The sequence below is a fragment of the Nicotiana sylvestris genome, chromosome 1 (genome assembly GCF_000393655.2).
Source record: "Nicotiana sylvestris chromosome 1, ASM39365v2, whole genome shotgun sequence".
In the NCBI taxonomy this organism is placed as follows: domain Eukaryota; kingdom Viridiplantae; phylum Streptophyta; class Magnoliopsida; order Solanales; family Solanaceae; genus Nicotiana; species Nicotiana sylvestris.
Genome location: NC_091057.1, coordinates 138,327,855 through 138,391,788, shown reverse-complemented (window position 1 = coordinate 138,391,788; position 63,934 = coordinate 138,327,855). Strand labels below are relative to the sequence as shown.

General features: G+C 37.9%; 2 protein-coding genes across 4 annotated transcripts; both read left to right on the top strand.

Annotated features, from left to right (window-relative positions):
* Positions 1–8,221: 8,221 nt before the first annotated feature.
* LOC104238213 (protein DMP10-like) lies at positions 8,222–8,878 on the top strand. The gene has a single exon (XM_009792509.2). The coding sequence runs from the start codon at positions 8,222–8,224 to the stop codon at positions 8,876–8,878; it is 657 nt and encodes a 218-aa protein (XP_009790811.2).
* Positions 8,879–39,253: 30,375 nt separating this feature from the next.
* Positions 39,254–52,721, top strand: LOC104238350 (DNA polymerase zeta catalytic subunit). Of its 3 annotated transcripts, none has more exons than XM_070168432.1 (15): positions 39,254–39,477; positions 39,558–39,640; positions 40,956–41,013; positions 41,453–41,511; positions 41,623–41,735; positions 42,394–42,436; positions 43,025–43,093; positions 43,989–44,141; positions 44,250–44,425; positions 44,508–44,625; positions 44,711–45,088; positions 45,318–48,928; positions 50,136–50,439; positions 51,340–51,626; positions 51,722–51,880. In XM_070168432.1, exons 1-15 carry the CDS (start codon positions 39,366–39,368, stop codon positions 51,753–51,755), a joined length of 5,598 nt encoding a protein of 1,865 aa, XP_070024533.1. In that variant the 5' UTR covers positions 39,254–39,365; the 3' UTR covers positions 51,756–51,880. The 3 variants fall into 3 exon arrangements, with proteins under 3 accessions (XP_070024533.1, XP_009790982.1, XP_070024531.1); XM_009792680.2 differs by adding an exon at positions 52,267–52,721 and having other exon boundaries at positions 39,256–39,477; positions 44,250–44,421; positions 44,508–44,599; positions 51,340–51,954; XM_070168430.1 differs by adding an exon at positions 52,267–52,721 and having other exon boundaries at positions 39,256–39,477; positions 51,340–51,954.
* Positions 52,722–63,934: the final 11,213 nt, after the last annotated feature.

Below are 63,934 nucleotides of genomic sequence, written 5' to 3'. Positions count from 1 at the left end.
AAGCCTCAGAAATTTCCCAGTGACCAGAGTTGGTTCATCATATTGATCATCATTGTTTCTTCCTTGGCTAAAGAAAGGTGTCTTGTTGAATACCCTATGAGCACTTCCTTCCATTTTATGTGTCCTTTGTTGTAGACTTTGTGGCCTTGCTTTGTGGAGAGTACCCCAGAAGGATTCCTTCATTCGTCTTTTGCATTGAACTTCCCAAGCTGATCCTTCTCGTTGTTGAGAACATGGCATTTTCAGTCAAGAAGGTTCTCAGATGAGTTGTCTTTCAGTCAAAAAGGCATTTTCTTCCATTTGACACCTCATAGTGAGTTTTTGATTCAGGAGGGACATGCTCAAACACTTGTTCACCAAGTAGAAAGCAGTATTTACTGCTTTTGCCCAGAATTTCTTGGCGATTCTATAGTCGATGAGCATTGTACGTGCCACATCTTCCAGTTCCATTCTTTCTTTAAGCAATACCATTTTGTTGTGGAGTCCTTGGTGTAGAGAAATTGTGCGTGACCCCCCTCCTTTTTGCTTTCACTTGAATCTTCTTGACAAGAACCATTAACACCTCGACAGTCTCCTCCTTTGTTTTGTTAACCGTGTCTAGGTGACTCTTGAGTTTGGCAGACCACATAACAGGTCCTTCTGAGTTAATTTATTCGGAGATGAGAAGCTTGCATACACCAATCTTTCATGCCAAGGTTCCGACTTCACCCATCTCATACCACCAGCTTATGGAGATTCATAGTTAACAGAGTGGATGTTCTTGTTTCCTTTGTCTACTGAGACCACTTGGCCAGTTATCAGATTGGTAACTGTATTTTAGGCCATTCACATAGTACACATTCCCACCTGAGTGCCAAAGAACCTTTCCAACTTTACATTCACCGAGAATGTACCCTCTACTTCCTTTTTAAGGATATATTCCCTTCAAGCAGGGCTTTCAGTGAGAGGAAATTCATGATGTTTTCAGTCACGTGCTTTAAGCATCCATAGTCCATAGTCCATCGCAGTCTGCTTCCTCTCACTGCTCCCTGCACATGCAAATCAAGGGTTAGATTTAGGAACCCAAACTAGTTTGGGTCCCTTGTTATGATAGAAAGGATGAATGAGGGCTTTCCTAGTCCATGCAGGCAACATCCGCTTCTTGCGAATGGTATCTGGTCCTTTGTTAGTAGTCACTTTATCAGTAAACACTTTGTTTTTCTGAGTAGACTGAACCCTGGCCTGGCAGTTTTCTTTAAAATGCCCATTGTTCCCATAGTGGGTACATAGCCAGTTATCAGGTACAGTGACATACTTGTTGTGAGGGTTGTAAGGAGTTTTCTCCCTTTGGAACCCCATGCCCTACCTATTTCCACTATGGTTAAGATACATGGCAGTGACAGTATTTGAGGACTAGGTCCACTTCACGGATTTCTCAAGATCAATTCTTACTTTCTCCAATTCAGCTTGAAGTTGCTGATTCTTCTCGAGTTCACTACATAGACTGATTTTCACAACAGTTAATTCCTTTCAAGCATAATGTGTGTCTCACTATTTACTTCCTTCCCTTTTCCAAGACTCACATTCGTATGTTCTCTATTGAGTTTCTCAATGGTTTCCTCTAGATCGATGCATATCACTAAAAGGTCATCCCTCTCTTCCTCAGTAGTTGCAATCCTTCTAATGAGTGTTTCTCATTGCTAAGACCTTCTATTGTTTCTTTTAGATCAACAACTACTACCATCAGGTCATCTCTCTCATTTTCCACACTAGTTATTCTTTCATTCAAGGCTTCCTTTTCTTTTTCCAGATTAGCTATAGTCTCATTTAGGTCCACTACACAGACCACCAGATCATCTCTAGATTGTTCCGTCTCTCCTATTTCTATGGTCAGGATCTCCTTATCATTAATAAGGCTATAATAGGCATCAATTAGGACATTAGCTAACAACCTTAGTTTCTTAGAAGAGTAGGATTTCAGATTTCTCTGAACATCCCTGAAGTTTACCTCATCGTCTTCATCTTCTTCATCATCGTCAGACTGAGCCATCAGTGCGAATAGTGAATCATACTTCGTTGCTTCAGTTTCCACTGCCATCATGGAAATATTTTCTACATCTGGTTCCCTTTCGGATTCACTAGAGGAGTCTCTCCAAGCAGCAAGAGCCTGCTTAACAATATTGTCAGCAGCACTTTTTCGATTGAATCGTTTGTTTGGAACTAGGTTCCTTTTTACTGCTTTGTCAGGATTTTGCTTGTATTGCTCCTGTTTCGTGAGTGTGCAGTCTTTGATGAAATGCCCTGACTTTCCACATTTGTGACAGAGATCGTTGTTCCTTGCTTTACTTGAACTGCCCCACTTTGGTATACCACCATTTCTTCGAACCATCTTTTGAAATCTCTTAGTAAGATAGGTCATGTCACTATCTTCAGCACTTGAGTCACTGTTTTCAGCTTTGAGTACCAGGTTCTTTTCCTTCTTAGGCTCTCTTCTTTCACTGTCTTTATTTTTTTTCATCTCGTATGTCTTAAGATTACCAATTAACTCATCCATGGTCAGGGTTTGTAGATCTTTAGCTTCAGTGATGGCACTTACCTTACTTTCCCAAGAACCAGGTAGAACACTGAGGATTTTCCTTACAAGCTTGTTTTTGGGAATGACATCTCCAAGTGAATGAAGCTCATATATGATGGAGGTGAATCTTGTGTGCATATCTTGTATAGACTCATCATCATTCATCCTAAAGAGCTCATAGTTCGTGGTGAGCATGTCAATCTTGGACTGTTTGACCTGAGTAGTTCATTCGTGTGTTGTTTGTAACGCTTCCCATATTTCTTTGGCAGCGTCACAAGCTGAGACTCTGTTGTACTCATCAGGTCCTATGTCACACATCAAGATTTTCTTGGCACGATAGTTCTTTTCTATAGCTTTTCTCTCAATGTCGATGTACTCTTTTCTGCCTTTCGGCACCATTGGTCATGTTTCTTCAAGCTTCTTCATGGGGACATATGGACAATCACAAATGATGTCCCACAGTTCTGAGTCTTCTGCCATCATAAAATCATTCATGCGGGTCTTTCACCAGCCATAGTACTGACCATTGAATCTGGGAGGTCTGTAGGTTGATTGTCCTTCCTCAAAGTTGGGTGGAGCAGCCATTGAGATCCTTTCTAGGTGTTAACCTTTTAGAAAGAACCTGCTCTGATCCTCATCTGTTAGTTTGTATGAGTCCACCCAACTATAGAGTACCTAGTCCTATATGAGATAATACTGAGAATACTGTAAAGACTGAAAGTAAAGAAGACAATGGATTTTTACATGGAAAAATCCCACACAAGGGGATCAAAAAACCACGACCTACTCTTGTAGGCTTTTAACTTCACTAACTTGCAATATCCCTATTACAAGCCACTTTGCAATAACCCTATTACAAAGACTTCAACTAACTTGTGATGATCTCACCATAAGCCACTTTATAACTCTCCTAGTTACAAAGGCTTTAAACTTATGACTATTCCTAGTCACAACATAAACTCGGAAGTTTATAGATTTTTGGTTTTTTTCCTAAGACAAAGCTTCTAAGAAAGCAAACTAGGAAATACAATGAAGAACAAATGACAAGATTACAACTCAACCACGGATGTACATAAACTCAATAAGAAACTGATCCTTAGTGGAGTTGTCTTTTTTTTCTTGACACACCAGTGACTTCAATGCAAGATGAACACTGTTATGCTTGAGAGAATATCACTAAATGCACAAAGATGTTGTGCCTTGCACTAGGTTGTTATATCACAAAAAACATCACAATAGATAGTGATGTCAATTCTTGGTACGCGCTTCTTCCCAATGAGAAGTGAGTGATGTACTGTCTGCACAACCACTTCTGTGCAGTTGCGTTCCAGTTGGATAGTCGACTTGTACTTCTGTCAGAGAACACTGACGGACCAGGTCCTAGTTGTGTTCCTCTTCTGTAATAGTTACGAGATGGTCACTTTCTGCTGTTACATTCTAGATGTACAGTTAACCTGTAATTCTGTCAGAGAACCCTAAGGGATCAGGTCTCTGTTGTGTTCCTCTTTATAATGATTGCGGACAGTCACTGACTTGTACTTGCGTCGGAGAACCCTAAGGGACCAGGTCACCAGGTCCCTGTTGTGTTCCTCCCTGTGGTCATTCATTCATTTGCTGATTTTCAGACTTCGTCCAAGTTACATGAAATGTATACCCTATGGGCCAGGTTCTCTATCTAGTTTTTCAAAACAAGTTTGTTAGATCATCAAAACAAAAGAAGCATAAGGCCAAGACATTGAAAACCCATTATCATCGTTGAAAGATAAAGTTCCTGCTGGTATGTAATCCCGGATTCATTTTCCCTTGTGATTGATACTTTGGTGTGCTTTAATATCAGACCTTGGGGAACATCGACCCCTCCGGTGATCATATGAATGAAGTGTTGAGGTTCGTCTTGCTCGTTTTGTTTATTAGAATCCTTGTTTCTGAAATGATTCTTGGCCCGGTTGCTCAGAAATTCCCGAAGATACCCGTTGTTGAATAACCGGCTACCTTTTCTCTTGATTGTCGATAATCCTCCGTTCTGTGGCCATGAGTGCCATGATATTTGCATATTTGGTTGGGATCCCTTTGGGCTAGATTGGTTTGTAAAGGCTGAGGCCATTTGGTATCTTTGATGCGTCCGATAGCCGATACAACAGCAGCCTCATAAACATTAAAATTGTACTCTGATAATCGTGGTGCCTCTTTAGGTCTGATTGGTCTGTCGAAGCCATTCTTGCTCATGATCCCTTGAGAGTTATGGCCTCGATCACTTCTCCTTTCATTTCATGTAGAATTTTGCCTGGACCCGCTGCTCATACGATCTCCATTATACGGCTGATATCGATCTCTATTCAACCTCGGTTCTCGGTCAATATCCCTCTTGATTCTATCAACGGGTCTGATAGGATAAATGGACCCGGAAGAAGCCCTAAGTTGATTGACTTCGACCCTGAGCTTTGATTGATACCGATTAGGCACATCGACCCAAGTAATAGCCATACATTCTATCAAATTCTGCTTCAACTATTGTGAAGCCACTAAGTTTCGAACATTGAGTCCTTGGGTGAAAGATTGAATAGCCCAATCATCAGCGACCAGTGGCAAGTCCATCCGTTCCATTTGGAATCGAGACACAAATTCTCTAAGCATTTCGTTGTCCTTCTGCCTTACCTTGAAAAGGTCCAACTTCCTGGTTTCAACCTTGATGGCCCCGGTGTGTGCCTTTACGAAAAAATCTGCAAGCATAGCAAATGAGTCAATAGAATTAGGTGGTAAACTACGGTACCGTATCATAGCTCCCTTTGACAAGGTCTCTCCAAATTTCTTTAGAAAAACAAATTCGATCTCGTCATCCTCTAGATCATTTCCTTTGATAACACATCTGTAATAGGTGATGTGCTTGTTCGGATCGGTCATTCCATTGTAATTAGGAATCTCGAGCATGCAGAACTTTTTGGGGATCGGCTTAGGAGCTGCGCTCGTGGGAAAAGGTTTTTGCACAAAATTTTTGGAGTCTAAACCCTTCAATATTGGTGGTACCCTGGGATTTGATCGACCTTGGAGTTGTATGTTTCTACCTTTTTGTCATTTGCCTCGATCTTCTTTTCCCCCGACTCAATTCATTTTATTAGTTCTTCGACAATCTTCATGATTGTAGCATTGGTCTCCGATTCTTTCTCGTTTGATTTCCTTGAAACTGATTCGACCCTGTGTACAACTTTCTGGGACGGCTTGAGCTTGACCCTACTCGGTGGATGATTCTGGTTTTGGAGTTGGGCTATCGCTGCCTGCTGAGCCTGCAACATTTCAAAGATCACCCGCATGCTGATCCCGCCATCTTCGCTGCCATGTGTGCTTTAAGCGGCTGATCGAACATCCCCACAGATGCTGCCTTCGGAATCGACAGCCAAATTTGCGTTGATGGCTACATCTGAGCCGACGTCGATTGGATCTACAGTCGAAACTACATCGAGGCCAACGGGAGGCACATCGTTCCCTGGTGCTAGGTTATCATTTTTGTCGTGGTGGCCGAAATCATTGTCAACGTGTAGAGACGCTGGTTGAGAGTTCGACATTTTGGTCCTGGAATCAAAGATACTTCAAAGAACAATTGTAAAATAGTGTGTTATGAAAGTTTGTACCATGTAATCACTATTATCCTTAGCCCCACGGTGGGCGCCAAACTGTTTACCCTTAAAATTGGATAACAATTGAATTTGTACGCGGTTTTAAGGATACGTGATATAACTTGATACAAATTAAGAAGACAGATTAATATTGAAATTAACGATAAGAAAATAAATGCAAACCACAAAATTGAACCTTAGCCTCTGAGTTTGATTACCCACGAGCCAAGAAATGTCTCAACTAATGTTAGAACTGAACAATAAGATGATAAAAAACAGAAATGATCAGTATATTGCCTTCTTTGTGCATGTTACAATGTGTGTTACAAATGATCAGAACCCCTATTTATATTGTAGGGGTGTTCTACTCTTGGTATAATTTTATACAAGGTAAAAAATCTCATGATTTGCTAATTAATCGGCTTCTTCTTGATACGCCCCGAGATTTCCACCGTGATCCTCGACCGATTGCGGATATTTCGACTTTTCATTATTTGGCTCGGTAAGTTTCTCTCGATCTTGCTTGGTCTCTGGGTCACGAGCTCGACGATCTAATTTTGCGCTTTAGTTCGATGTAACCCGACCTCGAGCCTTGACCTGCCATGTTTCAGCTTCGATTGGTCAAACAATGGACGAACCCGATTTCGACCGTATACACCTGAGCCTGGAACTTCTGAGTAGTTCTGAGTATGATCTGCCACAAAGCATACATCTGATGAAGTCTTCCTTGGCAAAAGAACTCCTGAATGGACCACAGATGAATATCCGTTACAAGCATTTGAAAGATTGGGAAGAAGCTAGAAGAAATTGAGAAAAAGTAAGAAAATGAACAGTGATTCGATCTTGAAGAACAATATTCCCTACACTTTGCTTTGTCCTAACAGTGAGCTTGGACTTACTGGACGGGGAATTCCCAACAGTTTTTCAATATAATTCTTATCGGCCAGAGGGCCACATATAGGTTCTATGTAATTGAATCCATTGATTTATTGGCAAAACATATCTCTTTTATTAGCAATAGCATTAACAAAAGCTGAAATATAAATGCCGCTAAAGGTAATTATTTTTAACGGCAATAAAATAGGTTTTACCAATATTTGGCATAAATGCCGCTAGAGGCTTTAGGGACTTTGGATCCAATGGCATTTAATTAATTGCCGGCAAATATATTTTTGCAGTAATAAATATTGCCGCTAAAAGGAAAATTTATTGCTGCTAAAAGTCTCTTTTGGTGTAGTGAATATTATAATTTTTGTATGCACTTAAGATGTTCTTGTCTCAAGTTTGAATTGTCCAAAAACGAAACTTGTTCTTCAAATTTCAACAATGCAACACATCAAATCTGCTCCAAATTAGCTCAAATTTGATACATAGGTTCCAAATATCACATATAACAAATCACATTCATCAATTATTATTGAAACAATAATAAATATAACAAAACCATTTTGAAACTAAGAAGAAGAAGAAAAGAAACCTTAAGTAGTAGCAAAGAAAGGAGAGTTTCCGCAGCTCACTACCTTAAGACATCATAAATCACCTTAAAACCTGCTCACAAATGTTGTGTAAATATGCGGCCGCCTCTATCTTCACAACAACTAAGAAGAAACAGCTTGTCTACTTTGGGTACTAATAAACTTTTAATAAAATTAAGTACAAGTTAATTAAATAGAGGTGATCAAATAGGACATGTAGAATTTTTACCACAAGTAATGCAAGTCGGATGAGTCTTGAGTTATCGGTCCCGAGAGGTGGTTATATAGCACAAGTTACGCAACATGGAGAAAAAGAACCAGACTCCACACGAACAAACAAACTAGGTACGTAGCAGTAGACGCAACCTGTATCCTCTATGTCCATGCCAAAAGGAATTTTAATATGACGTTCTACTTTCATAAAGGACCATATAAAATGCAACAGAATCCTTAGTCTGACGTTTCTTATCACATGTTCAATGTGTCCCCCTAAACTACCTTCCAATTTTAACCAAACAAGAACCACACATATATACACACAAAAAACATAACAGCAAGAAGCCCCATGCACGTATTTATCAATGGCTGAACCATCTTTATCACAACGGTTGCCACCTCCACCTGTGCCGACGTCTTTGCCATCCCCACCACAACAACCGCCTCCAGCGGCTAGGCCAAATGTCGTCGGCGAAACGGCTCATCCAATACACAAAACCTTAGACACTGCAGCCAACATAGCAAACCTTCTACCCACCGGAACAGTCCTAGCATTTCGTATGCTAATTCCTTCATTTTCCAATAAGGGCGTCTGCCAATTCTCCAACAAGTTGTTGACTGCAACCGTCATCGGGTTCTGCTCCGCCGCATGTTTCTTCTCTTCTTTCACCGACAGCTGCGTCCTTAGCTCCGACGGGAAGTCGTCGTTTTACGGTATAGCCACCACCAGAGGGATACACTTATTTAACTGCGATAATGATCCCGAGAAATTGGAAGGAATAAACATGAGGAAATACAAGCTCAAGTGCCTAGATTTCGTACACGCATTTGTTTCTCTATTGGTGTTCTTGGTCTTTGCATTTTGTGATTCTGACGTGCAAACTTGTTTCTTTAGGCCAGGATCCAACGTAAATGCCTTGGTAATGAACCTGCCCTTAGCAGCTGGGTTTTTTGCCAGTTTCATCTTCTTGATCTTCCCTACTACGCGTAGAGGAATAGGATATGCTGGCTTGCCGGCCTAAACACACTTATGCTTTGGTTAATTAATTGATCACCACTTTTTCCTGGTGGAAATATGAAAGATTTAATGCGTATACAATAACTTTGTGTTTTTTTTATACATAATAGTAGTAGGGTTTAACTTTATATAACGGGGTAGTTATCAGTTTATCTAGTTTTATTGGAAAAATTATGCGACACGTCAAACATATACATTATATTTATCGTTTGCTATACTCTCAAAAAATTTATCATTCGTAGCTATATTTGAATTTTATAGCGAATCCATTAAACAAGATGACAGGTTTTCAATGTCTTTGACTTATGTTTTGATGATTTAACAAACTTTGTCAAGAACTAGATAGGGAACCTGACACACTTGGGCTACACTGCAAGTTAATGGATTCCAGCTCAATGTGAATTGATATAGCTTCAGGGGATAGAGAACCAAACAAGGACCTGATACTCTTGTTGTTCCCTCATAGCAGTACGAAGTCAATGGGACACAGCTGGAAGCGACGTGACTGCCTACACTGTTTCTGCCTGCACTGCTGTATTGGGAAAAAACTGAGTTTATATTAAAGATGATGTGGCATGACACGTGGTTTAGTTAAATGGTCAAAGCGCAACAATTGACTAAGAGGCACGGATGGAGACAGCCACGGGAAGAAGAATTTAAATAGGCACGAGACGAAGTATAGATACGAGTCTCGTACCAATTTAAATTATTTACGGCTAACGGATTAGAAGACATTAAAGACAAAGATCTGATGACAGAAAGGAGTCCAAATTCATTATTAAATACTTGATACGTTAGAAAATTGGTATTTAATAGGAATGATTGTATAACGGCTTATTTAATGTCATTTATTACTCATAATTATATCATTAAAGCTGAGGCTTCATTCCTTTACCTAGAATTATCTATAAAAGGAAGAAGTATCATCATTTGTAAGGACACGGAATACTATTGAGAATTCATTGAAATACAAAACTATTTGTTGTTTTACCATCATTCTCAAAAGTATTTTATTTTTGTCTCTTGATTATCAGTAACCCAAATTTCTTTTTAGCTTTGACCAAAGACTCAGATTTTTGGTTAAACAACTGCACTGTTTCCAGTGCCCACTTATTCCTTGACCAACTGAAGTGCTTACATCATTTCAAGTGATGTCATCAAGGTGTATCAACAATGAGTTTATATCAAAAGATCACTTGAACATTTCGGTTCCTCATTCAAGCCTTTTGCAAAATAGAGAAATTAATTCTCACGAGCTTGAAGAACAAAGTTAAATGCTACTACGGACCAGTTCCTAAAGTTAGTATTTTGTTGTCCCTAGTTGAGTTGTAAATTTGTGATTGTTCTTATTGTATCTCCTAAACTGCTTATCCAGAAGTGTTGATTAGGAACCCTCTTGTAAAATCCGTAAACTCTCTGAGTTTATGTTGTGATTAGGTTTAGTCATAAGTTAAAGTCTTTGTAACTAGAGAGTGACAAAGTGGCTTGTGATGAGAGTATCACAAGTTAGTTAAAGTCTTTGTAACTAGAGAGTGACAAAGTGACTTGTGTTGAGAGCATCACGAGTTAGTTGAGTTGAATTCTTTGTAATGGAGTCATTACAAAGTGGCTTGTAATAGGTGTTTACAAGTTAGTGAAGTTGAAAGCCTACAATTGTAGGTCGTAGTTTTTTGTCCCCTTGAGTTGGTATTTTCCCACGTAAAAAGCCTGTGTCTCATTTACTTATAGCTTTATTAGCATTCTCAGCATAACCTCATAGAGGACCAGGTACTCTACTGTTTGGTGGACTCATACAAACTAACAATTGTTATCAGAGCGGGTCCCTCCTATCAAGCTAACACCTAGGAAGGATCCTTATGGCTGCTTCATAAAATTTTGAAGAAGGTAAATCTATATACCGACCACCCAGGTTCAATGGACAATACTATGGGTGGTGAATAATAAGAATGCATAATTTTATCATGGCTGAGGATTCTGAGTTATGGGATGTCATATGTGATGATCCTTATGTTCCAATAAAGGTACTGGAAGAACTTCCATTTCCAATGTCAAAAACCAGTAAAGAATATACTGACGCAGACAGGAAAGCTGTGGAGAAGAATTTTCGTGCCAAGAAGATTCTGATATATGGAATAGGACCTGAAGAATATAATAGAAGTTCCGTTTGCGACACTGCTAAGGAGATATGGGAAGCTTTGCAAATATCTCACGAGGGAACCACCTAAGTAAAACAGTCTAAGATCGATATGTTCACTACCGAATATGAACTCTTCAGGATGAAGGACGATGAATCTATTCAAGATATGCACATAAGATTCACTTTCATCATAAATGAGTTACACTTACTTGGTGAAACCATTCCTAGAAATAAGCTAGTGAGGAAAATCCTTAGTGCTCTGTCTAGCCCTTGGGAAAGCAAGGTGAATGCTATTACTGAATCAAAGGACTTGCAGGAGCTGACCATAGAAGAGCTGATTGGAAATCTGAAGACCTACGAGATGAAGAGGAAGATAGACAGTGAAAGAAGAGAACCAAATAAAGAAAAGAACCTGGTACTCAAAGCTGATAGCAATGACTCAAGTGAGGAAGACAGTGACATGGCTTACTTAACCAAAAGATTTCAGAAGATGGTCAGAAGAAATGGAGAAATGCTAAAAAGGGGCAGCTCCAGCAAACCAAAAAACTATGATCTTTGTCATAAGTGTGGAAAGTCTGGACACTTCATCAAAGATTGTCCTCTCTTGAAGCAAGAATTCTCCAAGAACAACACTGAAAAGGTAGCTAAGAGGAACCCGGTTCCTTTTAAGGACTTCAAAAGAAAAAGATCTGTTGACAATGTGGTGAAACAGGTTCTTGCAGCATGGGGAGATTCCTCTCGCAAGTTTGAAGATGAAACTGATGCTGGTGATAGTTCCATGATGGCAGTTGAAGGCGAGGAAAGTGAATATGACTCAAGTTTTGCTTTAATGTCCCAATCAGTTGATGATGAAGACGATGACAACAAGGAGGTAAATTTCAGGGATGTTCACAGAAATCTGAAATCCTACTCTCCTAAGAAACTCATGTCTTTAGCTAGTGTATTGATTGATGCCTATCATAGTCTTGTGGAGGACAGGGATTCCTTGACCTTAGAACTAGGAGAAGATGAACAAACTAGAGATGACTTAGTGGTTGTAGTTATTGGCCATAAGGAAACCATTGAAAACTTCAAAGAAGAAAGAAATGATCTTTTGGCAGTAATTGCAGACCTAAGGGAAACAATAAAAGACTAGGGACTAAGTCAAAACCTGGTAATTCTGGAAAAGGAAAAGAGATAGCAGTGAGGAACATTAGGCTTGAAAATGAGTTGAAAGTTGTGAGAACTAGTATGTGTGTTGAAACTAAGAAAAACAAGCACCTCCAAACTAATCTGGAAAGAGTAAAAAATGATCTTGAAAAGTTCCTAAAGTGGACCTGGTCCTCAGAAGCTATCACTGTCATGTACACTAATAACGGTAGAAACAGGCATGGAATAGGGTTCCAAAGGGAGAAAACTCCTTACAACCCTCACAGTAAGTACGTCACTGGTTCTGATAACTGGTTTTGTACCCACTATGGGAACAATGGGCACTTCAAAGAGAATTGCCAGGACAGAGTTCAATCTGTTCAGAAAAATAAAGTGTTTGCTGAAAAAGTGACTACAAAAGAGGGACCAGATTCCATTCACAAAAGGCGCACATTACCTGCATGGACTAAGAGAGCTCTTATTCATCCTCTTGCCTACTACAAGGGACCCAAACTTGCTTGGGTTCCTAAAACTAACTCTTGATCATTTTGTGCAGGGAACAGTGAAAGGAAGCGATCAACAATGATTCATAGATAGTGGGTGTTCAAAGCACATGACTGGGAACACCATGGACTTTCTTTCACTAAAATCCATGCAATGAGGGAGTGTATCCTTTGGCAATGGGAAAAAGGGGTACATTCTCGGAGTTGGAAAAATCGGGATGTCACTAACTCATTCTATTGAAAATGTGTACTGTCAATGGCCTTAAGTACAGTCTCTTGAGTGTCTCTCAGATTTGTGATACAGGAAACAAGGTGGAATTCTTGTCCAAGATATGTACAGTTACTGATTCGGTAACTAGTAAAGTGGTACTTGTGGCCAAGAGATACAAGAACATCTATGTTGCTAATTTCGAGTCCTTGCAAAGTGGTGATCTGAGTTGTCTGAAAGTTGTTGATGATGATGCTGAACTGTGGCACAGAGGACTGGGGCACGCAAGCTTTTCTCTTCTAAACAAACTAATTCAGAAGGACCTGGTCCACGGTCTGCCCATGTCAAAGTTCAAGGTGCAAAATATTTGTGATGCCTATGCTAGAGGAAAACATACGAAGTCCTCTTTTAAGTGTAAAAGGGATGTGAGCACCTCAAAGCCACTAGAACTTTTGCATATGGACCTATGTGGTCCTATGAGAGTGCAAAGCAGAGGAGGAAAAAGATTCATTTTTGTGATAGTGGATGACTACTCCAGATTCACATGGACTCTGTTTCTTAGAACTAAAGATGAAACCTTTGAGGTGTTTGTAGCCTTTGTGAAGAAAATCCAGGTGAAGATGGAGTCTGGAGTTGCATGCATTAGGTCAGATCATAGAACAAAATTTGACAATGCTAAACTTGATGAATTTTGCAATGAAAATGGCATCACCCATAACTTCTCAGCTCCCAGAAATCCCCAACAAAATGGAGTGGTGGAAAGGAAGAACAGAACTCTGGAAGAGATGGCAAGAACAATGATAATCGACAGTGGAATTGCAAAGAACTTTTGGGCTGAAACGGTCAACACTGCCTGCTACTTGGTGAATAGGTGCATGATCAGATCCCTCATGAATAAAATCCAATATGAGTTTCTGAATGGAAGGAAACCCAAGCTGACTCACCTAAGAACATTTGGGTGCAAATGCTATGTTATCAATAATGGAAAGGATCATCCAAGAGTGATGAAGGAATATTTCTGGGCTACTCTTCTCAAAGCAAATCATACAAGATATATAATAAGCAGACTCAATGTGTTGAGGAAAGTATTCATGTTATTTTTGATGAGTCTTATCCATCCTGTGAGAAGAGTGCTGAAGAAGATTAAGATGAAGAACCCTTACTAGTCCCTGGTGAAGTCATTGACATGACAAATGGAAAGGCAGATATGATGAGCCAAGTAAAAGAGCTGAGTGAAGACAATACTGTCTCATCTTCAATGGAACCAAGTACTTCAATTACAACCACTGAAGCTGAAAAAAGAGTGGTTGATGTAGTTTAGGGTAATCCACTAGCACCTGAGAGAAGAACATAGGAAACCAGTCAAATGTACCCACATTCTCTCTAAATGAACCTCAGACGTCTAACTGGAGACACAAAAGTTCTCATCCTCTTGACAACATAATTATCCCTCTAGATTCTGGAGTACAAACCAGGTCAAAAGCCAGAAATTCACTTGCTTTCTCAGCCTTTCTCTCCCAAATAGAACCCAAGAATAGCAAGGAAGCCTTGAAAGATGCAGACTGGATTACAGCCATGCAAGACGAGTTACATCAGTTTGAAAGGAACAATGTCTAGCACCTGGTACCCAGACCCTCATATCGAACCATTATAGGAACCAGGTGGGTATTCAGGAATAAGCTTGATGAACATGGAAATACCACAAGAAACAAGGTCAGGCTAGTGGTTCAAGGCTACAATCAGGAGGAAGGTATTGACTATGATGAAATGGTTGCTCCGGTCTCTCGTATGGAAGCTATTAGAATTCTAATCGCTTTTGCATCTCATATGGAATTCACCTTGTTCCAAATAGATATCAAAAATGCATTTCTACTTCTTAAGGAAGAAGTCTATGTGAAGCAACCTCCAGGGTTTGAATGTCATGAACACCTTGAATATGTGTTTAAACTGGACAAAGCATTGTATGGGCTTAAACAGGCTCCTCGAGCTTGGTATGAAAGGCTGTCAAAGCTCCTCTTGGAAAATGGCTTTAAAAGAAGGAAAATTAACAACACCCTGTTCCTAAAGAAATGGGGAAGGTACATGTTCATTGTTCAGGTCTATGTTGATGATATCATTTTTGGGGCAACAGTTGATTCTCTGTGTGAAAAATTTGCAAAAATCATGGGAAGTGAATTTGAAATGAGTATGATGGGGGAACAGAACTTATTCTTGGGTCTTCAAGTAAAACAGTCCACAAAGGGTACATTCATTTGTCAGCAAAAATACACTAGGGAGCTCTTGAAGAGGTTTGACATGGAAGTATCAAAGGTGATAGACACTCCCATTGCTACGGCCACTCGACTGGACATGGATAAAACCGGGCCTCCTGTAAATCAAACCATGTATAGAGGCATTATTGGGTCTCTTCTCTATCTTACTGCCAGTAGACCTGATATTGTCATCAGTGTGGGGCTATGTGCAAGGTTTCAATTAAATCCCAAGGAATCTCATTTGAAGGCAGCCAAAAGAATCCTAAGATATCTTAAAGGAACATAGGACCTGGTTCTTTATTATCCCTCAAGTGACAGTTTTAATCTCATTGGATATGTTGATGCAGACTATGCAGGTTATCTTGTAGATAAGAAAAGCACTTCTGGAATGGCTTACTTCCTAGGTTCATGTCTCATCTCTTGGGGCACAAGGAAGCAAAACTCAGTGGCTCTTTCAACAGCTGAAGTAGAATATGTAGCCTCAGCATCCTGTTGTGCTCAACTTTTATGGATTAAGCAGCAACTAGAGGACTTTGGGATACTCACTAAGAGTGTGCCCCTTCTATGTGATAACACCAGTACACTAAACATGGCCAAGAATCCAGTTCAACACAAAAGGACCAAGCATATTGATGTAAGGCATCACTTTCTGAGGGACAATGTGGAGAAAGGGTTGATATGTATGAAGTTCTATAGCACAGAAGACCAAATTGCAGACATCTTCACCAAGGCATTAAGTAGGGAATATTTTGAAAGAAACAGAGTGAAGTTGGGGCTTTTAAATCCCAATTGAGAACCTGATTCCTCATTATTTGGCTATGAAAATCACCTTCAGGAAAAACTGGCTAAAAGTGTTTTATGTCCATGCCTAACTCACTTCAATACCGTTGCAGGTAAACACGCATGATGAGTATAGAAGTTGTAGATGTAGTTCATGAATGATAAAAGAGGATTGATACTTTCAAAAAACAGGTCAAGAACCTGGTTCTTGTACCAAAGGTTAGTAGTTATGTGCATTCTCTAATACACGTCTTAAAAAGGTACAAAACACAACTGCCATGTCATCCAACTTTTCAGACTCTGTTGTCACGTCTCTTCATTTCAAATCCTTCCATCTCCCTCTGAAATGTTGCACTTCTCCATGCCCAACCTCCGTTTCAAAGCCGGTCTCTATCTCTCTCCTCATAATTATCCATTCGTAATAAAAAAAAACCTCTGTTCTCCACAAACCATAAGTCCTCCATTAGAACTTCCCAAAGCACCTTCACTCCATCGTTCCATAGCTGATACAAACTCTGACCTCCATGGCTCAGTCATACCTGTTACTGAGAAACCTATGGAGTCCTCTGTCCCTTCTAAGTCTTTTGTAACTACGCCAACTCTCCCTGCTGAAATCACACCTCACCAAAATTCTCCGTCTCTTTACATTTCAGAAACCCCTAAAATATTGATATGTCCTCTCTATCTTCTAAGATACCCACTAATCAAAGAACAAGTGGAGAACAAAGTCCAAACATGAGGTCGCAGAGGGTTCCGCCATTGTTGCTGCAGATTTCGTGGTGGCAGTAGTGCTGATTGAGAAAGACAATTTTGTAACCATCTTTGTGGTATCTGCTGACGGTGTCCTTCAGGAGATAATTACTCAGAAAAACGTGGTACAGGGTATGGGGGAAAAGGAGCTATAGTTCCAGTTGAGGATGTTGCACTAGCAGAAACTACTGGACTCTCACATAACGAACATGATCCCTCTCTACAGGACCCAGGTCAGGGTTCTCATTCCCAGGACAGTTCTACTCATGCGTTTGATGTTGCTCCTCTGGACATTCAAGCTCCTGGGATAAGGTCTAGTGATGAGGAGGATCTAGATAACCTGGCTCTCGATGCGTTCATAGTTAAGCGGAGGGTTGTGTCCACTCCTGAGTCTTCCACCAAATGACCTACTACCAGGTTACAAGCTAAGGTGGCCTACGACTCTACTCTTCAAAAGAATAGAAAAAGTAGTAAGAAGTAAAGGAGGAAGCTGGTGAAAGATAGTGTACTCGTAAGTGATAAGGCAATCCTTGTGGTAGAGGTGGAAGAGGAAACACCAGATGAACTTGGTTCACTGGTTAGACGGTTTCAGAAAAAGAAATAACCTGCTTCAGTAGAGAAGGTTTCAACCTCTAGCTCCAAGTTAAAGGATGTTGTGAGTGAGTTCTCGATGTCTGATGAGGATGTGTTAGTCAAATCCAAGGGAAAAGAGAAATCAAGTGGTGGGAAGTCCGACAAACAAAAGTCTAAAATCGTTTAGGAACTTGGTTTTGTAAAGAGGATGAGAAGTGAAGTCAGGCTTGGTTCAGAACGCCTGAGGCACCAAAAGGTTCTGTTGGGTCGTACGTTTGACCTAGCAATCTCTGAGATGGCTGGTATGCGACAAATTCTTGAAATGGTTGAGTTTCAACGATGGGAGCATCTATTCCAAATAGATGCACCTAAGGCATATGAGGATGAGGTATAAAGCTTCTTTGCTAGCCTCTTTCCCGCTGAGACCGACCATATCTGTGCTTTGGTGAATGGAGTAGATATCGTGTTCGATGTAAAGTTGCTTGGAGAAATTCTTAAAGTTCCTACAGTTGGTGTATCCAATGTAAAGGATGTGTGTTAGTTTAACTTCAGAAATACCGTGGTAAAAGACAATGCAAACCAAAAGGGGGACCAGATCCATAAGAAGGCGTTACTCCTTGTCTATCAGCTGTTTTTCGAATTGGTAAACAAAGTTCTATTGCCTCAAGCTGAGAGGAGGTCTGTGACTTCTAAGTCTGACCTATTCTTGATGGAGCAACTGGATAGTTTTACTCCTGTAAGCCTACCTGATATTATGATTGAACACATGCAAAAGGTATCCACCTTCAAAGATGGTAATCATGGCCTTCCCTATGGGTTTTTGCTTACGCGAGTGTTTAATTTCATTGAGGTGCCACTGGGATAAGGCAAGGTGGGAACTAAGAAGCAGACTTTCTCACAGACAACATTGGAAGAATGCGAGTGCATAGAAACAAATGGGGGGTAGGAAGTACATCAACCATCTCAAAGCTCATTAATGCTCAGAATAGTGCAACTAAGGAGATTCGTCGGTTGAAGGCTAGGAATGCTATCCTGGAAGTTCAGCAAGCCCAAGGGGTTCCGGCATCAAATGATGAAGTAGCTCATTTGACAAAAGAGAATGCTGATCTCAGGGCGCAAGTAGAGAACCTGAAAGCAGAACTGCTCAATGAGCAAAAGTCGGGCAATGCCCAAATAGACCTTGTTCTCCAAACACTTGCTGCAGCCTCCAAGCCCTCTACTTCTAGTGCCCCCTAAGTACCCTTTCAGTGATCAGTTTCAGGAAATGTCCTTTTAAGTTTTTTTTGTTTTGATTGGCAGATGTTTTGTTTTCCTCTTTTTGATGTGGTTGGGATGAAACAATACTGCTCCCGTCTTAACAGTCCAATGTTGCCTTTGCTTTTTAAGCAAAGGCATATAAAATTTTCTATCTATATCAAATCTATCCTCTTTTATTATCTAATTGCTTAAATTCTATGTTTTTCTTATCTATCATATTGTGTGCACATATGTGGCATGAGTTAGATCGGCTAGACTTCTTTATACTATTTATCTGCTTGTGTCTTTTTAATGATGCCAAAAGGGGGAATATATGATCAAATAGGAAACATGTTTCAAAAAGGAAGGCATAAAGTCAGGGGAAACACTTATGAGTTCTTGTTACTTTATCTGGTTCTTCTTGCTCTAAATACACGTTATATATTTAAGTTTGTCATCATCAAAAAGGGGGAAACTGATAGGTTTTCAATGCCTTTGACTTATGTTTTGATGATCTAACAAACTTTGTCAAGAACCAGATAGGGAACCTGACACACTTGGGCTACACTGCAAGTTAATGGATTCCAGCTCAATGTGAACTGCTATAGCTTCAGGGGATAGAGAACCAAACAAGGACCTGATACTCTTGTTTTTCTCTCATAGCAGTACGAAGTCAATGGGACACAACTGGAAGCGACGTGACTGCCTACACTATTTCTGCCTGCACTGCATTGTTTCCAGTGCCCACTTATTCCTTAACCAACTGAAGTGCTTACATCATTTCAAGTGATGTCATCAAGGTGTATCAATAATGAGTTTATATCAAAACATCACTTGAACATTTCGGTTCCTCATTCAAGCCTTTTGCAAAATAGAGAAATTAATTCTCACGAGCTTGAAGAACAAAGTTAAACGCTACTACGGACCAGTTCCTAAAGTTAGTATTTTGTTGTCCCTAGTTGAGTTGTAACTTTGTGATTGTTCTTATTGTATCTCCTAAACTTCTTAGCCATAAGCGTTGATTAGGAACCCTCTTGTAAAATCCGTAAACTCTCTGAATTTATGTTGTGACTAGGTTTAGTCATAAGTTAAAGTCTTTGTAACTAGAGAGTGACAAAGTGGCTTGTGATGAGAATTTCACAAGTTAGTTAAAGTCTTTGTAACTAAAGAGTGACAAAGTGGTTTGTGGTGAGAGTACCACAAGTTAGTTGAGTTGAATTATTTGTAATGGAGTCATTACAAAGTGGCTTGTAATAGGTGTTTACAAGTTAGTAAAGTCGAAAGCCTACAGGTGTAGGTCGTGGTTTTTTGTCCCCTTGAGTTGGGATTTTTCCACGTTAAAATCTTGTGTCTCATTTACTTACAGCTTTATTAGCATTCTCAGCATAACCTCATAGAGGACTAGGTACTCTACTGTTTGGTGGACTCATACAAACTAACACAAGAGATTAATTATTTTGGATTGAAATAAAAGCAACAAGCTCTCGTAGCTCAGTTGATTTGAGCGTCTGCTTAGTTAGCAAAGGTCTTGAGTTCGACTCTCAGCATTTTTCTATACTCACCTTGGTTGTATTCGTTGTGCGTATGAATACAACTGATACAAGTTGTGTCTCATGTGTACCGTCTGTATACAATCGATATCGGTTGTATCCTTTGTATACACCCTTGTATGATATATATATTCGTTGCGCATTTGAATACAAGTGATACAAGATCATGTATACATAGTCGGTACATGTTGTATCCTTTATATACGCCCTTGTATGATGTACTCATTGCACGTTTGAATACAAGTGTTACAAGCTGGTAATAATTGAACAATAACTATAAATACTAATTAGGCAAACTATAGTTAGCTTTAAACTATAGTGTTTTATAAAAAAATCTTCTTACTTATATGCTTACTAATTTCTGATCATGTGTGGTGTACGTGTAGCTCATGTCACTTAGTACAACATATTTTAAGATCACAAAGTTATTATTAGAACTATGTGTAAGGTATAAAATAAAATATAAAGAAAAGTTTCAGTATATTTTAAAAGCATTTGTTTTTGTAATAAATATAAAATAAAAGGAGAAAACAAGATAAGTTTCGTTGAATATCCTCAAGACCACTGATGAATATGTCGAAATAATTAATTCTCCACCTACTATAAGTTTAAATCCACGGGAACGTACAAAATTAGTAGTTTATAAAAGAAATAAAAGGTGATGATAATATACAGAATCGTAAGCATCAACTAGTCTATCCCAAAACTTGGTGTTACAAGTACATGAGCATTTACTAAGGAGTACAATAATAACACATCATCCGTCTGAACTAAAAATAAGACAGGATAAGGTAAATAGTACGATGGAGACTCTGTGGGCTGAGATACGTAGCCTGGAATTTGCAACTCACCATAAAGTCTCCTCAACAGCTGCGCCCTACGCGCCAAGATGACCACCAAATAAACTTGCCAGATCCTATACATTTAGTGCAGAAGTGCAACATGAGCACGTAAATCAACGCATACCCAGTAAGTATCTAGCCTAACCCTGGAGAAGTAGTGACGAGGGATCGAAATTGACACTTACTAGAAGTCCAACAAAACAACAGGATATATCATAAGCAGATATGGGGCACGACAGCAATAATGGGGGTAAAATTGTAAGTTACAAAATCTTCCAAAAATTTCTTTTAAAGATATAAGTTTCTCAGTCTCGTATTCTATCTCAACAGCTCAGATGTATCAATTGCCAGTAATAAACGGATAAAGAAATAACATATAAAGTGCGGGGCACCAGTAGAATGATAATCTCGTGAACATTCTGACTACTAGCGATATAACGCACGATTATGTCGAGGTTGTTCGGCCTGATTCAAAATAATGTGTACAGTACCGAGGGTCGAGCAGCACGAACCATAGATGCATCTATTATACTGCCGAGGCGTTCGGCCCGATCCACAAGAAAGGATAGTAATTATCGAGTTACGAAACACGTGCTTACAATATAGTACATGAGCACAAGCGAATATAACCTTTATCGTTTCTCAATAACTTGCCAACAACTCGAGGTGATAAGGCTCGACATTATATATATATATATATAGTATGCAATTGCTAACATACTACATAGTTATAGTAGGTTAGCAATGTACACATATTTGAGTTACCCAAAATATCCTTACTATTTCTTGCTATCTCATTAAAAGTATGGACCTTTTTGTCTTTTCATCAAAATTTCCCCTAATTCTTGTTCTTCTTTTTGCGGATAGAGAACTGTTTAGTTCCCTCTCTTTCTGCAGTCTTCCAATTGGAATTGAAGAACTTTTGCTTGAAATTGAATTGAGCATTGAATAATCAAAAGCTTTTCTCCAAGTAACACTGCCACCATAGCCTAATTCTCATCATTCCACAACATATTCCGTAAAGTAGGGGAGTCAATGGTTCGGTTCGATCGGTTATTTTATAAAATTTATACCATACCAATTTTTTGATTATTCTATTATGTATAACTAAAATTAGACTTTTCAAAACCGTCCCAATCATGTCGATTTCTCTTCGGTATCGGTACGGTTCGGTTAATTTTCGGTATATTTTTTAATATCATGTAAAATTTACCAGTAGAAATAGAATTGCAATAACATACGTTCTTTTATAGGACTTAGCAAAACTGTCTAGACATTTTTACTGTTTAAAGGATAATGAATTAAAAAAAAAGATAGCTAGAGTATAAATCCATCAACTATTCTGCAATAGTGTAAAAGAAATCAAACAAATTCAAAGAAAATATTAATCACACGAGTTGAAAGATATACCAAGCTGAGACTCAAGAATAAAGTCTATAGAAGATTAAATATTCAAAAAGATAAATCTAAATTATATGAAAGGAAACATATTCAATACATTGTAGTTTGTTACTCATAATCGCTAGAATACTTTGTATCTTGCTAATAAAGATATTTGAAATAACTTAGTTTAAGTAGAAGTAGCATAATAGGTTTTAGAAATTAGTATTTTGAGTTTAATTACTTGTTGGCTTGTAATAGTTTTTATAATTTCAAGGCTCAAAGAAAATTTAATGCATTATACGAGTGCATGAAACCAATAATGGTCTATTTTTGTAATTATTTGTTTCAGTCTTTTGTGATATATAATATTTTTTTAATTCTCACCTATTTTGTATCGCCTCCTCTTTTAAATTAATTTTCAAAATTAGCATGAGATGCAATTCTTTGTCCACAAGATTGTTGAAATCGAAGAAGATAAACTGTTTCTTTTCAACGAGGACTAATTATCCTCCAAGGTTTGTTTTTTCCTCTCATTCTAAGTATTAGTTTTAAACAATGACACACACAAAATTATGATGCTCCTGCAATTATTATTTTTTGCTTAGTTATTCTTTAATTAGTTTCATATGATAAAATTATAATCAACAGATATATTATTATACACAAAATTATTAGGCATATCGAATTTATAATTTTAGTAAGACTTTGAATATAAGCTCAATTCTTTGGCGTGTAGGAGACAAGCCATGCCACAAAGGTTTTTCCTCCTTAATTACATAACTTATTTTCCTTTGAAAAGCACAAACAACATGCATTTCAGGCCGGATAAAAGTATAATCTTAAACAACAATATATAGTTTGTTATAAATATATTATATTATGGATGTTCATTTAGTACTCCGCTGTAAATAAGCTTCCTGAAGAAGCTTATCCATATGGGACTCCACCGTAAATATGTTTATCTATTTAGTACTATATTGAAAATAAGCTTCCTGAAGAAGCTTATCACTTCGGTACCCGGTTATGGATAAACATTACCCCCAGTAGAAGTTTATCCATATCGGGTATAATAAGCTTATCTTTTCAGTACCCAGTTATGGATAAACATTACCCCCGGTAGAAGATTATCCATACCGGGTATAATAAGCTTATCCATTCAGTACTCCATTATGGATAAATATTGCTCTCAGTAGAAGATTATCCATATCTGGTACAGCAGCAGCTTGTAGCAGCTTGTAGTAGCAGCTTATAGTAGCTTACACTGCAGCTTGTAGTAGCAGCTTACAAAGCAGCTTCCTTTTTTCTATAAATAGAAGAGATTTCAGTTCATTATGTACATCAGTTTGAATTCGAATAATATATCAGTTTCTCTCTATACTTGTCTTTACTTTATAGTCTTTGTTTCATAACACGTTATCAACACGAAGCTCTACCATCTCGAACAAATATTTTGAAAGTATCTGAGGTAAGAACTTTCTTTTCCTAAATAATGTCAAATCTTTCTAAAATTGAATTTGTAGCCCTAGATATATCGGGCAAAAGCTACATGTCTTGGGTGTTTGATGCTGAAATTCATCTTGATGCGATGGGTCTGGCAGACACCATCAAAGACAAAAATCAGGCATCAAACCAAGACCGTGCCAAAGTAATGATATTCCTACGTCATCACCTTGATGAGGGCCTGAAAATGGAATATCTTACTGTTAAAGATCCAGTCATACTGTGGAATAATTTGAAATATAGATATGACCACCTGAAGATGGTCGTTCTTCCACAAGCACGATATGATTGGACTCATCTAAGGCTACAAGATTTTAAATCTATCAGTGAGTATAATTTTGCTATGTTCATAATTATTTCCCAATTGAAGTTATGTGGTGATAATATTGTTGATCGTGATATGTTGGAGAAAACTTTCACCACTTTTCATGCCTCGAATATGCTCCTGCAGCAGCAATATCGAGAGATGGGATTTAAAAAGTATTCTGAACTTATCTCGCATCTTCTTATAGCCGAGAAACATAATGGGCTATTAATGAAAAATCATGAAAGTCGACCTACTGGTTCTTGTCCATTCCCTGAAGTGAATGAGACGAACTTTCACCAGGCTAAACGTGGAAAAGGTCGTGGCCCCAGTCGTGGTCATGGTCGTGGTCGGGAAAGAAACTCTAATCATGGTAATAATAATGCACCAAAGAATACTCCTCACCACCAGCAGTGGAAAAGGAAGGAACAAAAGCATGAAGCGGTGCAAGCACCAAATGCAGAAAATGCATGCTATAGATGTGGAGAAAAAGGGCACTGGTCACGTACCTGTCGTACGCCAAAGCACCTGGTTGAGCTTTATCAAGCCTCCCTGAAGAAGACAGAGAAAAATGCTGAAGCAAATTTTATTTCTGAAGATAATTTAGACTTCATGCATTTGGATGTAGCTGATTACTTTGCACTCCCAGAAGGAGAAACAAGTCATGTAATCGGTGGTGAATCTGTAGAAATGTAAATATTTTAATTTTTGTTATTTGTAATAGATAGTATGGTTATGTAATTGTTGTACATAAAGAAAAATTATGATTTGATAATGATGTTTACTATAATATATCTTATTTATGTCATTTTAAAGAATATGGATAATATTATTAGATCAACTTAAACTCTAGCAGAGTTTGCAAGAAATATACAACCACCAGAAGTAGTTATATTTCATATATCTCATTGTAATTATATTTTGTTAACCACCAGAAGTGGTATATGTCTATGATCACCAGAAGTGATAATTTAGGCTTTCTATAGTTACAATTGAAGATAAGCTACATAAATATTCTCTATATTAAATGCACGCCTCGATTTGCTCCTGAAGTAGTAAATATTTTAAAAGAGGTTGAGGCATCACAATTTGATGTGATTAATGCGCATTCAGATAATTATGTTCGATTTCCTGAAGGATGAGAACTTTTGATAATATTAATCCATTCCCTGAAGTGAATGTGACAATACTAATAAGTCGGGTAAATATGAACGCGCTCTTGATGTGAATACATTACAATTCACCTCCAGAAGAGTTAATATAATTGAGAGAATATATACTCAATATTTCGTATTTTAAATTTGCTCCTGAAGAAGTAACACAGTTGAAATTGCCTCCTGAAGTGGAAAAATATTATGAAGAAGAGTTTTCGTGTGCTTAAACAATTGTTTTACATTGTTTATTTGATTGTGATTTTCTCTCATGACACCAGCAGTGTCTGAGCAATATTTGATAGTACAAAATGTATCAACAACTCCTGAAGAGCTAAATGTTTGCCTAAAGAATACATGACACCAGTAGTGCCAGATAAATATTAGATTGTGGATAATAAATGAAGGCTCTCGAAGAGCTTATATACAAATATGTCATTCATATTATATGATTATGGTCAAAACATATGTTGTAGTAAACCTGAAGTTTACTAATACAAATGGCTATCATATTGAGACTACAAATGATTGGAAGATTGATAATCTTCATGTTTCCACAATCATAGGGGGTAAAATAATATGTATGTGAGAAGTTACCCGCCTTATTCTTTAATTTGTATTATATCATGTATCACAGTAAACCAGAAGTTTACTAAAGCAAAAGTTTATGTCATAGTAAACCAGAAGTTTACTAAGAGATAACACATGACATTATAAACTTGAAGTTTTCATTTTCCATTTTTAAATGAGCTATTTGAGAATTTAGATAAGCATATACTAAAGAACTAGAAGATTCTTCAGGAATTCTCATGTGTTGCTTGTTCTCATAATGAATTGATTATACCAGCTAAAGTTGGGACTAAGACCTCTAATTCTGAAATATATAAAAAGTGAATATGGGCCTGTTCACCTATCATGTGAACCACTTATAGGTGCATATATGAGATGGTTACATGTGTAATTATTGTCAACCTGCAGTTTGGCATTTGGAATTGCTTTTCTCGATTAAGAGCATAGTTTTCAGATTATGAAATCAAGACAGTTCATTTTGATCATGCTGGTTTATATCCAAGTTGGTTTAGCATTGAATACCTCCTATTAATGGCTAAACCATTGCTTATGAGAACAAAGCTTCATGTGTTGGTCTAAGATTTTCTAAATTGCATATAGCAGCACTTGTATGCATCAGATCAACAATATATGATAAGTCCTCCCTTCACAATTGGTTTAGGATCAGAAACCAAATATTTTTACTATCTTTTGTTGTGTGGTATATGATTAATTTCTCTACCATAATACACAAAGATATGTTTCCCAAAGATGATTGGGGATATATGTTAGTTTTTCTAACATTTGGGGGATGGAATAAACAGTTGAAAAATATGCTATATGAATCGAATTATCATGATCCTCACTTAGAAGATAATTCAAGTCGAATGCCAGAAGCATTTGCTGATCCAAAATTAAATATCATATTTCAGCTGCAAATGCTCCTATTAAAATTAAAGTCCCTGAAGGATAGAGTTTACTGTACGCATGAAGCGTGGTAGACCAATCGGTTCCAAAGGTAACAATCCTTGAAAAATAGTAGGAGCTAATGATCAAAATGAGGAGGAAATAAGCTCTAGAAGAGCCCACGACATAACATTTCATGAAACTCCCGAAAAAGTTCAGGTACCTGAAAATAAAGAAAGTGATGAGATCTCCACAAGTTATGTCGCTTCGGAACTGACACAAAATGATCGTCGACGATATATTTAATACAATATAGTGCACAATATTGTAAAAGATTGTGAGGATCGGACTAGCAGTCCAGACACTTGAAGATGTCATACCATTTAGATACAAGTCTTAACCTATATGACTTATTTGGCTAAATCTATATGAAGATCCTTGAAGGATTGAAAATGCCCGAAGCATATAATTCAAAGTCTTGAGAAATGTACTCGATCAAATTATAAAGATCTTTGTACGGTTTAAAGCAATCTGTGCGCGTGTGGTATAATCGCCTCAGTAAATATTTGCTGAAAGAAAGTTACATAAATTATGTTATTTGTCCATGTATTTTTATAAAGAAAATGTCATCAAAATTTGTTACACTTGCTATTTATGTTGGTGACATAAATCTTATTGGAACTCCGGAAGAGCTCCAAGAGGGTCTTAAAAATACTTTTACATGGACAAAGTGTACCCATTAAGTACACCAATGAATATTCAATCACTTGAAGTGAATAAGGATCCGTTCCAACCTCTAGAAGAGGATGAGGAGCTCCTTGGTCCTGAAATACTCTATCTCGGTGTAGATGGTGCACTTATTTATCTTGCTAATGCTAACAAAAGTGGTGCAGATCGTATTGGTAATGCAGATGCAGGTTATTTATCCGATACCCATAAAGCTCGATTTCAAACCGGCAAGCAGGGAATGCATATGATTGAGATCAGTGATTCATTCGAGAAACATGTGGGTTGGAATGTGATAAAAGACCCACAATATTATACGGAGACAATGTTTCATGCATAGCACTATTAAAGGGAGGATTTATAAAAGGAGATAGAACGAAGCACATTTCACCAAAATTGTTCTACACACACGATCTTCAGAAAAGTGGTGACATTGATGTGCAACAAATCCGTTCAAGTAATAATCCAGCAGATTTATTCACTAAATCTTTGCCAACTTCAACTTTTGAGAAGATGGTATACAAGATTGGAATGCGGAGACTCAAATATTTGAAACAAGGTTTTCATCAGGGGGAGTAAAATACGCGATGCACTCTTTTTCCCTTACTAAGGTTTTTTCCCATGGGGTTTTCCTTATAAGGTTTTTAATGAGGCACCTAACAATGCGTATTACTAAATATGTGTACTCTTTTTCCTTCACTAGAATTTTTTTTCCCACGTGGTTTTTCCTAGTGAGGTTTTAATGAGACACATTATCTTTTAATGAACATCCAAGGGGGAGTGTTATAAATATATTATATTATGGATGTTCATTTAGTACTCCGTTGTAAATAAGCTTCCTGAAGAAGCTTATCCATATGGGACTCCACCGTAAATATGTTTATCTATTTAGTACTATATTGGAAATAAGCTTCCTGAAGAAGCTTATCACTTCGGTACCCGGTTATGGATAAACATTACCCCCAGTAGAAGTTTATCCATATCGGGTATAATAAGCTTATCTTTTCAGTACCCAGTTATGGATAAACATTACCCCCGGTAGAAGATTATCCATACCGGGTATAATAAGCTTATCCATTCAGTACTCCGTTATGGATAAATATTGCTCTCAGTAGAAGATTATCCATATCTGGTACAGCAGCAGCTTACACAGCAGCTTGTAGCACCTTACACAGCAGCTTGTAGTAGCAGCTTATAGTAGCTTACACTGCAGCTTGTAGTAGCAGCTTACAAAGCAGCTTCATTTCTTCTATAAATAGAAGAGATTTCAGTTCATTATGTACGTCAGTTTGAATTCGAATAATATATCAGTTTCTCTCTATACTTGTCTTTACTTTATAGTCTTTGTTTCATAACATAGTTTAATATTTTGGACTTTGAAGTACAATTTTATAGGTATATGAATTGGGGTTGGACAAAGATTAAGAATTATAGTTGAAGACTACTTATCTTACGTAAGCTCATGTGTGCTCTCAATATATCGTTCGCCTCTTATTCTATATATATTTGTACTTTCACTTTTATTTCTGGATTCAATAATTATTGTAAGACTAATACCAGTATATTCAGAATTGTGATCTCTCTCGCAATGGATGATTGTTGTTGTCTTGAAGCTAGCCTTTATTCTTTTTGAAAGTCATGACATAATATATATATCAATGACCGGCTGATTTGCAACACCCATTCTTTTATGGTGCAGAACTGCATATTTATTTCAGCTAAGGAGTCCTATGAGCACCAAGCTCAACTTTTAAGGTAATCAATGTCTCCTACGTGGAGTGTAATCATTCCAATATTGAAGACTTAAAAATATTTGATTTAAGGCGCCATGGTATTAGCAATACCGAAGTTAATTATACATGCATAACCTTAATTAGTTAAAGATAAAATTGCCCCTTGAAATTTTATGCTTGATTAAGCTTCTTTTTACCTGTTTTTCATTAATGTAAATATTTTGGATCAACAAATGCACAAATTCAGTATAACTAATTTATGCATAACTAATATCAGCATTACTAATACACTATATTCAAACAAACCATGCATAAGCAGACCTCAAATGTAGGATTGTGTCTTTATACCCCGAGAAGATAACTTAAGATCCGAACACTTCAATTGTCTACTACCAACTATTTAATTGGTAACAACAACAAGAAAGAAGCATATCAATACTGTATTTTCCTATTGATTCATGCAAAAAGGTTGAACCGCAGTAGATGGTACGGAAATTTAAGTAAAACTGGCCAGGCAAAGAAAAGATCGATCCGCTAGCCAACCCTAAATCTAAGTACTCTGCTACTCTTTGATTTATAAGACCTTATTTTTCTAAATTATTTTCAAATTTAAATATTGATGGAGAAAAAGAAAAGATGCTATGTGATATGAGATTGATATTTGGAACCCATACGCTTTACTTGTGTGCATTTTAGACTATTACGTGCAAAAAAAAACCCTTTTTTATATAAATATTGACTAAAGATCTACGAGCATGACTTTAATAAATATTTCAAACATTTCACATAATAACATGTAAGATAAAAGTGTTATTTGATAAATATTTTCAAATATTAATATATTTAGAAGATTATGCATTTTTAATTTCAAGGGAATAGTTTTACAACAATTCTCCTTTATATATAAATAATAGACTAAAGATTTACGTGCAACGCACATACGTAAAATTAGTGCTTAAAAAGAAAAGAAATACCAACGTCCCCAAAATATACCCACATTAAATATTAAATTTAATATATTCAAGAGACATTATAGTGGGTGCTTCAATGAACAATATTCAAATCTAACAAAGTATAGTATTTTATTGTACAATTATATTTTATACATAAATTAAATAAGAATAATAGTTGATTGAAGGGTAAAAAGGTCACTTAGCTTTTGAGGGGATATTTTTGTAATTCAATTTTAGACTTAGAATTTCTCACTTATAATATAGTAGTATAGTATGATGATAAGGATATAAGACTTCTCTTTGTATTTTGGAACGTTAACGGGCTTTACTATATGTATGCTTAGGGGTGTACAAAGGAAACCAACAAATCGCACCAATTCGATAATCCGAGTCAAACCGAGAAAAAAACCCGATTATGGTTTGGTTTGGTTTGATTTGATTTGGTATTGGAAAAAAAATTCGACCATAATTGGTTTGGTTTGGTTTTAACTAAAAGTCAAACCGAAACCAAACCAACCCGATGACATTACATATATAGAAATTTTAGATATATTTAATATATAAATATACTTATTGTGATGTAATTTATAAATATTTCTTAAAAAATTTCATAATTTTATCTTTTAAGGTATTATTTCAATGTTGGACTTAGAACTTTTGAATGTTCCAATAAGTTTTATAGCCATTAATATTAGTAAATTAAATAATACTAACAAAAGCCCAAACCAAAATCAAATCAATACTAATGCTAACAAAAGAGATTCAATTCAATATTACGAACGAGAATGTATCGAATATCTATTTTTTGTTTTGCAATAATTTAGAGAAAAATACATAACCTGTTTTTATTTTTTCTTTAGCGTTTAGTCATGTAATTAATACTCCCTTATTAGTCTACTTATTTTAGCATGGCTTAGTACTTTTAGATTATATTTATTTTTATTATGACTTTTTAATTAGCAATATTTATATTTCATAATTTTATTTTCTTTATTGTTGAATATTTTAGGATAATGCCATGACACATCTCATATTTCGTATTATTTTCTTGGAAAATACTTCATATAGTTGTATCTTACTACGATTAAAAAAATATTTTGAGCACAATTTATATGTTTTGTTCTACGAAGATTTTACCGGAAAAAAAAAACAAAAAAATCCGAATAACCCGAGAAAAACCGAGAGTGAAAAACCCGAGTTTTATTGATTTGGTTTGGTCTTTAGATTTAATAACCCGACACAATTGGTTTGGTTTGATAATTATAAAATCTGAACCAATCCGACCTATGTACACCCCTATGTACGCTTGTTGAATTATAAGCGCTCAGTGTTTGCAAATACAAAATTAAAATTTAAAAGAGAACGAAATCCTTAGGCTAATTAAGATTTAAGAATAATGATTGACTATCAGACATTGTGATCTCCATTTGTTGAGAAAAAAAAGTATTCTACTAATGTTACATGTCATTTAATAAAGAGGTAATTCACTACTAGAATTATTCAAATTTACAGCGGCCTTTTCTGACAGACGAAGATAAATCACAAATATTTGTTATGGCCAGCAGTCCATAATTGGAAATATTTTAATTTCAATTCATAGTTTCTTTCTCCGGCAAGATAAAATCCAAAAATATCATAAGGGCATATTTGGACATTCTTGATATTTTTATTTTTTAGCGTAAATATTTCATTCTTCATTTAGTAATTAATTATTTATTTTTGAAGAAGTAGAGCAAATTTTCATATAGGAAAATTTTGTTCCTATGCCATATAGGAAACTATATTACCAAATATGTTCATAGTTTGCATATTACCCTTCATGCTAATAGTATTTTTACAAAATATAGACAATTCATTAAACAATGAATCATTGTAGTTGTATGATTCCTTATTTAGGCGCGCTAAAATTGGGGGATTAAATATTCTTCCAGATCTTCCACAACGCAAATCACGCTCATTACTCTTCTTCGTCAGTTTCATTTCAAATTTAGCGTCTTTGCTTTTTCGATACGCTGTGTTTCAAACTTTTTTCTGATTTCACAAATCAAAAATGACTAAATCTTCTACAATTCTTCTACATCAAACACAATTGTGTCCAAATTTCAGTAATACAAAGCAAAGGAAAAGAGAGCAGCAATTCCACCATTGACAGCCATTAAAAAGCTTCGAAACTTTGAATTCAGATTTGGGTTTTCAAAATTTATTTGGATTGGGTGTTGTTGCAAATAATTGGGAATATGGTTTGGAGTTTATATCTCAATTTTGAGGGGTTTTAGTGAAGATTAGACTTGGTTTTGGCTAAATTTCGAATTGAAACTCGAAGAAGAAGAAGAAGAAGAAGAAGAAGAAGAAGAAGAAAAAAAAGAAGAAGACATGACATACATTATATTGCAGAAATTGTAGAAAAATTGTAGAAAAAATGTATTCTATTGTTTATTTATTTTTCTTTTATTCATTTAACTATTGTATGAAAGTTGAACAACATTGCATAAAAATTATATTTAAGTGGTATTATATTGTAGTTGTATATAACTTAGTAGAAATAATATATGAAAATTGTAGATAATTTGTAGATAAGTTGTATAATATATAATTAGTTGTATGAAAATTATTTTTACTATGTATAAATCAGATACAAAGTATACAAAAGACATATTGTATAAATTTTGTATAAAATTTGTATGTAAGTTTTATGTTATTGTAGTTGTATTTCACTTGATGGAAATAATGTGTGAAAGTTGTAGAAAATTATAGATAAGTTGTATTCCTCTATAATGGGAGATGTTTGCATATCAAGTAACTTTAGTGTTCCAGACGAACATGCATGAAAATAAAGATAAATTCTGTTATGAACAGTTTGTAGAAAATTTGTAGAAACATTGAAATTCTGTATTTTCATATTAATTTTTCAAATGATATGTAGTCTTATTGTAGAATAAATGTAGAAAATAAGTCATTGTGAGTCTTATTTGACTCATTCCTCACATTCAACCTATTCTACAAATTCACGCCTTTTTAAATACAATACAACCATACTTTTTTGAATTTAAAGGTATAGCAATATATATAACTTAAAAAACATCTTCTCCTCTGCACAAGTTAGCTCCAAAACAGACGAAGTGGAATAATAAGCTCCCATCAAAACTTTTAACACAAAAACACAAAACTCAAATTTTATGTTATTGTAGTTATGTTTAACTGGGTGGAAATAATATGTGAAAGTTGTAGAAAATTATAGATAAGTTGTATTCCTCTATAACGGAAGATGTTGGCATATTAAGTAACTTTAGTGTTCCAGACGAACATGCATGAAAATAAAGATAAATTCTATTATGAACAATATATAGAAATTTTGTAGATAATTTGTAGAAACATTGAAATTCTGTATTTTCATATTAATTTTTCAAATGATATGTAGTTTTGTTATAGATTAAATGTAGAAAACAAGTCATTGTGAGTCTTATTTGACTCATTCCTCACATTCAACCTATTCTACAAATTCACACCTCTTTAAATACAATACAACCATACTTTCTTGAATTTAAAGGTATAGCAATATATATAACTTAAAAAACATCTTCTCATCTGCACAAGTTAGCTCCAAAACAGACAAAGTGGAATAACAAACTCCCATAAAAACTTTTAACACAAAAATACAAAAGCTCAAAAATAAATAACAACAGTCTATAATTTTTCTACAATTTATCTACAATTGCTGCAATATAATGTATGTCATATCTTCTTCTTCTTCTTCTTCTTCTTCTTCTTCTTCTTCTTCTTCTTCTTCTTCTTCTTCTTCTTCTTCTTCGAGTTTCAATCTAAAATTCAGCAAAAACCAAGTCTAATCTTCAACAAAATCCCTCAAAATTGAGATATAAACTCCAAACCATATTCGCAATTATTTACAACAACACCCAATTCAAACAAATAATGATTTTTGAAAACCCAAATTTGAATTCAAAGCTTCAAAGCTTTTTAATGGCTGTCAATGGTGGAATTGCTGCTCTCTTTTTCTTTCCTCTTATATTACTGAAGGAACCCGAAATCATAACCATCAAATCGACCAGGCTTGTGCTCATCTTCCCCGGGCACAAAAACATTGGGACAAGATTGTAGAAGTGCCGACAGTGCCTTGGCTATGGAAGAAATAATGGGATTTTGATACAGAAATGTCACGACCCGGATTTCCCACCCTCGGGAGTCGTGATGGCGCCTGCTAATGAGAGCTAGGCAAACCAATCCTTAACTGCTTACTTCGTTAACAATTACTTCTTTTAACAATTATCGGCGATAGCATGAAAGCAACGGAATTAAATAAATATGCGGAAGACTTAAATTTAAAGAAAACTGAACAATAATGCGAGAATCAACATATGTCTCTACCCAAGAACTGGTGTCATATTACTCATGAACTTCTAATAGTGCTAAATACAACCGTTTGAAAGAAAATATAAACTGTTTGTCTCGAATATATGAGATAACAGGCGGAAATAAAAGATAGAGGAGACGCCGGGCCTGCGAACACCTGCAAGGCTACCTCAGTGTCTCACTGGACTGAAGGTTGGCTCTCGCGCTACTGCTGCTATCCAAAACCTGGATCTGTGCAAAAGAGCACAAAGCGTAGTATCAGCACAGCCAGCCCCATGTGCTGGTAAGTGTCTGGCCTAACCCCGGCGAGGTAGTGATGAGGCTAGGACCAGACTCCAGATAAACATGTACAGTTATATAATATATGGCGGAAAAGTAAACAAGTAATAAGTAGTTAAAGCTGGGGAAGGGGAGCATGCTTCGAGGATAGCAGTTAAAAGAAATAACAGGGAATAATAAGGAAGCTAGCACTATAACTTCTATACAAATGAAGAAAATAAAGACAACTTTCACTTTCAGTTTCCTCTTGTTGCAGGCGTGCAACCCGATCCCATTTCTCATATCTCGTGGTAGGCGTACCACCCGCTCCCATTTCATTCTATCTCGTGGTAGGCGTACCACCCGCTCCCATTTCATTATATCTTGTGGTAGGCGTACCACCCGCTCCCATTTCATAATATCTTGTGGTAGGCGTACCACCCGCTCCCATTTCATAATGTCTTGTGGTAGGCGTACCACCCACTCCCATTTCATAATATCACACAATCACAAAAAATCCCGGCAAGGGAACATAAGTAATATAATAACTTCCCGACAAGGGAACAAGGATATCGAAATAGTCATCCCGGCAAGGGAGAATCAGCTATAACCAATCTCACTTTGCTAGTACTCAGTTCAATTAATGGAAATACTTAATCATAGAGGATCATTAATTAAAGTATACCAGGTGTCATTCAAAAACACAACAACTTTCAAGTTAAGACCCACGGTCATGCTTGACACCAACGTATAGATACTCGTCACCATGTCTATACGTCGTACTCAACAAGAAGCAAGTAGCAAATATGACTCAACTCATAATCCCTCAAGCTAGGGTTAAACCAAACACTTACCTCGATGCCTTGAACACCACTCAAGTCTCAATTATAGCTTTACCTCTTGATTCCACCACCAATCCACTCGAATCTAGTCATAAGTTGCTTAATTACATTAATAAATGCTAAATGAGTCAACCCCAATGCATGAAAATGAGTTTTTCAAAGTTTTACCCAAAAGTCAAATATTCACCCCCGGGCCCACGTGGTCCCAACCCAAGGTTCAGACCAAAACCCGATTACCCATTCCCCCACAAATTCAAATATATGGTTTATTTTGAAATCAGACCTCAAATTGAGGTCCAAATCTCTAATTTTAGAAAAACCTAGGTTCTACCCACATCACCCAATTTCCCCATGAAAATCTTTGATTTGAAGTTGAAATCATGTTAAAAGATGTTAAGAAGTGAAGAAAATAAGTTAGAAATCACTTACCAATCGTTTCGGAGAAGAAAAGTTGTTTGGAAAATCGCCTCTTATGTTTTGGGGTTTTGAAAAGTGTAAATAACTGAAATTCACGTGTATTTATACCCCTCTGAAGTTCCCACCGTGGACCGCGACCACGCAAGTTCCCTGAAGACATGCGGATCATTGCCCCGTGCAGACCGTACCAAGCTGACCGCGGCCGCACAACACCCACCGCGGACCGCTCAAGGCGACTGCGGCCGCACGTGATTGCTCGCGGACCGTGCAAGAGGGTTCAGAGACCTATGAAAATTCCTGAACCTGCAACATCTGATCTTTTAAAGCCTAAGGCATCCCGGAACCTATTAGAAACTCACCCGAGCCCTCGAAACTCTAAACCAAGCATGCACACTACCTCAAAAACACCCTACGAACATATTCGTGTGATCACATCACCAATATAACATCATGAACATCGAATTGAGCCTCAAGATCAATGAAATTTCTCAGATTTCCTTTTAAACATCAATTCTCCCAATTTGGGTCCGGATCACGTCAAACGACGTCCGTTTTTTACCAAACTTTACAGGAGTGATTCAAAACATATGTAAGACTCGTACCGGGCGCCGGAACCAAAACACGGGCCCGATACCATTGCTTTCTATCATATTTCATTTCCATTTTCTTTAAACATTTTCAGAGAACAATTTCACTTAAAATTCATAACTCGGGCTGGGGACCTCGGAATTCGATTCCGGGCATACATCCGAGTCCCATATTTTCCTACGGACCCTCCGGGATCGTCAAATCACGGGTCCGAGTCCGTTTACCTAAAATGTTGACCAAAGTCAAATTTATTCATTTCGAGATCAAAACTTAGCAATTTTCACAAGATTTCACATTTAAGTTTTCCGGCTACGCGCCCGGATTGTGCACACAAATCGAGGCGACTCTAAATGAGGTTTTCAGGGCCTCGGAGACACAGATTTCAATTAGAAACAGGTGATGACCCTTTTGGGTCGTCACAAGAAATCATGGGTGTGGGAGGGAAACGTCGGTGAAGGTGTGAGAATTGGAGAGAGAAACGTGAGGGGAGTGGTATTAGAAGGAGTATACAGTACCATTAAATTAGGAGTGTAATTAATACCCTTAAAAACCACTAATGGTATATAATTGGTAATTAGGTATACTAAATATAATTATATCAAACCTTAAACATTGAGGGTAATATAGTTTCCTATATGGCATAGGAATGTAAAAATTCCTTTCATATATACTCCTGAGAGCCCATTTGGACATAGATTTTTTTCCCCTCTATTTTATAATATGTTTTTACTTTTTTTTCGAAATCAGCGTTTGTTCATAAAATTTCTAATTTTCACTTGAAGATGCATTTTGAAAATTTTCGAAAAATTGAAAAACTCTAAAAAGCTGTTTTTCAAAATTTTCACCACTCACAAAAATTCAAAACGACCCAAAATTATATTCATGTCCAAACACAATTTTTTATAAATTTCAAATATCATTTTCACTTGAATTTTTTTTTTCACATTTTTTTTTGGAATTTTACAATTATTATGTCCAAACGCCCACTAAATAATGGGTTTTGACATAGTTACCCACAAAAACAAAACTATTTACCCATTTATTTTTCTACCCATAAATTAATTATATTTCCTACCCATAGTAGTTTTTGTGGAGAATTTTTTCTTTATTCTCCAATTCTTTTTAATTCTATGCTTCTTTTCTTTTTCTTTTTTTTCTTTTTTTTTCTTTTCTCTTTTTTTTTTTCTTTTTCTTTTCTCGTTTTCTTCTTACTTTTTTCTTTTTTCCTTTTTTAATTTCATTTAACTTCTTTTTTTATATTCTTTTCTCTCTTCATAATCTAATTTCATTTACCGTTTTTACTATTTTTTATTATTCTTTTTTTATACTATTACTAAAGAAAAATTAAACTGTGTGCCAATTAAATGTAGCTAATATAACCAAAAAATATTAACTAACATATGATACCAGTATAGTATATAGATATACCAACAGGGTATACAATTGTGCGCAAAGAGTTAAATTTTTTTTATTCAATTATTAAACTGAAATAATATCACTTGTCAATAAAAATTTCAAAAAATTCTAAAAGGATCTAATTGTAAGAGTATACCATTACATTATATATCATGCTATAATATTTTTTTTTGGCATTTTTAATTTGCCCCTCACGTAGGGTAAAAACTTAAAGTAAATTAAAAGGGAAAAGACAAGTGAATTTACGGGTAATAAGTATACTATTACATCATACTGTTACAATATATTGAATATTATTATAGTATATACTATAATAATATATTGTATACTATAATAGTATACTGTTGCAGTATAACTATATACTCATATAGTATATTATATACTGTAGCAGTATACTGCTAGGTAACTGTGTTCTTCTTCGATTATTACAATATACCGTTGTAGTATATTATATACTATAACAATATACTATTGTAGTATAGCTATATACTTCTACAACATATTGTATACAATAGTAGTATATTGCTATGTAATTGTGTTCTTTTTCGATTTTCAGCTGAAAATTTCGATCTCGATCACTTCAGATCAGCTCCAACTGCGATCAAATTTCAGTATGAATTTTCAAAAGGTACTATAAGCAATATTTAATAGCAACAGAATCATAATTAAATTTTTTCAGGAAATGACTCGAACTAGAATAATTAGCGACGAGAAAATATAAAATTTATAGGGAGGGAGAGAGCATTTTGTGGCGATGAAAGGTATTCAATAGGCGATGATTTCATTCAGCAAGAGAAAATTAAACTACATGCGTGTAGTGAGTTAATTGAATTATAATTTATAGATATTGAGCAAATCTAATTTTTTGTATACACAAAATCATCACATAACTAAACAAAAACTGCTACTCCTTGCTCCCATTAATTATCAATATTTTACTTTGTGAATATTATAAAAATATAGCCTATCAGATAAATAATTTTACTTACGAAGATAGAAGCAAGAACAAAGAGAGAAAATCGATGAAAAGAGAAATAAAATGTTTCTTACTTTGGATTGAAGGAAGAAAGGTCTCATATAGGTTAGGTATAGATTCGTTGGCCCTGAAGTCTTTAAAAACTTTCTTAATGGATGAATATGTAATAATTTTATATGGGATAGACATGTATAATAGTTATTATTCAAGTGGGCATAACCGGATAATTAGTTTTAGTTTAATAGTAGACTCCATAAATTCTTCCTAAATAATCCTATACATTGACGGGGCAGAATGGGCCCGGACCTACCGACACAAATCTTGCGAGGTAAGTTTCCAAAACTTGAAAGGAAAAATAAAAAAGTTCCCCAAACGCTCCTCATATAAAAGCGCAAAAGCGGCGCCAAACGGGACTTTACCACCAATTCCAAAAGCAGATGAAGCAGGAAATTGAAGAAGAAAATGGGGGATTCTCAGACCGATTCGAACTTCTTCAGTGTTCGAATTGTTTCAATAGACTATTACATGGCCGCTCCAATTCCTGGCTTCGACATTTGTTACAGCAGTTTCCAAGGTATGCGTAACTACTCGCACGCTTGAATTAGGACGCACATCACATTTTTGTGATCGTTAATTTCGTCTTCCTTGGAACAGGTGGGAGAGTTAATGAGGTTCCTGTGATCAGAGTGTATGGTGCCACTCCAGCTGGCCAGAAGACCTGTTTGCACCTTCATGGAGTAAGAATTTTTACTTTATTCTTTACAATTTTTAGTATTTCTTATTCCAAAGACCAAACAAGTGGAGAAATAGTAGTACTTAGGTTTTGATGTATAAGGAAAATTAGACATTCAAAATTATGCCAACTATAGTTAGTAAAGTTGTCACACGATGATATTTTGGGAAATAGTGGCAGAGGATAAATTTAAGGACATTACAAGGTTAACTAATATGGATTAATATTTGGTAGATTTATTAAAAAATGTAGCGAGTGAAAGAAGGATCCCTACATAATAATTTATTTTTGATGTGGAGGAGAGAATATAATATAGTGCCAGGAAAAATCCAGTGGTGGGTGACTAAGAAGAAAGCAATTCATTCTAGGTATATAAATTCCATAAAAGATTTGTTTGAAAGAGTGATGAAAATTGTGAGAACAGTGAGAAGAGATACATGGGAGTTTCTTGGAACTATAATTTTACACCAAGGGCTTTGAGACTGAACTTGTTTACCCTAGTTATAGATTAGTCAACCAGTATTATATATGATGAGATATTGTAATGCATGCTATTTGCAGATTAAATTCTGTTAATGAGAAAATTAGCGAGGGAGTCAACCAAAAGTTAGAAATATGGAGAAACACTAAGGGAGTAAGAGCTTTAGGATGACTAGAAGTAGGATAGAACATATGCACTGCAAGATTAGACCCATAAGAAGAATGAGGTGGAATGAGATAAGATGAGATTGTAGTGTCTAAATGTTGACTATTCAGATATCTAGACTCAGTTTTCTCGGAGAATGACATAAGATGAAGATGTAATAGGTAAAGTTATGATAGGATGGATGAAATAGAGGAATGTCGTAGGAGTGCTCTGCGATATGAATATACCTAGCAAAGTGATTGGAATTGCTAGTGCTACAGCGAACATGAATGATATTTTATCAGTTCTCGACGACAAATGTTTTGATGTTGATCAAGATTTGTTTTATTATATTAAAAGGAGAGTTATCTTTCTAGTTTCGTGAAAAATTATCATTTTCAACAAGATGCTTTAATCCTTTGAGTAGGATTATAAGAAGGATCTTATAAGAAGGGGGGTGAATTGTTATTTGCTGTTGGCACGTTCTAATTAAAAAAAAGATTGCATGCTTAAAGGAGAAGAATGCTTGTCTGTTAAAGATTTTTTTTGTTTAATCCTGTTTTGTCTTGGCATGAAATATTCTTTGCCACCCTTCTCATAAAAAGTTGTTGACATGAAATTGAACAAGTTAACTTTTCCATACAGAATATTTGCTCTTGACTTTCTGGCTGAACTAACATGCATCATGTTGCAGGCTCTGCCTTATTTTTATGTTCCATGGTCAGATCTCTTCCTCCAATCAGATCAAAAAGGTAAATGTACCTTTTAATTTCTCTCTCTTTTTTTCCGGGCCCATGGTGTGGAGAGTTAGAGGAAGGGGAACTGGTATGTGTTTGATCCCAAAACTCGTTACTTATAAGAGGAGAAACTGTTTATTGGAATGCCTTTATTTTGGTTAATCCAAAAAGAAGTTTCAAATTTCATCTAAAAGAAAAAAGGAAGTTTCAATTGGAAAATGTTAAAAACTTTTGGAATGCCTTGAGTTATGCACTTTGAGTGATTTTCATTAGGTTTTTGTAGTATGAAACTCTGGGGTGCGTTAGTAGTTCACCTAGTGTGTAGAATGTAATCAGCACAAGTAAACACAAAATTGGGCAGGTATAATAAATTTTAGAGGCTGACTGGATAATTTCGTTTCTACTAACATTGATCTTTCACTATGTTTCTTGTATTTAATTTTCTGGATTCAAGATCGGCTAGGGAGTGAATGCACGAATGCTCTAGCTCTTGCTCTTGAGAAGGCGCTCAAGGTAAGTCTGATCGCAGTGGAGTGTCATCTAAGCATTTGAATTTACAGGTGACACTTTTCTGCAAATTGCTGCTTCAACTTATGCATGAACTTGTTTTAAATTTTCTTTCAGCTTAAAGGCAATGCTGGCTCAAAACGTCAACATGTCCATGGCTGCAGCCTTGTACGAGCAAGGAAGTTTTATGGTTATCATTCTTCTGAGGAACTGTTTGTGAAGATCTATCTGTATCCTATGATTTTACCTTGTGCCAGTGATTGTTTGCTGAGAATTAATGTAATTAGGTGGTAAACAGGCATAGTAAATTCAATAATAAGTATGGCTAGGTGTTCCTCTGTCTCTTTTTTTTTTTTTCTTCAAGCCTTGGGGTTCGTTAAATAACTTTCCCTGGATAGTCATTCAACCTGCTATGGAATGAAGCTTCTTATTCTTTTAGGATGACTAGTAAAGAGTTTAGTATGTAGTTTTCTTATACTCTCTCCATCTCATTTTATACATGCTGGTATGATTTTCACGAAGTTTTTAGTGTAAAATGCTGGAATGATTATTATATCGAGCCTGGTAGGGAAGCGTTTAAGGCGTGAAAAATTTAAGAGTTGCTTGAGAAGATGTAACTTCAAATTTGAAGTAATATAAACTTGTATTACTTCATGTAACTTCAAATTTGAAGTAATATAAACTTGTATTACTTCATATTAGTTTGAATTTCTGGACAAAAAAATGCTTTCATTGTAGGAACGAGGTAATATTTTTGGGATGCACCAAAATAGAAAGCAGGTCAGATAAAATGAGACACATAATATTGCTTGAGAAACTATTTGGTGTTGTGCTCATGTCTTTATTTATTTTGAGGTTTGCCTATGAGTTCCTTGACATAAATATAAGCTATCATCCACAGGATGTCTCGCGTGCTGCCAATCTTCTTCTGGTACGTGTTATGAGTCCTTATTATTCTAGGTATTTTGGTCAAACATAACAGAGCTAACATTTGCTTACATCCGAAATTTCCTAACATCGTGCCTTTGTGATTCGTGATGTAGAAATTTAGGCAAGACATATTTTTACGTGATAAGGTGCATGTTATAGTTTCTCTTTTTGTAGGTTTTCAACTTTTTGATATATGGGCTTTTTTTTGGCCCAAACATTTAATAAAATTTATTACTTTAACTAGAGTTTGATATATCGCCAGTCTCTTGCATTAAAGTAAGATATATTCTTGGTGCATGTTACGTTTTTTTTTTGCCCAAACATACTTCACCAGTCTCATGCATAATCTTAACTAGAGTTTTTTTTTCTCACACTGTGGTGCTTGGTCTACACAAAAATAGTTAATTTATTCCTTGGTAAATTAGAGTGTGATATATCTGCTAGCTTAATGTTGTTACTGGCAAAGAAACACCTGTCTCCTTGACACCTGAAGTTTCTCTCAATGCCCTTAATACCTTAGGAATTGAAGGATGGGCAATCATTTTATATTTTATTGTTATCATTAAATTTTTCTGTTCCTTTTATGCAGGGAGGTGCAGTAATGGATAAGTCATTACAGCCCCACGAATCTCATATACCTTTCCTTCTTCAATTCCTGGTAACTACCTTTTAATTCATGGATAGTAAACTCCTATATGACATACTAAAGTGATGGGGGTTAAAATTTTTCCAGGGGCAGTGGGAAAGTTCTATCTCAAGCATATATCAAGTTTAGAAGTACTTAAAAGGCGAATAGAGATGTAAAAATTGTTAATTGGGCAGTTAGACAAACTAGTATTCGCAGCAAGTTCATCTTGTGATGATCACCTGTGCATTAAAGCAATTGACTGTTTTACTTGGCTCTCTTTGTGAATATCAGAAGCTATAGGCTCTTTTTGTAATTTTTTGTTGGTGTTATTCTTGAGGTCCCCGTGTCAGATCTCAAACTGATATCAGAACATGTTTCACCTGTTATTTTATTCTATTGTCAACCGCTGATTCTTAGTTTCAGAAATCTAGGTTGATTACTCAAAACTAAGAAAGCAAACTGTAAATATATTGTTAAATTTGAAAAATAAGTGATTCAAAACTAAAAAAGTAAAGTAGTTGACTCTTAAGAAGAAATGTTTTAGTGATTTCCCAAAACTAAGAAAGCAAACTGTCTGATCTCTTTCTTTCTTTTTTATTTCAGATTTTGTGGTTAACTGAAAATATTTACATCAAGATATGCTGCTGTGTACTTGTCTCCATATATCATGATAGTTTACTTTTACGATTTTCTTTTTGGGTAGACTCTCGTTGTTAATAACTGGTGGTGTTGGACATGCACTGAAGTATGAAGATATGGCATCTTAGTTCCTAAAATTTCTGCATAGGTGGATGTCATATACTATCTTTACAAGTGCATTAGAATGCAGCCTTACTTTCTAATAGAATTTGAGATTCCCTTGCTTAATTCTCTCTCTGGCTTAGTTATAACATGTTCTCTTCCCTTTCATGCATAAAACGTGCAGGTTGACTATAACTTGTATGGGATGGGTCATCTACATGTATCAAAGATGAAGTTCCGCAATCCAATACCAGATACTTTCTCTCCAAGAAAGGCTAAATGCTTTGACAGAAGAAGGTATTCTGATATGTCCACTTCCATGACTGCAGAGTTTCAGGTAAAAGTGCATTCACACTACAGTAGATACATGTTCTGTTAGTTTAATCCTGCTACAAATTAAAGCATAAAATATTGATTACCCAGTGTCACGGGAACTTTCTATTAGGTTGATTTAGGTGGTGAGGCTTGTTTCAACACACCAATTTGGGTGTCTTCTACAATTCCGGACAATTGGATATGGACAGGCTCTAGTCAGGCTGATCCTTCAACAGATCCGGATATCCCTAACATTAAGCGACAAAGTATCTCTGAACTTGAAGGAGATGCTATTGTTGATGGTTGGTTGGTTTTCATGACTTGATAGACAACTTTTATGTATTTGCACCTTTGGCTTAATTGCTAAGTTCGTTATATGCTTATGCAGCAATTCTGAATCAGCAGTTTATATCCTGTATGTCCCTTTCACAGACCAGCTCCCAAGAGAAAATGGTTCAGTCACTAATACCAATTTGGGAGGTTTGTCAATAGCCAAGTTTATTGAGGTCCATTTGATTTTTTATTTTATTGAGGTCCATTCGATTTTTTAAATCATTCTGGTGTATTTTATATGCTATTTTCTTGTATCAGGAGGAGTTTGCAAGGAATGGGGTGCACGAAGTGGGCTTGCCTCCTGATCCTGGTAAACCCCTTCGAGATGATGTCTTGAGAACACTTTCTCATGGGCTTGGATATGAAGAGATTCTAATGGAATTAAGCAATGATGTGAACACTTCTTCTGATATTCCGCAGTCAATCAACTCATCAATGAATGATGGGAGCGTTGCCAAACATGTACATTGTGGCTCTTTAAATAGTATACGGGAACCATCCCGATGCTCAGAAGAAGGGTTATTTCAAGATCATGTTGTTGTTGAATCAAGGGAGAAAACGGATGCATGTCCCAAGCAGATGTTAGCTGATAAATTGAAAACAGCTGTTTCCGTGGTACCATCACAGGATTTGAAGGTAAATTAGCTCCTGGTTAACTCTTGCTCATTCTATGCAAGATGGATTTTGTTTTAGATGTTGTTACTTTGTTTACTAGGGCTCATGCTTTGCTTGGATGTGATCTCTGGTTGGACATGCTGAGCATTTTTTTATTTTGTTTTTCTTTGCATTACATTTCTTAGCTCTTCCAAGTAACCAATTCGTAATCTTCAGAATCCATTTCTGATTCATATTGTTTGCAATTTAGGCTTCAGATCAGGATGCCTTGAGACTTCTAAATTGGCTTGCATCTTCTCAAGCTTCAGAGGACATAAACTCCGATGATGACCTTGCTCGGGAAATCATTTTGAGTCCTTTAATGCCAGCAGCGACTATTAATACGGTGTTGGAGAAGGCAAATGTGGCCTATGAGAATGAATCTCAGCAAGAGTGTGAGGACATTCTTGATTCTGTTCATGGTTGTCATTTTGAAGAATTAGACAAAAAAGCTTCTGAGTCCATCAGCAGTGATCGTTCGTGCAGAAGTTCGCCGGCTGTGATGATTCCTCAGCTGGATGGCTCCAATGATGATCCAAGCCCACATAGAAAACTCGGAACATCTTCCCAAGCAGATTCATTGAATAATGCTAGTTTAGCCATTAGCAATAAACACAAAAAGAAAAAACCAGGATGGTGCTCTTTACCCATTTCTTTGGGTCAAAATGTGAATGATTGTTCACATCCAAATCCAGCTAACACATCTAGCAATCACATTTGTGGCGAAAGAGATGACAGAGGAACTTCTTCTCACATGAGTTTTAACAAATACCCTAATTTTCTAACGGGAAGTTTGAATGCATCTGCTAATTGTGAAATGGAAGCTAGTATGATAGTTGAATGCTCTACGCGTGATTTGATGAGGGTAAAAAGATCCTATCATGCTGAGTCTCCTGAGTATGAAAATCAGGTAAAAAAAGTACAACTTGGTGCAAAAGGAAAAGAAGATTCTTTTCTTTATGCAGAATCCAGACATGATGAGAAAGAGAAAATGCCTCTTGATTCCTTGATATCTCGATCAGCATTCACGGATCAACCAAAAGAATGTCATGAGAGGAACTCATGTCTTGCACTTCAGATGCAGGCTGATCCTGGTGATATCAAAGCTGACAAATCTAATTGTCCTTCATATGGTAAGTTGCCTCTTTCATCCTGCTCTCTGCTGGCAAATGCATTAAAAGATGGAGTGTTTCTTTCTTCTGAAGGACCTCATGTTGATGTTGTCAGCAGAACATCTGCAAGTTTGCAAAATTATGGAACTAGTGATGCATCCACCTCACAGGGGACTAAAGAACTATTCCAGCTTCCTGATGTTGAGAATAAAAAATCTGCCATTTACATGGGAAGCTGTGGATGCTCTAGTCGCGAAAATGTTGACAGCTGTGTGAAATGTACTAAAACTTCAAATTCTGATCTTTGTGCTTCTGTATTTGCTCCATATTCTCAGTTCGCATCTGAAACTGAAGGTAAATTTACTGGTTTTGGGAAATTGCTGCAAAAAAATGCAGTAGGTTTAAGTCAATCTCCTGTTGGTCCTAATAGTCCAACATCTGCAGTAACTGGTGTATCTGGTGACTCTGTGGAACTTATAGGCATGACCTTCATCAAGAAACCTCCTAAGGTGGAGTTCACAGATGAACCTGGACGGAATGCTCAGTTAGCATGTGGTGCCCCTAGTTACCATGTGGGGAACAAGAGAAATAAAACAAGGACATGTGCCAAGGATAGAGGTTTAAATGAATGCTCCCCTTTCTTTGAGGGGAAATGCCTAGCAGGAGAAAAGATTTGCAGTACTAGTTCTGGAACAAGCAACTACATTCATTGTCAAGACAACATGTTGGGTGTACCCATTCACTATCAAAATGATGGGTCTTATTTATACATGCTGACTCCTGTATATTCACCACCACGAAGTGAATGTGTTCAACAATGGCTGTCACTTGATTGTATAGAATCTTCTAAAATGAATGTAGTTTCTGGTCCACCAGTGTACCCGTCAATAAAGGTTTGCTCTGATGATGTAGCAGAATCACAGGGTTCTCAATCCACCTTTGGTGATCAACCTTTGATGGATTCTGTCTCTGCTTCAGAACCAAATCCAAATGATCTTCAAGCTAAAGAAACTTATCAGGAAAGCAATAGTGTACTAATGAATTCTGTTTCTCCCCATGCTAGAATAAAACAACAAAATGAAGATATTATCTTGAAATGTGAACCATCAATGCGTGGCTCTCAAGATCTCTCCCAGATATCCGGTCCTGATGGAAAATCAAGGCTAACTCCTTTAAGTCAAACTGGTTTTCGGGACCCTTCTAGTATCGGTTGTGGACAGCAGTTAACAATATTGAGCATAGAGGTCCAAGCAGAATCCAGGGGTGATCTGAGACCTGATCCTCGAGTTGATGCCATAAGAATTGTTGTTCTCGTTTTCCAGGAAGATGATGATCTAAGATCTGATACTCGCGTACTTGTGCATTGCAATGGTGAATCTGTTCAAAAAGACCTTGATGGATTATCTGAGTGTAAAGTTTTCACTTTCTCTGAAGAGAGGCAAGTATTTGTTCATTTCATAAAGATGATTAATTCTTTTGACCCAGACATACTTATGGGCTGGGATATTCAAGGCGGTTCCCTTGGGTTTCTTGCTGAACGGGCTGCATACCTTGGCATTGGTTTGCTTAACAAAATATCTCGCACTCCATCAGAGGGCAATATAGTTTCTGGAGAATCTGAAGGAGGAAAACTAAGTGATGTTTTTTCTGAAGCAGTTGCAACTGACCCAATGTTTCATGAAGATGCTGCAATAATTGATGATGAATGGGGCCGAACTCACGCCAGTGGTGTCCATGTTGGGGGTAGAATTGTCCTTAACATTTGGCGGTTGATGCGTGGCGAAGTGAAGCTGAACTTGTACACGCTTGAAGCTGTGGCTGAAGCAGTGCTGAGACGGAAAGTTCCATATATTCCTACCAAGGTATTGACAAATTGGTTTTTAAGTGGTCCTGGACATTCAAGATACAGATGTATAGAGTATGTTTTAGAGAGGGCAAAGCTGAACCTTCATATCATGAATCAACTTGACGTGGTAAATAGAACATCAGAGCTTGCACGGATTTTTGGCATTGACTTTTTTTCAGTTCTTTCAAGGGGTTCACAGTACCGTGTTGAATCAATGTTTCTGAGGCTGGCTCATGCACAAAATTATGTTGCTATTGCTCCTGGAAACCAACAAGTTGCTTCTCAACCTGCCATGGAATGTATACCCCTTGTCTTGGAACCAAAATCTGGATTTTATGCAGACCCTGTTGTCGTTTTGGATTTTCAATCACTTTATCCATCTATGATAATTGCATATAACCTCTGCTTCTGTACTTGCCTTGGTAAAGTTACTTCTGCAAAAACTAATATCCTCGGTGTTAGTTCATATTCACCTGATAAAAATGTGATGCATAATTTAAAGGATGAAATACTGCTCACTCCAAATGGTGTTATGTATGTGCCTCCCAAGGTCCGGAAGGGGGTATTACCTCGCTTATTGGAAGAAATTTTAGATACTAGGATTATGGTTAAAACAGCAATGAAGAAATTGGCTCCTGGACAGCAAGTTCTTCATCGGATATTCAATGCGAGGCAACTTGCTTTGAAGCTAATAGCCAATGTGACCTATGGGTATACAGCTGCTGGATTTAGTGGACGCATGCCCTGTGCTGAGCTCGCTGACAGTATTGTCCAGTGTGCCCGTAGAACATTGGAAAGTGCAATTTCATTTGTTAACACAAATGATAGGTGGAATGCTAAAGTCATATATGGTGATACAGACAGGTATTAGTTTAAGCCGACTATCTATTTGAAATGCTTGCCAGGTTTTAAAATCTCAACAAGCAGTAATAGATATCTAATACTTGCATTGATCTTGAAATGCTACATGGTTTTGAGTTACACGAAATAACAAGGAGGTGTAATGTAATGGAAAATAATATAGAAGCCATGTAATGCAAGCTTTATTGAAACATGTAATGATGATGAAATGAGTTTATTCATGCACACACACTTGCTGGCTTGAAGATTATTTTTTATCCAATCAGTCTAGCAGAAAGTCTAATAATTTTTGTGGCTTGCCGACTTTGCACTTTTTGTGTCTGACTGAGCTACTCTGTGATCTGTAATGTCATATGTAGATAAGGGATGGTACTGGAATTGGTAACTAAGTTAGGATTGCCAAATAGTTTAGGACATGAGGGATGGTACTGGAACTGATAAGGGATGGTACTGGAATTGATAAGGGATGTCTATATTTAGGACATAATCAAGTTCTCACTAGCATGTTTTGATTGCACTGTATGAGATGTTTTTCATTTCAACGACCATCTGAGAGTTACCTAGTACCTGTCGCTGGTGAGAGGTCGCAGGTATCCGATGGAATTAGTCGAGGTGCCGGCAAGCTGGCCCGGACACCACAATTATCAAAAAAAAATAAAAAAATTCAACGACCATCTGATCTTGTCTGTGAATGCTACTGGAAATTGGTTGTTGATTTTTGGCTATAAAGCAGTTTTGAAGTGTCCATGTATAGTACAAAATCAAGTCCGCAGTAGCATGTTTTGACTGCATTTTGTATGAGATATTTCTGAGTTTAGAAACATCTGATTTTGTCAGTGAATTCTTTTGGAGAAGGATTCAGAGAGAGACGTTGAAATGTAGACTAGAAGTTCAGCAACCAGCTTTTGCTGATTCGCTGTCAAATCAAAACGTAGTTTATTCTATTGCAATATGAAGCACGAGCTGTTAAGTTATTTCATTTTCTTTGTAGCATCTTTGTTCTCCTCAAAGGATACATGTTAAACAAGCTTACAAGTATGCCACAAAGGTTGCACCTGTAATGAACCCTTATACAGTCACATTAGAAAAGGAAAAAACATGGATTCATTCATCAGATTTGATGTGTTGCCCTTGATAATTTAGAGTTCATTTCTCCCAGTATTGTTTTGTTCTCGTTCTTCAAGGTTGATCCATGCTTTTGTTTTCGCAGCATGTTTGTACTCCTTGAAGGACGGTCCATTGAAGAAGCTTTTAGAATTGGTCATGAAATTGCATCAGAAGTAACTGCAATGAATCCAAATCCAGTCACGTTAAAGATGGAAAAGGTTTACGATTCGTGCTTCCTCCTTACTAAGAAACGATATGTTGGTTATAGTTACGAGAACCTTGGCCAAAGCAAACCAGTGTTTGATGCTAAAGGTATTGAGACAGTACGAAGAGATACATGTGGGGCTGTGTCCAAGATAATGGAGCGCTCTATAAGAGTCTTTTTTGAATATAAAGATATTGAGAAGGTAATCTTCATGTGTACGGACCTATGTGGCTTCCTTCAGTGTTATTAAATTCGTTGAATATTTAAAATCAACAAAGTTAGAGAACATGCTTGAGTAGTGCTAGGGGCTCTATAGCAAGTTCTGCCAGATAAGGACATGTCTGTCAATGGCTTATCATACACATTTTTCAGGCATTTTACTAACCATCTTCTTTGCATGATGCCAGTCTAAGCAGGGTAAAATTTCCCTACGTGTACATGGCATTGTCATAGTATCAATAGGCAAAATGAACAGTGTCGAGCTGATGTTAAGCAACAGTTATGGTAGAGTAATATGACTGATTTCTATCTAATCTTCTCTAGAACCAGGCGGGTATTTGACGTTAAGCAGTCTTCTTTTTATGTGTATATGCTTGTTAGGTGTTCGCTGAATATTTATCTTCAGTCCTATAAATCTCATCATAACCATAGCATCATACTCCTTCAACCCTCTAGAGTATGAAGTATAACTTACATTGATTGCTAAGCCCTGAAGGAAATCCCTTCTGAAGCGATTTTATACAGAGTACTCCAGATGAACATCGCTTACCTGCATGCACCTCTTCCATTTGGGGATGCGGATGATTTGTGTTGCCGACCCAACTAGTTTGCCTTGAAATGTAGTTGATCTTACTTATCTGTATGGTGAATGCTATTTGTGAATCCTATGTTCGGAAGCTGTAAAACACCAACGAGAGGAAGTATTACAACAGCTCAAGCCAGTTCAATTTAAAGTACTCCCAGTAAATTACTAGATACCCTTTTTCTGTTCGGCTTGAAACAGTTATTGTTAATGCCGTCAGTTTGATGTGTATGTTCATGGGAATTCTAAACTATGTAGTATCTATTAATTCTGTTTTAAATGCTTTTTATGTGTGCACAGGTGAAACATTACTTGGTGCGTCAGTGGAAAAAGATTATATCAGGCAGAGTATCTCTTCAGGATTTTGTCTTTGCAAAAGAGGTACGCTTAGGCACCTATTCTGCACAGGCTTTTTCACTTCCACCAGCAGCAATTGTTGCCACTAAGGCAATGAGAGTCGACCCTAGGGCAGAACCTCGGTATGCAGAGAGAGTACCTTATGTTGTGGTTCATGGTGAACCTGGTGCCAGGCTGGCTGATGTCGTGGTAGATCCCTTGGATCTTCTTTCGATTGATTCACCTTACAGGTTGAATGACATATATTATATCAAGAAACAGATAATCCCAGCTCTGCAACGAGTATTTGGGCTCGTTCGAGCTGACTTGAATCAGTGGTTTTCAGATATGCCTCGTCCGGAGCGGGAGGCTGCTGGTAAACGTCACCCATTTGCTGCAAATGCGCACAGAACTAGAATTGATTATTACTATATGTCAAAACATTGTATCCTATGCGGTGAGTTGATCCAGGCATCTAGTTACGTCTGTCAAAACTGTTCCAGAAACGAAGCTGTAGTTGCAGCTGCATTAACAGGAAGAACTTCAATATTGGAAAGAAACATCCAACACCTTGCTGCTGTGAGTATCTAACTCATTGAGCATTATCTTCTTTTTATAAAATTGATATTGGTACATGTTAGCACAAAAACATATGGCTCCGCAAAATCTGGGTTGATAATGATCCTTTTTTCTTCTCCCCCTACCTGCTTATTGAGCTTCTCCTTTCTTCCTTTATATTTGTCATCGATAGAACCATGATAATGATCCACTAAACAGAACACATTTTTTCCTGGGAAATTCCCCCCTTGGGCTACAATATTTTAAAATTTTCTTACACTTCGCAGCATGTTATCTCTGATATGCATGCTTATGATTATTACATCCTTCTAGATATGTCGGCACTGTGGAGGAGGAGATTGGCTTGTAGAAAGTGGGGTGAAATGCATATCTCTTGCATGCTCTGTTTTCTACGAAAGGAGGAAAATCCAGAAAGAACTGCGATCTCTTTCTGCTGTTACTACAGAAGCAGGTTTTTATCCCAGTTGTGTCGTGGAATGGTTCTAACTAATGCGTCTTCTGCGTCAAAGATGTAGTGTGAAGGGTATTTAGGTATCTAACGAACAAAATTTATACATATGTTGTACCACATTATATGAATTTTTTGTAAATATAAATGTATGTACTTTCCCTAGTAGATCTTCTAATAGTCCTGTAAAATAAATTAAGCCTTGTATACTACGAATCTGATTTTCATCGGAGTATTTAGTAATGGAACATGTAATTCAAATGTTGTAAAGAAATTTGTATTTTCCTGACAAAAAATAAAAGTTATTCTTGTGTGGTAAGTTGATGTCTGGGAATCCGGTTCTGCTACACCATATGATTATCATCGGATAATGACTCAAGAATGTAGTTGGCAGTGGCCACCAGATCTTTGCCATTTATCTTTTTATTATCTAAGAATAAAAGAAAACCTGAAAAATGTTCCGTAATTATAGAATTAATGGCATAGAAGTATTTAGTTCCTTGTCGAAACTCCTAGCAACCTTGGTACTGTGGTACACTGTTTAAAAGGCTTTTTTGCGACTCGCCTCGGGGCTCGCCCCGGGGCGGGGCACTATCAACACATCTTGAGACTTATGTGTGAGACTTAGTTCTCTGAGGCTTACGCCCCTAGGCGCCCGACGGTGCGCCCTAAACACGCCTAACGCTCAACGTTCGGGACTCGCCCAATAGTTCTTGTGCAAATCATATGTTGAATTCACTAATTTGCACTGTTAACTGTCAAAATTCTTTAACAAATGAATGATTAAAGTTCTTTTTATCTATAGAAATATGAAAATTGTGAATAACTCAAATAACGAAATATATTATTGTATACTTACTAATTGGGAACATCGTGAGGGTGAATATCATTTGAATATTTCTTCTAAAAATAGATAACCAAAATTTATTTCTTTACTTGATAGATCTTCATGTCTTAGTTCTATATCTCTCAAAATTATCATAAATTTAAATTATCATAAATTTTTTATTATACTATTTAAAAATAATTTTATGTTTACTTATGACGGAGTAATATTTTAAATTACAATATTAAAAAATTTATTGTGTATTACTTTTAAAGAGGTAAAATATGCAGTTTGATAACATTTTTGAAGAAATTATAATTTTTAATTATTTGAAAGTTAAGAGATTGGAGTTAATTTATATTTCATAGTAACTTTAAACGTATTGTATTATTTATACTTGTAAAATATGCTAAATATTTTATTTTATATGATTTTCTTTAATTCTTTTTAGTTTTCTTGAATTTTTAATGCATCCTTTATATTGTATTGTGTTGTAATGCTATATTATTAATTCATAAATTTAAAAATATTAAAGATCTGTGGGGCTTACGTCCCATGTCTCGAAGCTTTCGCCTCGCCCTTATTAAGTAAAATGCTCCGTTTCACGCCCTCGCCTTTTAAAACATTGTTGTGGTAGTGGTACACACATCTTGTCAAGCAGTTTGTGCGCTTCTCGGGTTAGCTTGTCAGGTGAATGTACGTAGTGGATGTATCTGTTCTTTTGAATTGTCTTTGTCCGTAGCTGCCATTTAGTTAAACTATTCAAAGTTCCCTTTGTTTAATACTTGTTGACTACCTAGAATTTTTAAAGCGACATCTAATAGCAGACGGAATGGAGAAATTGAAGGAGATAATGATCAATATCAAAACGATCATATCTTATTGATTTAGCTAGTGGTAGATGTTTAACTCAAAAGATATTGGGATCTTTGAATAAATTAATTTAAGAAAATGAAGGGGTAAATCTTAGCTAAGTATAATAACCTCTAGAACAAAAGATACACAAGGTGAATACAGAAGGTGATATTTCTTGGCCTCATCAAGATGAATCCTCAAACAGTAATGACATCAATTGCTTATGTAAGCAAGTATCACAACAAAGTGTTCTTAGTTGGAAAAATACAGAAGAAGCCACTTACAAGGTGGTTGTCTTTATGCAATATATATAAGGGTCAAACCCCTTCTAAGCCCTAAAAGACAAATCATAGAGAATATTCGAAAGAATATTCCTAATGCCTGCGAATGGACCTACACTACTGCAAAGGTCGTACAGTCTCTTGTTCGCTCGTCTGTCGTCCCTTGCAGGATGTCGAGCTATGAGGATCTCGCCGCTTGTCGTACTCATCAACATTCGTGGTCGTCCAAATTTGGACCCATACAGTTAGTCCCTCCGCTTGTCGAGGTTGCAACTTGGTGCGTCCTCGATAAGCGGACACCACTCGCTCTTATGGAGAAATTTGGTCTTACAATGCGTTACGGCTTGGCCAATAATGGGCGGTCAGCGTGCTCAGCAAGACACCAGATAATGTATTTTATCGGGAAATGATGTCATCTCCACGTGCGTCATCATTATGCGTGTTTTCGAGATAGGGGTTGAGGGCTTGCCGCTTCGATTTCGGTGCCACTCTGCAACCTTCCGCTTCGATTCTGGCGCCACCCAATCCTATAAATAGGTGGAGAGTTTGTTTTTTTCAAAAACTCTTGGCCATTTCGTTTCTGGTTATCCTTTCTCATTCCTCCCGAGTTTGTTCTAACAACCTTCTGCTTCTTCTTCTCCCATTCTTCGTTCACAACCTTCTCTATTGTTTTAACACCTTTTTCATCGAAGAAATGCCAAGAACAGATCGATCTCGTGAGGGGGTTTCTGAGGCCGCCCCGTTGTATGTGGCGCTCCCCTCTGGCAGTGAAGATATGATGGTGGAGAGGGGGATAGTTTTCCCACTGTGGAGGAGTTGCTGCCGAGACACCCCATGTCTCGAAGCAACTTCCTCAAGGATCCTCCTTCTACTCCTGCCCCGTGCTCTCTGAAACGGAACAAGTTCACATTAACGCTCTCCGTACAAAGTATAACATCCCCGTTCATGTTGACATGGTTCCAGCGGGAAGGGACTTCGTGGAAGTCCATAGGCCTGAGTACTGTGCTTTTTATAAGTACCCTTTCGTGATTAGTCATTCTTTCCCCCTCCTTCCGTTAGTGGAAGAGTTTTGTAGATTCTATCAAGTTTGCCCGGCGCAATTTTTACCGTACACACTTAAGATACTTCTGTTGTTGACAAAGTATACGGAGTTGGCGGGATGCGAGGTTACTATCCACTACCTCTTACACCTATTCTCGACCAGTTTCCATAGAGGCACTATGGTGAATTTGAGGCACCGTGGAACAAAAGGGCTGGTGGTTGGGACCGACAACTTAGCAAGTCACAAGTTTTGGCATAAGTACTTTTTTGTCAAAACCGAACACATTGTTTCCGACCCCGCCAGGTTCCCGGAGTGGTGGAACGAGACTCGTAAGTGTCGCCACTTATTTTACTCTTTCTTTTCCTCTTCATTCATTATAGGGTTTGTTTGCTTCTCGTTTGTAGCTATGGGGCGTCCATCCCACCCTATTGCAGGTATAAGGGATTGGGTAGCCCGTCTGTTGCCCCATGCAACGGAGACCCAAGATTGGCCTGCCTTCGTAAAACGTTACGGCCCGAGAGTTTCATTTGGTAAAAATTTTCCCCTATATCACTTCGTTGGTTATACAATGCCATCTATTGATTTGACTCTTCATGACGACAGGTCGAGGAGCTTCCAGGCGGAGGGCCCTAGTCCCTGCATTCTGACAGGCTGTCGCTGCTGCAGGAATGCAGTTTACTTTGACTGAATCTGTTCGAGGGGGTGGTCCTCAGCCGATTCAAATGGAAGGTCCCTCTCGGGATATGGTCGTGAGGGAGAAGGCATCTTCCGTACCGACCCTTCACCTCTTGGACAAATCCTCTAACGGGGACGAGTTGTTACTGAGAAAAAGGAAGGGAGTGGAGCTTGTGAAGTATGTGCCCGTGGACGTTGGTAGAAGTAGGGTGGGTATGTCGCAGACGGCACCTGTGGCCACATTTATGGCTGACGCCGTCTTAGCGGGGAGGTCTCCCCAAACGGAAGTGGTTTACCCAGGAGCCGGCATCGTGCGCTCCATTGAGGGTGGCGCGTCATCCAACATTGGAGGAGGCCTGCGCGTCGAAGGTGAAGGCTCGGGTTCAGATGTCGACCCGAAGGATGTTCGTGAGTTTGTAGGGTGCCATACTCATGTGGAGGTCAGAGTGGAAGGGTCTGATCGTCATATAGTTGTCCCATGTGACTACAACCTGTTATCGAACTGCGATCAAGTGGCGTCTGTTTTAGCCCTTCTATGTGCTGCCCCCGAGAGCGAGGTGCTTAGGGCGATGAGTGACATGGAGTTGTCTCAGAACGTCGCCGGCATGGCCTTGCGGGTAGGTGTCTTTCTTTTCCTTTTCGTCGTTGGGTTTGCATTGTTATTGTCGACTTGTATTTTTGTCTTAACTTCTTTCTTCTTATGCTAGACCCTTATCATAGAGACCGAGCGCGAGCACTGGGAAAGGAAAAGGACGGCCATCTACGAGAAGATGTCTTCCAAATATCAACAATATCGCGCTAAGCATCGTGCAATGACCGACATTTATAATCAGGACCCTAATTTTCAACTATTTCACGAGGGACTTAAACATAGGGAAGACCAACTGGCGCACAAGGTCGAGTCTGAGGGAGCAAGATGAGGAACTTATGAAGGCCGTCGCCCGCAACAGTGAACTTGAGGCCTCCCTTAAGGTGAAAGAAGATGAGCGTGAGTTAAGTAAAGGGGTGATGGCCGAGAATGCCGACTTGCAAGAAAAGGTGGCCAGTTTGACCGCTGAATTGGGTACGAAGGCGGTGGATATTGATGGGCTTAAGGGTGAGTTGAGTGTCAGTGTCGATAAGCTGGCGACTGCTATTTATGAAATGGCAGCCTTGGAAAATACCCTCCATGTCTGTAGGTCGGAGCTGACCAAGGAGAAGTAGGCATCCGAGTTTAAGGTAGCAGGGCTTTAGAAGCGTGTTAAGGAGTTGGAGGCGGAGCTATCCATACTGAATGGGCAAGTGGCGTCGTTGAGAGCAGAGGGCGCGAGTCGACGCTCGCAACCTTCTATGTCTCGTGCTTCGGCCGAACCTGTCGTGCCTCATCGTTTATACGAGTTGTAGGTTCATGCTGAGGCCCGACTCGATGCGTACAAGGCTCTTCATGTTAACAGGAGGGCATCTAAACTAGAACTCCAGGGTGTGCGTACAGAAGCTCGTGCAGCTCATGAGGCATGCGGATATGACCCTCTTACGCCCGACGGGGAAGACATCAACTCTGATGATGCGAACCGTCTTACCTCTGACTCTTGGTATAAAGATGCGTATCCTGTCGGGGATTATGTGTAATTTTTGGTTTGTACTTATTTTTTGCTTCAGGATTTTTGTAAGGGCATGCTTGAGCCCATTGTAAAGATAGATGCTAGTAATATTTTGTTGTAATGAAGAAATCGTTTTGTCACTTTGGTGATGATCCTTGTAATTTTTGTGACATCACGGGTACTCATCGATTTGTTAAGCCGATTTTGCTCCGGGTGAGGTCAGGTCCTTTTCTTTTGGCGATGACCTTAGCCTTTGGGATGCTACTCTCGAGCTAGCGTCGAGGTGGTATCCCATCATAGTTCAAGGGAAGTCGGATTTGTTTGTCGTCAATGGCCTTAGCCATTGGGATGTTACCTTCGAACTGGAATCAAAGTAGGATCCCATTGTAGTTCGAGTGAAATCGAACTCGTTTTTATCGATGGCCTTAGCCATTGGGATGTTACCTTTGAACTGGCATTGAAGTAGGATCCCATCGTAGTTCGAGTGAAGTCGAACTCGTTTTTCGTCGATGGTCTAGCCATTGGGATGTTACATTCGAACTGGCATCGAAGTAGGATCCCGTCATAGTTCGAGTGAAGTCAAACTCGTTTTTCATCGATGGTTTTAGACATTGGGATGTTACCTTTGAACTGGCGTCGAAGTAGGATCCCGATGTAGTTCGAGTGAAGTCGAACTCGTTTTTCATCGATGGCCTTAGCCATTGGGATTTTACCTTCGAACTGGCGTCGAGTAGGATCTCGTCGTAGTTCGAGTGAAATCGAACTCGTTTTTCATCGATGGCCTTAGCCATTGGGATGTTACCTTCGAACTGGCGTCGAAGTAGGATGCCGTCATAGTTCGAGTAAAGTCGAACTCATTTTTTGTCGATGGCCTTAGCCATTGGGATGTTACCTTCGATTGGCGTCGAAGTAGGATCCCGTCATAGTTCGAGTGAAGTCGAACTCGTTTTTCATCGATGGCCTTAGCCATTGGGATGTTACCTTCGAACTGGCATCGAAGTAGGATCCCGTCGTAGTTCGAGGGAAGTCGAACTCATTTTTCGTCGATGGCCTTAGTCATTGGGGTGTCACCTTCGAACTGGCGTCGAAGTAGGATCCTTTCGTAGTTCAAGTGAAGTCGAACTTGTTTTTTGTCGATGGCCTTAGCCATTGGGATGTTACCTTCGAACTGGCGTCGAAGTAGGATCCCGTCATAGTTCGAGTGAAGTCGAACTCGTTTTTTGTCGATGGCCTTAGACATCGGGATGTTACCTTCGAACTGGCGTCGAAGTAGGATCCCTTCGTAGTTTGAGTGAAGTCGAACTCGTTTTTCGTCGATGGCTTTAGCCATTGGGATGTTACCTTCGAACTGGTGTCGAAGTAGGATCCCGTCGTAGTTCGAGTGAAGTCGAACTCATTTTTCGTCGATGGCCTTAGCCATTGGGATATTACTTTTAAACTGGCGTCGAAGTAGGATCCCGTTGTTGTTCGAGTGAAGTCGAACTCGTTTTTTGTCGATGGCCTTAGCCATTGGGATGTTACCTTCGAACTGGCGTTGAAGTAGGATCCCATCGTAGTTCGAGTGAAGTCTAACTCATTTTTCATCGATGGCCTTAGCCAGTGGGATGTACGTTCATACGTTGGAGATTTGATTATATTCCTGTAGGAGATACATGTCGACTTTGTACATACAATGGAGATTTGGCTATCTATATCCAGTCCCTTCATTACTCGGCCTAGAGATCACGTCGGTGGGCGGGGTAATGAACAATACTTCAGGCCTCGAGACGTCCCCTTGTCGCTTTATTAAAAACCTCACCAAGAAAACCCGATTGGGATAAAACCTAGATGAGGGAAAAAGAGTACGACTTAGGTGGCGCCTCCTTTCAGAAGTGGAGGTATTTGAGATGGGCGACATTCCAATTGTTTTGAAGTAGTTTTCCTTCCATTGTCTCTAACTGGAATGCTCATTTGTTTGCTGCCGTCGTGATTTTGTATGGCCCGTCCCAATTTGTTCCCAGTTTTCCCTCATTAGAGTGTTTTGCTGCTTGTGTTTTAGCTTTGAGGATGTACTCTCCGACCTTGAGCGGTCGTACTTTGGCCTTCTTGTTATAGTACCTTTCTGCTTGTTGCTTTTGGGCTACCATTCTTACGTGGGCCATATCTCTTTGTTCTTCACTTTATCCAGATCTTATAGCCTACTTTCATCGTTGCTTGGTCCGCTTTCGCTGGAGTACCTTAAGCTAGGTTCTCCGACTTCGACGGGTATAACCGCATCAGTCCCGTAGACTAGTGAATATGGTGTCTCGCCTGTGCTGGTCTTTGGCGTAGTGCGGTATGCCGATAGTACTTCTGGCAACAGTTCCGGCCATAGCCCTTTGGCGTCCTCGAGCTTCTTTTTCAATATATTCAGTATCACTTTATTGGAGGATTAGACTTGGCCGTTATCGACGGGATGGTATGGTGTGGAGAGTATTCGCTTGATGTGCCATTTTTCAGAAAACTCGATCGTTTTCTTTCCGACGAACTTAGGTCCGTTGTCGCAGCTGATTATTTTGGGAATGCCGAAGCGGCATATTATATTTTTCCATATGAACGCGATAACTTCTTGCTCACGTATTTGAGTGTATGCACCTGCTTCCAACCACTTAGAAAAATAGTTAGTTAAAACCAAAAGGAAACGTACCTTACCTCGTCCTACCGGGAGGGGTCCGACAATATCCATCCCCCACTTTATGAATGACCATGGCAAAGTGACGGAATGCAGGAGTTCCCCTACTTGGTGTATCATAGGGGCGTACTTTTGATATTGTTCACACTTCCTGACATAATCCACAACTTCTTTTTTCATGGTAGGCCAGTAGTATCCTATGCGGATGAGGCATCGGACGAGGGTGCGGTGTCCCGTATGGGCGCCGCAGTGCCCCTCGTGTACTTTTTCTAGTACTCGCCTTGTTTGATATGGCCCAAGACACTTGGCCAGAGGCCGCCGAACGTTCTCTTGTAAAGATCACAATTTACGAGGTTGTATCTGACTGCCTGTATTCGAAGCTTTCTAGCTTCTTTTTTTATCTTGTGGGAGCATTCCATCCTGCAAATATGTTATGATACGGTTTCGCCAGTCCCATGTTAGGTTTACAGAATGTACCTCGACCTGGTCTATTGAGGAATGGAGAAGAGTGACCACGTTTTCCTTGTTGATATTTCTGGTGGTTGTCGCTAGCTTGGCGAGATCATCCGCTTCGATATTCTGCGTCCTAGGTATCTGGTCGAGGCGGTATTCATCGAATTCTGGCATTAGCTTGTGAATGTCTGACTGGTACTTTTGTAGTCTCTGTTCTTTGATTCGAAAAGTCCTAGTGACTTGGTTCACCACAAGTTGAGAGTCGCAGTGGAAGACGAGTCGTCGAGCACCATATTTGAGGGCTAATTTCAATCCTACAATCACAGCTTCATACTCGGCCTTGTTGTTAGTCATCTCGGGGCATTGTATGGATTGGCGAATTACTTCGCCCATAGGAACCTCGAGGATGAGTCCCAGTCCCGATCCCGATGCATTAGATGCATCGTTGGTGTAGAGGACCTAATGGTCGGAATGTGCGAAAGCGCGGAGTGCCTCCTGCTCTACTACAGGCAATAATTTCTTGCTGAAATCCGCGACGAAGTCGGCGAGCACCTGTGACTTTATAGCAGTTCGCGGTTGGTATGTTATATCATGCTCGCTTAATTCTATGGCCCATTTGGCCAACCTACCCGATAGCTCGGGTTTGTGTAGGATTCCCCTAAGGGGGAAGGTTGTCACCACCTTTATGGGGTGACATTAAAAATATGGTCTAAGCTTTTGTGAAGCTACGATTAATGCCAGAGCTAGTTTCTCAAGGTGAGGGTACCTTGTTTTGGCATCAATTAAGGTTTTATTGATATAGTAAATCAGAGATTGTGTACCTTTGTTTTGGCGGACCAAAATTGCACATACTGCGACTTCGGAGACGGCTAGGTACACTAGGAAGCATTCGCCTGGGTCTGCCTTGACGAGTAGTGGTGGCGAGGATAGATACGCTTTCAATTTTCTTAAGGCGTCGACGCATTCTGAATTCCACTATAGCCCGTGGTCTTTCCTAATATCTCCGATATTCCTTTAATGGCCCTGATCTGATCCGGGTTGACTTTGATACCCCTTTGTGACACTAGAAAACCAAGGAACTTTCCTGAGGTTATGCTGAAGGCACATTTTTCGGGAATCAGTTTCATTCCGTATCGCCTCAATATCTCGAAGGCTTCTTCAGATGACCAATGTGATCCTTTTTCTTTTTCGACTTCACTAGCATGTCGTCGTTGTAAACCTCTATGGTCTTATCGAGTTATTCTTTGAACATCTTGGTGACTAACCTTTGATACGTCGCCCCTGCATTCTTGATTTCGAACGGTATGACTTTGTAGCAACACGTTCTTTGGTAAGTGATGAAAGTGGTCTTTTCTCGGTCTTCTTCAGCCATTAGAATTTGGTTGTAACCAGAATAAACGTCTAAGAAGCTTAGTAGTTCGTGTCCCGCCGTTGCATCGATGAGCTGGTCGATATGTGGTAACGGAAAGGAATTTTTCGGGCATGTTTTGTTCAGGTCGGTGAAGTAAACACACATCTGCCACTTCCCGTTCTTTTTTTTACCATGACCATATTGGTGACCCATTAAGGATATTTCGATTCTCAGATGGAACCGTTAGCAAGCAACTTATCAACTTCTTCGCTGACTACCTCATTGATGGCGGCATTGAATTTTCTCCTCATTTGTCGTACTAGCGAGTAAAGAGGGTCAACATTCAGCCTGTGTGTAGCGATGTCCCTTGGGATTACCGGCATATCTGAATGGGAAAAGGCAAACAAATCGGCATTGTTAGTTAAAAACTCATGGAACTTACCTGGTTCTGAGAGGTTGCATCCGACATAAGCCTTTTTCGTTGTCGCACCCCCTTTTTCCCCTTCCAACGGAGATCAGTCCGGGTTTTGACATTCATGGGGTATAATGACTCGTTCCTTTTGGGAATTGGGTATTTGAAGAGTCGCCACCTAATGATTTAAGGTGCATTAGGACACCCATAGAGTTCATTTACAACTAGGTTTGATAACCAGAGATTGGGTAAGAGCTTGAAATTATCCTAAGGGGAAGGTGTTAGGCACCCCTCAAGATCCACTAGTATGGTTCCCGGCCAGATAGTTTTTGTGAATTTGTGCAATTAGCAAGTAATCAAATGAAAGGCTCAAGTAATAAGAGATTTAAGTTTAAATACACAAGTGCAAACAATTAAAAGGCATGGTTTTGGAAAAAGAGTTATAAGCTAGACATGCCTGTAAAAAATAAAAGGGGGTCCTAGGTTTGTTTATAATATGGATCACCTCAATGCAACACCCGGTATGACACTCCTCAGAAGAGGGGATACACGTGGTATTAGTGCTCCGGTCATCATATCCATATCTACCCTTCTCACCCCGTTAAGGTATTAAAACGTGGATTGGTCTCGACCTCTATTGCATGTTATTACCCGTCCCATTCTATCAGTCTCGGAGGAATTTAGGACTATTATTCTTATAAGAGGGAGGATTTTAGGCTGACTCTTAGGTTTAAAGGTAAAAGGCTAAGGCGACATACAAAACACGTAGGACTGCATTTTGAGGGGAACATATAAACAATTAGAGGGCTCATATATACCTCCGTAAACAATTCATATAAATAGCATGACTTAAACACAGTTAAGGTCTGAATTAAAAAATCCTAAAGCAAAGTTTGAGTCTGAACCAGATTCATTGTATAACTCAGAAAAGAAGTCCGAATCAGGCCTGCCTATTGGTTGTAGCGGTTGGTAATTAACAAAGGCAGTTCCAATTTTATTTAAGTAATTACCTAAGGCTTGCCTAGGAGTAATGGTGGTGTCCTATGAGCATGATATCTATATTGATTAAGAATGTAGTAGAGCAGTGGTTAATTTTAAACATGCAATTTGGATCTTATAGGCATGCTTTCTAATGATATTGATTAACACGAAAAGAGTAGGTTATTTAATCTGATTCAGACAGGCACGAGTCAAACTGATTTTTAACTAAACTAGTTTTAGACTTTATAGGCATGATTTTTATTACAGTTGATTTTAAATCATATAGGCATGGTATCTAATTATTAAAGGCTGACTTTGGACTTATAGGCATGATCTCCAAGGGAAACGAATCTGGATACATTCTGTAATGAAAAATTGAACTTCAATTACTTTATATACTATAGGCATGATATCTAATTATAAAAC

Coding starts and splice junctions, on each gene's coding strand:
- LOC104238213 (XM_009792509.2), top strand. CDS start 8,222: ATGGCTGAACCATCTTTATCACAACGGTTGCCACCTCCACCTGTGCCG.
- LOC104238350 (XM_070168430.1), top strand. CDS start 39,366: ATGGGGGATTCTCAGACCGATTCGAACTTCTTCAGTGTTCGAATTGTT. Junction 39,478..39,557: donor TTGTTACAGCAGTTTCCAAG/GTATGCGTAACT, acceptor TCCTTGGAACAG/GTGGGAGAGTTAATGAGGTT. Junction 41,512..41,622: donor CTCTTGAGAAGGCGCTCAAG/GTAAGTCTGATC, acceptor ATTTTCTTTCAG/CTTAAAGGCAATGCTGGCTC.